General features: G+C 39.8%; 2 protein-coding genes across 2 annotated transcripts in view; both read left to right on the forward strand.

Annotated features, from left to right (window-relative positions):
* Positions 1-5,606, forward strand: part of EEF1E1 (eukaryotic translation elongation factor 1 epsilon 1) — an 18,850-nt gene extending 13,244 nt beyond the window's left edge. The window contains exon 4 of the mRNA XM_082479548.1: positions 4,942-5,606. Within this exon, the coding sequence (XP_082335674.1) occupies positions 4,942-5,082 (141 nt within the window). The 3' untranslated portion in view covers positions 5,083-5,606. The remainder of the gene's footprint in view (positions 1-4,941) is intronic.
* Positions 5,607-14,887: 9,281 nt separating this feature from the next.
* On the forward strand, positions 14,888-30,210 carry BLOC1S5 (biogenesis of lysosomal organelles complex 1 subunit 5). Its single transcript, XM_082480039.1, has 5 exons — positions 14,888-15,036; positions 16,120-16,202; positions 18,410-18,539; positions 22,135-22,193; positions 28,103-30,210. The coding sequence occupies exons 1-5, from the start codon at positions 14,925-14,927 to the stop codon at positions 28,280-28,282; spliced, it is 564 nt and encodes a 187-aa protein (XP_082336165.1). The 5' UTR covers positions 14,888-14,924; the 3' UTR covers positions 28,283-30,210.
* The last annotated feature ends 30,885 nt before the right edge of the window (positions 30,211-61,095 follow it).

Here is a 61,095-nt window from a genome sequence, read left to right on the forward strand (position 1 = left end):
TCCATTGGAAACATTTTTAAGACCATCCAATCCTATTGCTCACTTCTTCACCTGTGGTTTCGTGTCTTTTCTTAGTGTTTCTGCATATAGATCATACATCTTCATATCCCTCCCCTCCTCCCACCTTCATTTAGCCCTTCCCATTATCCCAGGCAGGTTCTAGAACCCGATTCTTCACTGTCCAGGCTCATCCATTTGAACTTACTAATCAGTTTGTCTACTGAAGAGCAGCAACTATTAATTTTGGAGTTGTATGCCTTTCATTCTTCCTCTCCTTTCTAGTTCTTAATAAGCACAATAGTACTATGTGTTTAAAAATGCATATTATGGGAAAGGAATTAATATTTTAATGAGTGAGAGTCAGATTCACAGATAGTGTTTCAGGCTTCTTGCAGACTGGATCTATTTTGAGTCAATTAATTAGAAATATACACTTATAATAAGGCAGGAATTAAATTGTATGCGTTGTTATTCTGCGTCATAATATAGGTCACATACTCCAAAACTGTAATGCTTGATACGAACTGTATAAATGAGCTTTTTCAGTCAGTATTTTACATTGTTGTATGTAATTCCATGTCTCCATGTATCTAATATAAGTATTGTTGTCTTTAGACACTTTGATTGCTTAAATACATATGTGGATAAATATGATGAACAATGAAGTTCTAGTAGGTGAAAGCAGAGATGCAAAGAAAACATGAATTTGGAAGCATTGCTTGAGGATAGCTCAGGCAATCATTAAGCATTAAATTCCCCCTGTGGTGATGAACTTGTTTACTTTTTTTTTATTTAAAATAAACAAAAAAGTTTCCCTATGTTTTTATTCTGAAGTATTTTCAAACAGCACAAGTCCAGCTCTATTTAAGAGAAATAATCAATACAAAGGCTGATCTGTTTTTATACTTCAAAAATTCTGTCAAAACCAAAGAAGTAGTCTCAAATCTGTATGTCTTACTTGAAAATTTCTTTAATAGGGTCTGGAAAATAACTTATGGGTGAAATTTATATCTGCAAATGGAAGAAGTCTCAGTCAAAATGTTGGGGTCAAATCAAGTACAAAACAAACAAAGTTTTTCTCCTTGGGTCAGAACTACTAATACTGAACTATAATAAGACTGCAATAGTAGTTTATTTTCCAGTTCATTTTTTTTCCATAATAAACATTTCCTGTAATAAACAGACTGCCATGAATTTTTGTTAATATTCACTGATGCTGCTTATCTTAGTACTGGGATTACTGGCTTTCCTTCTGAAGAATGATGCTAGAAATGGTACTTAAACTGTTTTTTGTAATTCAGTTTTACTTTAAAGAAAAGGTTTCATTTTAAGCACGTTCCTTTAACAGCATAAAATTAGACAAAAGTATGTGAAAGTACATGTATTTCATTAAATACACTATTCAACTGGTTTTGTTTTTTTTTTCCTCATATCTAAAGGCTAAATTTAAAAAGTGATATAGTATCTTATCCTTTTCTTTATGCTGAAGAACTTCAGATATAGGCAGGTGTTTTTAGACCTTCCATGCACATGCAGGGTGTGGGAATGGGAATTTATGCCTGCATCCCAATGCTACTGAAAGAAAATATAATTAAAGCTTGTGTATTTATAGCCCTTCTAGAAACTCTTGTAGTTATATTGTGTGATGACCACCTTGGTTACCCTTTGTGAGCTTTGTGGTGGAAGAATAAGACTTTTTTTTTTTTTCCATGGCATAAAAAAAAGCCTGTCAAATTGAGTGTCTGCTTCTTTGCTATTAAAATAATTGCTTTAATAGCAAATAATTATTTTAACAGCAGAACAGCAGCCTTTCTTAACTTGGGGGAATTATCTAATTTAATGAGGAAGAACAGAAAATACCCATCTAACAAAATGTTGTAAAAAATGCCATGGAAGTGATCTCTAAACAATTAACCTAAGAGTTATGTTCTGAGTAAAAAGTAGAGCATGCCACAAAGTGCTTTTTAATATATTTCACTGATAGAGTACATTATGTAAATAAGTAAAAATATCTTGCTTGTTGTGCCTAGAGTACAAAAAGGGGTTTTGTTATTAGACTAGCTGTCTGTTTTGCCCTTCAGATGTTTTTCACTACACTAACAGAACAGAGGACTAGTTTTCCAGACTTTTATTTTTGATTTACATCAGAGAAGTGTGAAGACTGAGAATTACCAGTCTAAAATTATGAGGAGGAAATACTGTATATACTGCAAAATCTGAAGGTTAGTTCAGCATTTTCATAACCAAGTGCTTACCGATTAAAGACCTGGGAAAAGGGTATTTAATTATAACTTAATTGTACAACACTGATGGAATTTAAAATCACAGAATTTTTAGTATCTGCTCATACTTAGATACTTTGCTTCACTTTCAGTAATTTTAGATGGCCTTAAAGTATGCATGTTGCTCTTTTCATGCTCTGTCTTGCTTTGTAAATGGTTTTACAGCTTCATACCATGCACCAGCTTTGAATTACCTGTAATTATAACAAACTGTAGGTGATCAAAAGCATTTTCCCCTAAACAGTACTGCATAGTTTTTTTTTTGTCCTGAGTATACTGTATTTGCAGAAGCTTGGGCAATTTGTGAAACACTTGTTACATTTTAATAGCTTCCACTTTTTGATTTAAAAAATTCTGGAGTTTTTCCTCTTATCAGTGTTACTTTCTTCCACTTGGCTAATGCTGATTAACTGTCTTATGTTTCTAGCTCAGCAAAAATAATATGCGACTGTGTTTTAATTGATTTATCTGTGCCCTTCTGTACAGCTGTAGGAATAGTGTTTACGTTTCCATGCCAGCAGCAAGAAAAGCAGATTTTCTCATACTGCCTGAACTGGCATTTATAACAGTTCAAAATTGCAGAAGTTGGTATGCAAATACATGTGCAGTGCTATGCTTATATTCTTGCAGGTGAGTCCCGTAGGAAGAAGAGCTACTTGGGTTTAGGAGCAGCTGCAAGATCTCTGCTTTTTGGTTGTTTCTGCAGTTACTGTGCTCTTAACTTTGTGTTAATAGAGCTTTAATGCTACGTGACATTGGTTTAGAATTCCTTCCTGCAACTCCTCAAAATTCTTCTTCCTTGGTATTTTTCCAGCGATTCATCTTCTAGTATATATCCTTATTTTCTTTTTACCTCTACGTGTTTAAAGCTTTCCGGTTCTAAGCCAAGTGCTGGACTGTGTGAGAGAACAGTAAGGAGAAGTGGCAAATGTTACAGGCAGCTGGTGTGTCATGAGGTGAAATTCAACATGAGACTTGGTTTTCAACACCATCTTTTCACTTTTACAGCTGAGTAAATGAGTATGTATACCTCTCCCTGTGATTTAAAGTTTGTTGGAACATTCTTGTTTCCAGCTGCCCTGTGCCCAAGATGAAATTTGCAATGAACTTGCATTATCTGTGAAATCTGGTGTTTGTAGAACAAGGCATAAGGAATATGCCATCTGTTTGGCTTTTGAGGAGGGGATTAACCTTGAGTAGCTTTAGCAGTCTAAACATGAAAAATACTAGGCATGTCTAGCTAGTGATTTGTCTGTTAAAACTGTCCTTTGCAGGTGTGCCTTTTTTTCACTGACTCCAGGTGTTGTCAAGATGACTAAGCTTGATGGCTAATTTAGCTAACTGAAAATGAAGTGAGGTGAACCCCACACTGATTGGTTTAAGTATTGGTAAGATAAGATAGGGTAGTCGATGTGAAGATCACATTTTGTTCCTGATGCAGTTTTTGTTGTGTGTTTTGAGGACTACCCCATTAGTAATTCAGTTGTAGGAGGTTAATGTAAAGAAACAGATTATTGTCTAAACTGATAAGCTAACTTAATTCCAGAGGAATGAGGGTACCTAGAATTGCGAATCAAGGAACAGTAATACAGGTGATATAGGATGGGAATAGTTCTTTTACAGCTGGCTTGAAAGATTGCGAAGTAATAAAAGACACTAGTGAAGCTTTGAGGATGTTGCTGACTTGAACTTGGAAAGGTATAGTTAAAATCTGTAATTGTAGATTACTTTTATCTGAGCTAGTCCTCTGGTAAAAGTAAAGGTAGGCTTGAAGCTCGTCGTTAATCTTAGCCATTATCCCTGTGTCAAGGAGCTGTTGCAATAGCTATATGATAGTTGGAGGCTTCTTCCTGACTGATCTTGCAGCTGTTTAGATTTGCGTTAAAGCAAGCGATGTGCTGTTGACTTGAGAACTCTAGTGAACAACAGGACCGCAAACAGTTGGAGTGATAGTATTTTAAATACGTTTATGAAGTATGGACAGGTTTTCAGTTTGTTTTACTGTAGTAATTTGAATCATGCCATTGCTACATTAATAATGTGAGCTAGCACATCTGAACAGTTATGCTGATTCTTAGTAACTATTGTATGACTATTGCTCAAAAGGGAAAAGATCTTTCAGTTTCTCTATCCAGTCTGAAATTGCCTGAAAAAAAAAAAAAAAAGAAAAAAAAAAAAACCTTATTCCTGTACTTATAATATGCCTAGAAATACAAAGTAGTCACTTTGCCTGAGAGGCAAGACTACTTGCTGGATTAACATGAAAGACTTGTGCATGTTGTGGAACTCTTCTTCCCTGCCCTCCCTTCTCTGCCCCCCTCCCCCCCCCCCCCCCCAGGTACTGTACGCTAACACCTTGAACAGACAGATGCATTAAATTCAAGCAAGCAAGTGCCCTTTTTCCCTCCTCTCTATCTTACAAATATGTATTCCACCCTCCAGGTCCGTTCATTTGAGTAAATTAAAAGTAAATACACATTTTGGGGCTGTGAATTTTAATATGGGAAATTGAGGTAGAATACTGCTGGACTTTTGAACAACTTTTTGTGAGTTAAAATCAGATGTAAAACTATCCACATTTTTTATCTTTCCACGTGTTATGATGCCAATGATTGCAGTGCCTTGTGTTATCAGTGCCTTGTATTTCTTCTCCATGCAGGTGGACCTAACAGTGCAAGAAAAGGAGAAGTACCTTAATGTGTCTCGTTGGTTCAACCACATTCAGCATTATCCAGGTGTCCGACAACATCTGTCTAATGTCATCTTTATGAAGAACAGATTATACACTAATGCTCATTAAAGAAAATCTCCATGTCATGTTGGAAGAATGTTTGGGAATTTAGAAGTTATACTGTCCAAACCCACTAACTTGCAAATACTGGTTTGTAACCTTCTGTATGTGAACCAAAACTATTGATGCCTCAAATAATACAATTGCATTGAATTGCTATTGTTTGGTCAAGAATTTGAACTAGTTAAAGAATTGTATCATGTATCTGATTAAATGCAACAATGGTAGAAAGACGGAAATTGAGTTTTAATTCGCTATTTTTTAAAAATGAAAAGTTCTTTCAATTAAACATTCAAGTGTAATTACATGGTCTTTGTAGGAAAGAATTACTTATTTTCCTTCAATTATTCACTCCTTTTGCTATTTATTATATTTTTACATATGTCCCGCATTCTTTTCATTTTATTTTCCATGGATGTTTACACTAGTTTTGTAAAAGTTAAGAGCTATATTGTGTGCCAAGGATGTGAAAAAGGGAACATGCAAATGTTACAAAGTATTTATGTGACTGAATAAATTATTTTAAAACTGTAGTGTTAATTTGGCTGTGAAACTTTTTAGTTTTTCTTCAGTAAAGAAAATGACTCTTTTAAAAGGTTAGTTCATTTGCTGCTTTGTTTTGTGGTACATGGACTTCTATTTTGAGTCAAGAAACATTTTCTTTCAAACTGGGTAACAAAGCTGGGATTTTTCAAGATTTTGCATGTATCTCACTTCGTATGGTATTTCCACACAAGTGCAAATGCAGGCTTCAGGATCCTTAAAAAAAAAAAAAAAAAAAAATAAATCCCCCCAAACAGTAGAATGCAGTCCCTCCATTTTTATTTTAACAAATTTAAAAGTGCTAACATAATGTCCTAAGGATACATCTGAATGGGGTAATTAACTTCTGCACAACTCAGTTAACATTTCCTTCATAACACTGAAATAAATACAAAAATATTTTTATATTTTAGTTGATAAACCTCTATGTTGGTTTCTACAACAGTGTTCAGCAAACAACTTCAGTTGTACATACTTCTGTCACTCATGTGCTGCTTTAGAAGCCTCCCACCCAGTAAGGTAGATTCAAACAACTACCCAATATATCTTTGTGTGTTTTGAATGTTACAAGGCATTAAGAAAAAAGTAGAGCAGATGAGAGATGAGGTAATTAAAATATACGCCAACTAATAAAAGGATGGAAGAAAATTGCATGAGTAAGCTTAACCTGGACAATTCCAGACACTCTAATAGGTGTTTTCTGTATACACATCACTTCTAAAGAAGGTTTACAGGCACACTATTACTTTTAGGAATGTCTTATATCGTTAAAAATTAACAAAACCTTGTTTCATTTGAAAATTTCTCATTGATTTCCAGGGGGCTTAATTCTCAGCTTCTACCTTTTTTCCTGTTAGTTACTTTGCTTCCTTGCTGTTTAGAAGCAGGCTTTGTGTACTTAATTATGAAGATCTTGCTGAAATCTTGATCTTTTCCTAAATTGTGGAGTGGGCTTTAGTGCAAATGTACGGTAGAAACTTCATACTCCAAATTTCTCATTTGACTACAGGAGGGCTTTGGGTTTTTACTGTCACTTCTTGCACTCTTAATTCCCAATGCATTCAAACATTTGTTGCCTAGTAGTATGTATATAAGGGAGTTTGAGGTTTTTTCCCCCCACTTATGGCTGAGAGCAAGTGATGATGAGACTTAGAAAAATACCAACGCTCCTACTAAATTCTGCTATAATGAACCATTTTCTGAGTGGGCATCATCAGTGCATTTGGTCAGGGTTTGGGGAAGTTTCACATACATGTTGTAGATTGTTTTTCTATGTGCTATTGCAAATGAGAATGATTTAAGTTTTGTACAGTGTATGTGCAAGCCTTCATCCATGAAAACAGCAGCTTATGTTAAAGCTAACAACACTGAAATAGAAGCAGAGCCAAAAGTATTTCTGAAAATAGTACTGTCATCTTTTCAAACAAGTCTTGTAGGGATGATGCTACAAAGTATCTTTTTTTTTTTTTTTTAATCCCAAACAGCTGCTGTTTCCAAGTGTTGAGATTTCTCAAGGTGGCTACATGCTACTCTGCAGTATCCCCTAGCCTCTTGTGCCAGTTTTGTTTTCTCTAGTGTAGAAGTGTTACTTGCTGCTGAAATGTTAAAAAGAGCAGTAAAAAATGTTCAGCTAACTAGAAAGATTAAATGTTTAGAAGTGAATTTGTAAAATTTGTAGTCTTAAAAAAAGCCTTTGGTCATTGTCATGTGCGAACTTGAGCATTTCAATTCTCTGTCCCTTGCTTGGAGAAACTTTAAGGGGGTAGAGGCTTAAAAGCAAAGAAGGATGAATTGAGGCTTTGCCTTTAGAGAGACGACTGGGAAAATGGGATGGTATTGATTTCCTCCCCTCTCCCCTTTTCTGTCTAATGCCTTTTGATCATCAAGAGCAACTAAATCTGTAAAAAAAACTTCTGCAAAATCATAAAAATGTGGCTTACCCTATCTAAGATTGTATGAGCTACATTTTTTTAAGATGATGCTTCGTATTATTTATGGATGAGGTGTAGCATGCCTGAGCTCTCAAATGAACATCGATGGTCTGTATAGAGAATGTGTGTGTGTAAATGTTCTGCTGCTTTTAAAGCTACTACTGCTTGTCTTTCTGTTTCTGTAACATTTTATTATACTTTCACTGAACATTAGTAAAAGTGACTTTCCTCCCTTGCAACCCCCTTCTCCTTCCTTAAAATTTCAGTTGCTGAAGGGCACAGTAAATACTGCAATGTTGTTTTACTTTTGTTGCTTCGCAGTTTGATGATGATGATGACCACAGTGATGTGTGGAATTCATTTTCACGGCATTTCGTGAACAGTGACACTCTCATTTGTTAATGTATCTCATCATTGCAGTATTATTATTTTGCATAATTGTTCTATCTAATTTATTCAAGGGGCCTGACATGTTATGGTCTTTTAAGTATGTGCCTCTAGGACTTGAGGTTGTTGCCATATGGTGAGATAGTGCTGCATGACAACCTTTCAGCAACTGAAGAATTCAACAGCGAAAAAAATATGATAATTGCAAGTGTTCAGTGAAATCTTACGCTTACCACTTTGACTTGTCTTTTTCCCCATGATGCCAAGATGACCGCAGCTTTCAGACAAGCCAGGTTGAAACAGATGTTGGAAGTGTTGCATCAGATATGTTAAAAATGTGCTGGTGATTTTTAGTCATCTTTGTATGCGTAACTTCATTTTCAAGTGAGAGTTGAGTTTGACTTCAGAAGTCTCTTGAGGCAGTTCTTGCACTGAGACTTAAAACTGGGCAATAGTGATTTATATAAAAATCCAGGTTTAATATGGCATTAAGAGAAGAGTGAGTAGGAATGTGAAATTTGAGATCTGTGTTACACTGAACAAAAAAACCTAGTTCAGTTTAGACCTGGGTTCCAAGAAAATCTGACCGTTCAGATGGAACTGGAGTGTAGGCTTTTCAGCAGCAAAACAGTAAAGAATTTTTTAATGATAGTTTAAAATGTATAACATGCTTTTTGTGGAGTTCCTTTTGTGTCATCAGTGACTTACCTATCAGGCTGGCATCCCGGTTTTCCACACAGAAACCAAGTTAGGAGGTATCACTTCTGGTTAACAATTGAAACAGTCCAATCAAGCAAGTTTGGTTCCCTTTCTTCACTGCCCACCCACAGTAAATATTTGCTTTCGAGAGGTTTGCACCTATTGAATTGCCAGAGATTCTTTGGGTAGAATGCATAACATTTGGACAGCGAAGTCCCCTAGCCAGCGCCTTAGCCCTTTGCCTGTAAGAGGTGATACTGTCACATCTTTTTAATCTTTTTTTTTTTTTTTTTTGTATCTTGTAATCCTTCTCTGTAGCCTACCCCACCCTCTTCAAAATATCTTTAAACAGAAGTAGCCCTTCTCCCAGGAATTTCTTTCTATCATCTGACTCTTTGGAAGAGCAGAGGCCTACAAAGGGGGAAACATTTCTTGTAAGGTACATCTTAAAATTCCCAGTAGGTGTTATAGCTCATTGCAGTATCTTGATAAAATAATTCTTCAACTTCTCGTTCTTTCTCATGCACATGTACGCACATTTATTTCAATTATAATTACAGCTGGTGGGAGACTAGGCTCTTCAGCGTGGGTGTGAATTCTGGGTTATTAGCAGGGACTCTTAACTAAGGTTTAAGATGGACATGAGTACTTTGTAATTCAGATAAGGCACTCGTTTATATTAACTATTTTATATGAAAACATGACTTAGAAGTGTTAACGTGGTGTTGTCCATGAAATAAAATACACCCAAGTAACGTGACAGATGAAGAGAGCTGTAGAACTTGGGCATCTTTATTCTTCCTCTTGGTAAAAAGCAATAGATGATCAAAACTCTGTTCCTCAGTGCTGTGGATTTGGAAGAGATGAGGACAAAATACTTAAAAAGAGATTAGCTGAGAGAGAAGAAAATAAAGGAATGGATACACCTATAAAATCATTACCAAGAAATCCAGTGTGAGCTCTTCTATTTAGAGGTCTGGTTCAGTGTCTTTCTGACTTGCTAGCATCTTCTGTTTGCATCTCTGCAGGTGATTTATGGTTTGTCTGCTACATGAGTGCTGAAGTTGAGAATAGAGATATTATCATGACTTTTCTCCCAAGTAAATTTGCCTCGGTATGGCCATAAATTGATTTTATAATTGTATGTGCATACAGAGCCTTGTATGTAATTTTTTATCTCTTTTTTTATTTATTTTTTGCTAGGAAGGGGGATTTGCAGGCCTATTTGAGGTTTTTTTTTCTTTGGGTTTTCAATTTTATCACTTCTTTTAATCTTTGGTGTGTTTCACGGTCTTTAACTTCAAAGTGTAATTGCAATGATGCAGCTGCTTAATGGATTAATACATTTAATATTTTCCCCCTAAGAGCGGTATTTCTTCTTTGCATCTATAATTGGATCGTGCTGCTGCTGTCCCTAACGGAAACGCCAGGTTTCATATTCGCCATACACCTGAGCACATGCTTACTCACTCGGCAATCGTAATTTTTGTTCTGGATATATCAAAAACGAATTGTATTTCGCACATTTTTTGTGCTTGAATTTTATTGTAGAAGACGTGTGAGGGGAGACGTCCACCTCTGCTGCGCCGAGCTTTTTGGATTCAGGCTGGGTCTTTGTATCCCAGTGCTGCAAGTTTGCAATATTAGATTTACAGTACTTCGGAGCCCAGCTCCAGGGCGGCATACACAGATATCACAGATTTGGGGGGTGGGAATTGATTTTATAGCAAGGGTTACTTGTTGCTGCTCTGTGCATGTTCCTTCAGGCGTGGCCTTTATTTTCCGTGCTGGTAGTAGTGACTACAGCCACCGCGGCTGCTGCCAAACGTCGCGCATCCCATCCCTCATTCTGCGGGCAGGCGGGAGGTGAGTAATTTTTCATCGTTGCTGCATCTGAAGGATTCCCCCTTCCCCTCCCACGTTACCTTGGCCCCTTTAGGAAGATTTTCATCTATTAAACTTTCCCTTCTCTGTTGGAAGAACTAAATCTCTTCCAGCGTTTCCAGGCTGGTGATCTAATTTGACAGCTCGTCGGTGATGTCTATTCCACTTCAAAGAGGCAGGTAGCCTGGGGCTAGCCAGCTGCATTGTGGATTCTGCAGATTTGGCTTGCCGTTCCTGCTGGGTGTCATCTGTCTTCTTAGTCTTGCGGTGGATAATTTTTGTCCTCCCTAGCATCATCTGCCTGAGCAGTTTCTGCCTGGCAGGCCTGTCCGTCCAAGTTGAGCATCAAATACAGTAGCCGCACGGCTAATCTGACAAGGCACTCCTCCAAACAGCACAGCCCCAGGCCTGCTTTGGCCAGCGTCGGCATCACGGCCCACAAACTTCCAGCCATCATGATGGCGGTCTCGGTCTCGCGTCACGGGTGCAGCCCATGGACTTATTCTGCTGGCACAAAGTATGTCCCCCGCCTCGCCCTCTTAAGGGCCGTCGCTCCGATTCCCCCCGTCTCGGCAGACGTCTGCCTCAACAGGTTTGGGTTTCCCTGCCTGTTGCCGGCGTTTGACTCGGACACCGCCACTCGGATGAAACAATCCTTTAGTGGATTATCGTCGCCAGACAGCCTGTGGGGGAAATGACAGGACTCGGCACGTTCATCTGAAGATTTTGCAATTCGGAGTGCCGCTAACACTAATGGGAAGTGGCAGGGTGATCCCTAAAAGAGAAAGCGGGTTCCGTTGCACGGCAAAAGTGACAGAGGTTGTTTAGCCTATCTTCCCAAAAAATACATGATGACTACATATGTTGATTTTCATGCTCCGAGCCATAGCTATTTCCATATTTTTGTGACTTGATGACTACTTCCTACAAGCTGACAGGTTAGGGGCTCCACAAGTATTGTCTTTTTATAGCCATCACCTCTTTAAGTCCTCCTTAATTTTTTTAAATATGTTTTGAGAATAAGCTTGACAGGGCAGTGAGAGTAAGCAGGGCAAAATAACCCAAAACAAAACAAACAAAAAAAAAACCAGGCATAAATGCAGCAAATAAAGCATATTCTTTAAAAAAACAAAACAAAACAAAACAAAACAAAAACCAAACAAAAAAAAAAAAAAAAAAAAAAAAAACAGTATTCAAACAAAGAGGAGAAATGGTTTCAGGACAGAAGTCCTAGAAACCAATGCACTTATCTGTCACAGGATTTACCCTTGTTGCAGTCCTGTAATTCCAAACCTGACATTACTCATGATGTAAAAAATCTTTCCTAGAAATGCAGTAGTTATAGACCCCCTTCACTACAGAATTTCCTCCTTAGCAAATAAAAAGATAACTGGAGCATAGGGCTTAGAGGGGAAAATAACTTGTCTGAGAGAGAGACTAGGAAAGGATGGCAGCTAGACTGGAAGGGGATAAAATTAACATTTGAAAATTCTACCCCTGATTATTAATGGTCATCAAGCCAGCTGGAATATCCTCCAGATATTAATATATGAGTACTAATGTCATTTATTGTCAAGTGCTTACATGCTTTAGATCCAAGTGGAAAAATATAAATACTAATCAATAGGTTGCAAGAGATGGTCACTTTGGGGGGAAAAAAGATACATGAAAGGGAACAGTATTTTTTTCTCTGCTAATTATTGCTTATTTAACATAATATTTGCAGGCTATGTAGCAGTGAAGGAGTGAAAAACTATTTTAGATTATGTTTACTCTGAATTTAATAACGTTTGTTGAAGTATTCCACACTTCCCAATGTAAGAATCATCTATTATTTATTAAAATTTTAGCCATATTTTGACTGATTTGGGGGGAGAATGTTTCAACAAAACTAATTCGCGCTTTTTCAAGGCTGAATTTATAAGATTATATGCGTTGTCAAAAAATATAGTGATTTCAGTGAGCAGTTTCTGAGTTTTGATGGTGGGACACAATTTAATAATAGGATCATGTTTTGTGTCTGTTGTAATAACTTCATACAATAAAAAACGTGCTTTTTATTTTCTCAGCCAGGCAATTGCTCCTACTTATAAAAGCTATGCAGAATAGAACACTGGCAGAACTAATTTCTAACAAAAGAAATACTACTGCTCATGTTCTCTACTAATAAAATAGTAATTGTTCCAGCTAAACTGGCTCCTTCCAGGTAATCCAGGTCAGGACACTGTAGGTTGCAGCAGCTTTAGCTGAATTTGTGGTCCAGTTCTTCCTTAATTTACCACACAAAGACACTGAGCAGTGTGGTATGTACAGCAAGTAAAAAGGATGTGTTAAAAACAAACAAACAAAGAAAAAACTCAAAACCAAACTATAAATGCAGTGACCGAAACAAGGATCAAGCTGTTCTAAAAGTTATTGAGCATATGTAGCATTAAAAAAAGAAAATCCTGGAAGAAAGTTAATATACTGTAGTTTATTAGAGGGGAAGTATATTGAAAATATCCTGACACTCTCAAATGATTCTAAAAGAAATGTATAAGGATTTTAAGTCTTTTTTGTTTCTTAGTTACAAAATAGACTGATGCGGCTATGCCGGTCACCCAGTGAAGCTGGGTTGCATGTCTGAGGTCACTCCTTGTCTTCTCAGGCCATTAAGGCAGGGTGTTCAGCTCCACAGCCCGAGGAAAGCACCACCTCTGTGCCACCATCTCTGGCCTGTGGTCATGGCGATGGCAGAGATTGTTAGTGCCTGTACATAAATACAGGAGGAGATCAGCATGGAGAGGATATGCCCTACTGCAGTGAATCGGTGATCCCTGAGGTGGGCAGGGTCAGGCAGAAGCATGCTGGGTGTGCCATGTAAATGCTGCCTTTGCTTGAGGTCCTGGTACCATGCAGGAGCCCTGTTGAATTGCTGGCCAGCACTGTCCTGTGTAAATGCCTCCAAGGCACAGGCCACACAATGATGTTGGGAGCGCTCAGGCAAAAGTGAGACCTCAAAGAGCACGGCTTTGGAGTAAGACACCAGCACAGCCTGTCTGTGATGGGGGAGATTCTAAAGGAGGGAGCATAGTGAGGCTTTTGGGTGAATAAGTCACACTTGGCAACCATGCACCTTCAAGGAGCTCTGGGCATCTGGAAGCCACCTCTTCAGGGGGCCCTGGGTCTCTGATGATGGTGGTGTGATACAAAAGGAGTTTGCCTGGTGTCCTGGCCCAGACAGTCAGAGTTGTTACTCCCCAGCTGCTCTGAGTTAGGCCGGGTCAGTACAGCCTCCTGGGCAGAGCAGAGGGTCAAGGGTTGGGAGAAGTGGGCTTGGGTCTTCTGTTTGACTTCTGCAAGCCACGTCTCCCTGTCACTTCTGTCTCCCCATTGCTGACAAGACTGACAATGAAACCTCTCTTTAAAGTATTTCAGCCCATGTCCATGCGACAAAGGACCCAGCTGCTGCTCATACTGTACCCTCACTGCCTCCTGCCCGGCAGTTCCTGACACCACTGGAGTCTTATCCCACTTCCATACTGCCCGTTATGGATTCCCCATACATAAAAGCCATGGACCAGGCTATGTCCTGTTGTCCTACAACCACCACCGAGCCCTGCAGTCTTGCATCAGGCAAATCCGTATGCTAAGCTTTTATCTGGGGTAGCCAGCACGTGTCAGAGGGTCAACATAACCTTGTTGCCTCTTTAACTGGTTCCAGAGACATCCCTTCATCCTGATGTATGAGGAACGCACAGTGGATGTTCCATGTTATATTTGTAAAACCCCAGATCAAACGCCAGCAACTCCCAGCCCTCCAATGTACGTCGACTGATATCGCTGCTACATCAAACTCTAGAAAAAGAGCTGAGCTCTTAATTTTTGTAGAGCGCAAGTCCGACAGTTGCTGTCCAACTCTGCAACACCCAGAAGCAAACCGATTTGTCCGAATGCTTGTCTCTTCTCCTGAAACAAAAAACAACTTTTTTTTTTTTTTGTGGGCTTTTATTTGGTTGGTTTGTTCAGTTTTCCCCAGAAATGCCGGGCGTTGGGCCCAGAGGAAGCCGCTCACGACCTTCTAAGGCGCCCCTGTCGCACGTACCGGGAGGGGGCAGCCGGGGCCGGGCTGGGCCCCACAGGGACCACCAGGCGGCGGCAGGGCCGGCGGAGGCAGCACCTTCCTTCCCTGTATAGATCGTTCTCAGCGCAGCCGATGGGGGCGATCAGCGGGCCCGGGGGGGGGGGGGGGGGGGGGGGGGGCGGCAGGAGGCCAGGGCTGGCCCGACCGCCGCCGCCGCCGCCGGGGCGCCCGGCGCGCGGCGATGACCTCACACCACGGCACCGGCGTGAGGCGGAAGTGGGGCGGGCGGGGAAGGGCCGGGCCGGGCCGTGTTGGGCCGCGCCGCCCGCGGGCCGCCGAGCGCCATGAGCGGGGGAGGCCCCGCGTCCCCCGGCCGGGGCGAGGCGGCCCCGCTGCCCAGCGACAGGAGGCGGGAGGCGCTGGCGGCCGCGTCCCCGATTCAGCCCGTCATTAAGGGTGAGGAGCGGGACCGGCCCAGCTCGGTACCGGGTCCCGGTGGGGGACCGGACCGCTGTGCTTGTTGGAATTACACTGTGTGTTTCTTGAAATAGTCTTTATTTGCTGTGCTCTCAGAGTGCTTTTAAACTTAATGGGCTTTGCTTTTTCCTGTATGACAGCCAAGGCTATTTCTCGCACATGTTTATGTTGTCAATACTCTTCTTCAAGAGTAAGTTTCAAGGCTTTGGCCCTGGAATGCAAGAAAATGCTAACAGGTTTCCTTTGTAGCCACCTCGCGTGTCTCGCTGCAGAAAACTCCCACGGCTTAAGCTGTGAGCCTCTGCTGAGCTGCAGCCTTTATTTCTTTTATTTGACGGTCTGAGAGAGTTTGGGTTGTTCAGCCTGGAGAAGAGAGGGCTCTGGGGACACCTTATAGCAGCCTCACGGTATCTGAAGGGAGCCTATAGGAAAGCTGGGGAGGGACTTTATACAAGGGCACATAGTGATAAGACAAGGGGGAATGGCTCTAAACCTGAAGAGGGTAGACATAGTTTAGATATTAGGAAGAAATTTTTCATTCTGAGGGTGGTAAGGCACTGGAAGAGCTTGCCCAGAGAAGTTGTGGAGGCCCCATCTCTGGAGGTGTTCAGGGACAGGTTGGACAGGGCATTGAGCAACCTGGTCTAGTGGGAGGTGTCCCTGCCCATGGCAGGAGGGTTGGAAATAGATGATCTTCAAGGTCCCTTCCAACCTAAACCATTCTATGATTTTTGCTCTTTTACCAGCATGAACAGTCAGATGCGGAAGCTGTACTGAGGAGGAGGATTGAGACAGGGAGCTGAGAGACAGGAGAACCTTCACCTTCGCAGAAAGGTGCCTGTGGCACCTGGAATATTGATTCATTGCATTTTATCTAAATTAGTGGTCTGCTGAACAGATAGGATAGCCTACAAATGTTATTCTGCTGCTCCTTTGCTTTTGTATGTATTTGGTGGGCCGTTGTGCCTCTTGCATTGAAGTGTGGTGTGCTACTGTGTGTTGTATAGCCTAGTATAGAGTGTCAGAGAAAAACTAAAAATCTGACTTTCCTTAACCTTTTAGATGTTGGGGAAATCTATTCAAGACTGCTGGATCACAGACCAGTAATTCAGGGAGAAATACGTTACTTTGTTAAAGAATTTGAGGTAAGTATTTGTATACTATTGGGTGCTGTAACCTTTAGCATCTGAGTTGTAACATCTTTTTAGAGATTATAACATGTATGTAGTTTTCTTCAGAAAGACTTGACATGTATTTCTTGTCCAAAATAACTAACAGATGTATAGTATATGTCTGCATCTTTAGTAAACAATGCAGTAACTTAGGTCTTTCCATTTATTTAAAACATTTTCAAAGGGGCATAAATATTTTTCCTGCAAAAGACTGGCAGGAATATTGATGTAGGTGAATGATGTAATCCTAACATCTTAGAGAAGTCTATTTTGTTCAAGGACAATGTTGTTGGCTGGTCTAGGTTTACATCTGATTAAGAAACTGCTTTATGCCTCAGCTGGATTCAGCTAGCAGAGCTGTAATTTAATTTTTCTTTAATTTTCGTTCCATGAAAGAAAGTAATATTTCTGGAAGAGAAGAGAAACACTTTACACAAAGTGAGAAAATCATTAAAAATTGAATTAATGTTATCTAATTGGCTGCAAATAAGTCTAAAGTGTATACGTACTTAAATAGAATTTTGCTTGAAAAGTGTAACACAGGTTCCACAAGATGGCAGCAGAAGTTTAGAAAAGTAGAATCTTGTGTCAACAAAAGGCTGTTTCTGAGTAGATTTTATTTCTTAAAGACAGTGAGATTTAAAAATCTTAAAACTAGTCCTGAAAATATAGTTATACCACAAACTTCTAGTGTGTAGAGCTTTCTTTAAAAGAAAAGATACTAAAATGTCTTTCCCCTGCCCCTGTGCTGTAGCTAATATTTCAGCCAGGTCAAATTTGTCTCTATACTGGTTTAGCAAAATAAGTATGTGAAGTAAACTCTCATGAGATGTGTATCGTATGGGCTTGAAAGTCACAAGGAATTATTTCTTTTCTTTGCCTCCCCTAAATAAGTTATGGGATACAGTAAATAGTGTTACGTAGCTTTTCACAGGAAGGGAAATTTTAAACTCAATTACAAAATTATAACTCATATATTTATAATTCACCTATTTCTCTCATTGAACCCAAAGCCTTGTTCTATTTCTTAGGCAAATTTCATGTATTCTTAGCTCTTTTCTTGAAATTTAATTTTTGGGTTATACTTTTATGAGGAAAATAGCAAAGCAGAGAATTATATACATTTTTCTAACTTAGAATTTCTTCCAACAATTATGTGTTTCTAACTTTGAGTAATCAGATACTTTTTGGTCGTAGAAGGGCATAAGCCTCCTCTTTCAATGATAAGCATCTACTGTGTAAAGAATGTAGATTTGCATTCAGGAGGTCTAGAACGTGTTTAATTAAGCAACTTTACTTGTCTGTGCCTCTGTTTCTGAAGTTTTAAAACGGTGATCCAATTGCCCACTTCATGTGATGCAGTATTTTTTGATTATATAGAATTTCTTTGTGATTAGCAACTTTCAGTACAGGAATGCTTGTGTGCAACTCTACTCAACTCTGAAGGGGGGCGGGGGGGGACAGAGCAGCCTGGAGGAAAGTTCAGAATCTTTTTCATTTTCTAAAGGAAGGTGCAGGTGAAATTCAGAGTGGGAGAAGTGCTGTGGCTTTGGAAAAATAAATATTTTTTTAAAAAACTTTTTATTAAATGTAAATAATAAAGCAAGAGCTTGTTCTTGTAATTAATCATGATCATCAGCGAGCCAGAAGAAGGGCTGCCTCTTTACTCAGCTGTGTTATGTTATTTTCTTGACTTCATTGCTTTACTTCCATAAAAACAATTTTACTTGCCTTGTTTTAACCTCATACCATGCTAATCTGGAAGGTCAGACATCAAGCAAGCAAAATCACTGCTATGTTATTTCTCTGTAACAGTTGAGTTATAAAAATGCAATGCTTTCAAGTTCTGTTTCTCTCTGTTGTTTTCGATGTGCTTTAAATTATCTATACAAAACAACACGTTTTTCCACACAATGATTTCATTAGTAAATACTAACTTTTTTCACAAGAGCCAGAATTGTCATTCAAAGTATTCCTGTATTCTAGTGTGAAGAATAGAGCGTTATTCTTTTTTCACATAACTAATTTTATCAGTTGTGCTAAATGATTAACACTTTAATAGACAATGGTATAATCTGTGAGATAAAGCTATTACTTTATCAACTGGGAAAACATCTTATTTTGGAAAGGAAAGTAGAATTCCTTGTTAGTCATTCATTTTCTTTCAATTCTTCTGGCAGGAAAAACGTGGCCTCCGAGAACTACGAGTACTTGAAAATCTAAAGAACACAATCTTTGAAACAAATGAACACGTTCTTCCTAAGTGTGAGCAGGCAATGCATGACAATTTGAATGAAGCATTCAAGAGATGTAAGCGTGTTTCTTCTTATTTCCCTCGCTGCATCATTTTGAGGAATAATTTGAATAGTTTGGATTCAAAATATGATCTGTGGAAAAATTACCATCCCTGGATACATTTTCTAACATTTCTGTACTTTGTTCTTATTTCTGTGAAATTTTAAAAGTGAAACAACAGGGATGTTTTTTGATATTTATTGGTCCAGCCAGCACAGCTCTTGCTAATGTTACAGTAAAGCTTTTTGTTGATTTAAGTAGAAGCTACATCAGCTCAGTCTTTTGCTACTCAGTTAAAAACAGGACATTGCTCCGTGTTGGTTAAAGCCATGGACAAAATTGTCAGTTTTTTGGTTTGTTGCAAGCATGATGTGGTGTGACCTTCAAGTTTCTTAATTTTCCCACTGGAGAGCGTAATATTGCGCTCTGTGATTTAAAACAAAATTTGCTGCTATATAGCTATGAAATGTGCTATTATTATTATCTTTAGTCGTAAATAGGCTAGTAGTAATAATTGTTGTATGGTAATCCTAGTTTCATTGTTATAACAATCTAATATATTTTCTATTGTTCAGATTTTAAAAGAAAGTTTAAAATTTGTAGTACTAATTTTTTTCAGTATCTTTTTTTTTCTTAATTATTCAGCTGGAATACGGATAGATATTTCAAGGGAGTGTGGCTATATATCTTTAGCCGCCAAATTTATGCGGTTGAAAGGTGCCAGCGTGGGTTTTGTTATATTTTATGTATAGCACATTGTATAAGCATTTCATTTCGTATAACTTATTTATATGGCATCCAGCAGAATAACAAATGGAAGGTGATGCTATACGCATAAAATGATGGCAGGAATATATTTGAAACTTAAAACTTTAATCATACAAATAAGGCATATGTTCTAATACCTTCTAAATGGAGTTTCTCAGTTTGTGCTCACTGCCTCTTGTCCCATCAGTGAGCACTACAGGGAAGATTCTGGGCCCCTCATCTACATTCCCTTCAATCAGATATTTATTCACGTTGATGAGATCTCCCCTGTGCCTTCTTTTCTTCAGGCTGAACGGTCTGAGCTGTCTCAGGCTCTCCTTGTATGAAAGATACTCCAGTCTCTTAATTATTTCTGTGACCCTGGGGTAAAGCACTAGTGACTTGCCTCCTACTTGACTTTGTGCTGCCAATCACGGACTCTAGACTTGGCTGTTCAGCCAGTTTTCAGTCCACTGTCCACCTAGCTAACGTATACCTTGTTAGTTTGTCTGTGAGGATGTTATGGGAGATAGCATCAAAAGCCTTACAGAAGCTGAGGTAAACAATATTGCCCACTTTCCCCTCATCTGCCAATCTAGTTGCTGCTTTGATTTCCCATTAGTAAATTCATGCCGACTACTCCCTATCACCACCATCTCCTTTATGTGTTTGGAAATGCTTCCAGGAGGATTTTTTTCCATCACCTTTCCCAGGATTGAGGTGGGCTGACTGGCGAGTACTTCTCCGGATCTTCCTTCTTGCCCTTTGTGAAGGTAGGAGTCCAGTCTTAGGAACATTTCCCAGTCGCAGTGCCCTTTCAAGAAGAGAGAGTGGCCTCACAGTGACATCAGCCAGCTCCCTCAGCACTTGTGGACACAACCTGTCAGGATCCATGGACTTATGTATTTCCTTTTTTTTTTTTTTTTTTAAGGGCTCCCTAACCTAGTCCTCCTTCACCCAAGGGTGGCTTCTTTGCTCCAGACTTTCCCTCTGGTTTCAGGGGCCTGGGATTCCTAAAGGCTGGTCTGTATGGTAAAGGCTAAGGCAAAAGAGGCATTGAGTACCTTGGCCTTTTCCATGTTGTCACCAGCTCCCCTGCTCCATTCAGCAGAGGGCCTGCATTTCCCTAGTTTTCCTTTTGCTGCTTACGTACTTGTAGACTCCTTTATTGTTGCCCTTTGCATTCCTCGCCAGATTCAGCTCCAGATCAGCCTTGACTTTTCCAACTCTGTCTCTGCACAATCAGACAGCAACTCTGTATTCCTCCTGGGTCACCTGCCCCTGCTTCCACCTCCTATACACTTCCTTTTTAAGTCTGAATTCAGTTAGGACCTCCTTGCTCATCCGTGCAGGCCCCCTGCTGTGTTTGCTTGATTTCCTACTTGTTGGCATGGACCTTTCTTGAGCTTGGAGGAGGTTGTCCTTGAAAAGCGTGCTACATCCCTTCTGTTACCATCATCCCAGACCTTTGGTTTGCCTACCCTATCCCCAACTTCCTTACTTTGTTTCTTTGAAGAATCACTCCCTCACCTGTCATTTCTAGTTTAAAGCTGTCCCTACCAGACTGGCCATCCTGTTCGCAAAGGTATTTTTGCCCTGTTTGATCAGGTGGATCCTATCTCTTCCAAGCAGCTCTTGATGCTCAGAATGGGTCTCATGGTTGTAGAAGCCGAAATCCTGCTGCCAACACCAACTGTGCAACCATATGTTAACCCCCAAAACCCATTGAGTCCCCCTTACCAGGAAGATTGAGGAGAACGTTTCCCAGACCCCCATGCCTTTGACCACTGTCCCTAGATCCCTGTAGTAATTTCTGATATTTCTCGGGTCACCCCTGCAGTACCACTGGTGTCTACGTGGAAGAGCAGTAGCGGTAATAGTCTGAGCCTCAGTAGCTTCTCTACAACATCCCAAATGTGAGCTTCTGGCAAGTGGCAAACATAGATGACAAAACATATTGATGGGTGGAGAGGCTCTGTCCCCTGCCGTAGGGAGTCTGCTACAACTATTGCTTGCCACTGTCTTCTGATGGTCATCAGTGACTCGGGCCCAGTCACCAGATGCTCTAATTCTTGGTGCTCTCAGCTCCTCATCAGCTACGTGGGCAGTGAACCTGTTCTGTAACTGGAAGTCCTCAGGGGGGCAGGAGCCTGGCTCCTGGTATGAAAAGTCACCAGCTTTAAGATGATGATAGATAAGTAAGGTATTTCTCAATATTAGGATGTGGTAGTGGGAGAAATGACTGCTTTGGGGAAATTAGTTTATTTAATTCTGTATTAATTAAGTGTTAAATAAGTTAGGGAAAAAAAAAAAAAAAAACAAACCTGCATAGGAATACAGTTCCAATTTCCATTGAAAAGTTTTCCTAGGCTTAGTCTTACGAGAGAAGAGGCTGGCTCCAGCATAAAGATGTTCTCCGTGTAGATTGTTTATACTAAATCACTTTTCACATTTGTTGGGGAAAAAATAATAAGAAAAAAAACAAACCCAAACCTAAACCATAGAGCTTTGTCACCTGTTTCTACTTACTGACTTGAGAGTTTTTTTGATGTCTTCTGAGGTGCTGAGTAGTGCACTCTAGCTCATCAGCAACACTAAGGAGTATGGGCACAAGAGGACCTAGCTGCCTTTTTCTTTTTGGCTTCGAGAATGCAAAAGGGTTGAACTGGGTGATATGCCTACCATACAGTTACCAATGTAAAGCCTTTTCTGCAAGTACTGACAAATCTTTCTTGTGCAGAGCCAAGTGATACAGTGGAATATAATCTTTGACTTGCAAAAGCCTCATGTCTTTTAAATCCCTTTCAGGCGAGTTTCTTTGATTTAGAACAGCCGACTGATCCACTGCAATTTGTTATTTCAGTGCAAGCTGCCAACGATATGATCCATAGACTCCAAGAGAGGGAGCATGAAGAGAGGAAGGTAAAGGATGGATGGATAGATTTTTATAATGTGATCTAAATAAGAGTTTTGTGCTTCTGCAGCAAGTTTATCTGCCTTCAGTAGAGCAAAACTTAAAAGCGTGGTTTTCTGTACTTTATATACTTGCAGTGAAACTTCTTTTGGGGTGATTTCTGCACTTATAAAACACATACTGCAATGGCGTATGTGTTTTTGACTGCAAAGTTAGTGGCTCACTAGCTTTTCCTGCAATCTCCTGATGTATGGAAGCTTTTATTTTTTTATTTCTTTTTTTTTTTTGTTTTCCCTCCTAGCTCAGACTATAATATTTGTCACATACAGGGAAAGTTTATATATAAAAAAAATTATTTTCTGTGGAACAAAAAACACCTACTAACCTACCAAAATGGAAATGTAAATCTTTCCTAGTTAGCTGAGAACTTTGACTGTATTATATATATTGCTTGTTGAAAAGGAAGTGTGTTTTTCACTTGTGGACGGGTTATTTAATGAAGGGCTATATTATAGGAACATGCGAATCATTGGAATCTTTTCAGTTGGCTACACTTTGCTCATTTGAAATACATGTGCTTTGAATCTAAAATTTGGAAAATTATACAAGAAATTAGTTTCATGTTTTCCCATTACTCCTTCATGATTGTGTTCCTGTGTTATCTTTTTACTTGCAAAATATTATTTGTAATCATTTAGTTCAGAAGAACTGAAGATGTTTCTGTGGCCATCATGCAAAACAGGCTGTGCATTGATTTATGTAAGCTGATAGTCATGTTTTTCTTTCCTTTTTGTAATCAATGAAGATGGGCAGTCCAGTTGCAGTTGAATACTGGTACTGTGTGAATAGCACACTGCTGAACCCTGACAAAGTTTGCTTGTGTCTAACAGTAGAGTAGATATTGGTAGAGAAGTTAGTAGGAAATTCTTACAGTTCTGCTACTGTTTGTTTGAAGTAAAACGTCAATAAAAAATTTCTAACTTTTAAAATGAACACTCACTTAATAAGAATGGTAACTGTTCTTTTTTAAAATATTAGCTGTATGTTTCCACTCAACTTCTTTTATATGCAGGGGAGCAATGGTAATAGCTATTCAAGATTTGCAGTGTTTCTTTAAGCTTGTATAGTAAGACTTTTTGGCTTGAAATTTTCCAAATGTGAGCAGTAACAGGTAGGTAACTCTTAAGTTATAGATAAAAGTTGTCACTAAAGTGCAGCCACTTTAGAAGAAATACTTTTTCCTTATTTCCTTCTGAAATCATGTGTTCTGAAAAAAGAATGGATTTTTTGTAAGATCTAGTGACAAGTGATTAGTGTTAGCAGCCCTCGGTGTAATTAATTAAATTGCTGCTGAATAGAATGAATTCGAAGACTATTCGCTTACTAATTATCTTTTCTTGCAGTTCTTTCAGCTACTGGTATCAGCCAAGTAACAAAAGGGAAATGACGTCCCTACCACATTTTCACTGAAGATGTGAAATAATTTGTGATTACAGGAGTGTCAATGAAAAAAGCGTTCGTAGAATCCCCTGTCTCTTTGAGGAGTCTTCCCATTAAGTATAGTAATGTTTAGGTAGTAGTTCAAGCTATGGATTACTTTAAGCTTGTAGGAGCAACTAGAGAAGACTTCAAGAAATTTTGTAAATGTGTTTTTGTGTACTATATTCTTATTTTTTTTCCTCTTTAAATATTTTTGTGTGGAATTGTGCAGGCTTATACTGGAAGCTACCCAACACTTCCCATTATGGCCTTACATCTTAATTGCTTGTAACATGAACTAGTATGGTAACATTTCTCAAAGCCTGTGTCTTCCTCAAATGGTGAGGGTTTTGGTTTGTTTGGGTTTTTTTGCTGGGGGGGGAGTTGTTTCGTTGTTTGGTTGTTTTTGTTTTTTTTTTAATTTCAGCAGAAATAGTCCGAGTAATACTGAAAACAAAGTTTACTGAAAAGTTTGATGTTTTTACAAAAATTAATTTTCACATAACCAATGACAGTAAAATAAGAATAGAAATAAATACACCAGCTCCTGTGAGTCGATACTGAATACAGGAAGGCTTTACTATCTTTCAAGTTCAAGCAGTATGCGCTATTGAGTGAAAAAATGGTTTCATAATCGGATTAGATTTTTTCCAAATAACTAATGTCTGAACTTAGGTGTTGCTATAAAAGGAATATGAAAGACGTCACTGCCAAAATATGTAAATTTGCTGACACACCAAAGGGAATTCCCAGAACAGGAGTTAATAAGGCAGCAACTATGCTTGTAATTTAGACAAGCTTTGGTTTACATCTAAACCAAATTATGAACCTAACTCAAAGCTATTTTCAACTTTTCATATGAACATGAAAGCTAAAAACTAAATTTAGTGATGTCTAAATATCTTATAAAAAATTACTCTTAAAAGTAGTAGGCATTGTTACAAGTATAGAACAGATTCTAAATTTAGAGTTTCTAAAACTTGTATTTATAAAGTTATACTGAAAGGCAGAAATTGAGGAGAAGTATTTGGGTAACATGTGAAAAGTTAAGTTAAACTACTTGCTATGGCGTATGTTCTGTGGAACTTCTAGCATAACAACTGAAATACTGTTTGGAGAAGAGGAATCACTGAAAGAATGGATAACCAGCAGTTAAAGACAGGACAAAGCTATATTTGTATGGCCTGGAGCTGGAAACCTCACAGGAGGATAGAGCTGGAGTTCTAAGAGTGTTTGGGGGTGAGGAGACAATTCTCTGATGAAACAAACAAAAAAATCTACCCAAATTTTGCCCAATTAACAGCCATGGAGAATTACCGTTTGTACTACCTTGTAGATTGTTTCAGATAGGGTAAAAATGTTTTGTTTTGGTTTTTTTTCTATGCAGTAGGTGATAGTAAGTGCCAGTCTTCTGACCTTAGTCTGTCAGTAACCCGTTCTTCTCTAGTAGGCAGTGAAAGCCTAAAGCACAGTGTATTGTTGCTGACAGCTAAACGGTCTTTTGGTTCAAATAGAAATCTGCAGCATGGCAAGAAATGTTGGATTGTCTACTGCTTAAAACATTACAATTTATAGCTAATTATTGAAACTCTTTTTTTGGTCCCTGGCTAAATATTGTACTAATACCGTACAATATCATGCATTACCTAAGACTGACTTTTGGCTCAGGTCTGTGTGCTTTGCTTTGTACAGTGATTTTCCCATGTTACAAAGGTTTTACTGAAGAACAAAATGTGTCATTCTGAAGCCTCAATGTGGTGTCATAGTATTGGCTTCTGTCTTGTTATCATGCTGTGGTATATTTATACCATTAAATACCGAAACAATTTTGTAGACTCTTCTTGACTGGATGAGAAGAACAGTGGAACTTTCTGTGTTTTCTGAGGTGGCTATGTTGGGCTTATTAGGTGCTGTTTTCTAATTTATAATTAAGTCTGACTTAAGGGTCTTGTGTTCTTTCTGCTTGGTTTTTTACTTGTGAGTTTAGACTATAGTTATTTTATAGTTTTTTCTTTGGTTTAGCAGTCATTTGAAATGACAAAAGGTAGGAATTAAAATTAGGCTGTACTCTGAAAAGCTGTTCTATGAAGGTATACTGCTTTTCATGTTTGTATGTGTTTTTCTTTGTCATGTTTTGTTAGCTTACAAGTTACAGTTCCTCCAGTTGGCAGCCCTGGAAACAAAAGAATGAAACCTTAAAATCAAGGTCTGTTTCTGGGTTTTGAATCGTTACCAGCAATCCAAAATTTGTAATTAGAAGTTTTCAGCAATCTGGGACTTCTGTAAATCTTTATTTCATTTTAAGTGTTTTGCTGACTGTGCATGGACCAGAATTTATTTAAGTTTGTCTGTTACATAGTTGAGCTGGTCTTGCAAAGTTACAAGTTTAAAAATAATGAAAATTAACACTGAATTACTATTCTTCCATTTTTTTTTTTTAAGGAGAAAAAGGGATTAATTTCCCATGCAACTGTACCTGCATTTTCAAACACGCAGACATTATTCCCTTCTTCATGACAGTAAAAAATATTCATTTTAACAGAGCAGAAGTTATTTATTACTACCACAAGTGCTTTCTAGACTTCAAAAGTTCTTCTGCCTTCCTGAAGTATGATGATGTATTTATTCAGAATGCATGTTATGTTTTTGTGTTCTGTGATAAGACTGAAGTGCTTCCTAACTGGCCATCAGTATGCAAAGAAAGACAATTTCAAATTCTTAGTCTCTTGGTATGTCACCTATGGGGGCCCAGCTACTGAAGGTCTTTGGATTATTTTTTAACTTGGAAGTTAAGATGTTTGACGTGAGTCATTGACTTGATGAATTCAGATTTATAAATATATGTATGTATATATGGAAATGACAGTGTTATTCTTTTCAATCAACACAATAACCAAGCAGATAAAGGGTGTGTATCAGTTCTGTATTCCTTTGAAACAGCTGACTAAAAAGCATGTAAGAATAATAAATTGCTTTAATATTCAGAAAAGTTATTGGCATCCATTATCTAGAACTTAATAATTCAATGTATAAGGAACCGGAAAGAGGTCTCCACTGTCAGGGTAAATGCCATAAGCAAAAGGCTTTCTGTTCTCTCTTTTTGCTTGCCCAGGGAATACTTCAGGTTAGTGAAACTGTAGAGATCGATCCCAGAATATTCTGTAGCTCTTGATTGTCTTGTGAGTTTGGATTAGTTGTCTTGTTAGTTGTGGATTAGATTTATTTTTTCTTTTTAAGTAAAAAGATACTTTGTCATTTATCTCTAACATCTCAAAACATGGACTACTATGCATATGGTTGGCTTTTTTACCTTATACTTACAGATTACAATTTTGGAGGACCCATGATTCACTAAAATATATTTATTCTATTAGGAGTGAAATTTTAATTTTTTTTTAAACCTAAACCACTGAGACATTGTTACATGTTAGAGTTTGCTCAGAGTGCTGTTAAACGTTTCCTGAATGCAAAATTTCTGAGAACATGCAAAAGCTGGAGTGTGAATTATCAATTATTATAGTCATGGCAACTTGTTTTTCACTTAAAAGAATTATGGGAGTTTTGTGTGTATGAGCATCACTAAGGTGATACAGATCTCTAGAGATCAGTCATTATTCTTACAATTGTCATACTTGTGTCAGCATGATGTCAGAGATTCCTAGAGCCTTAACTTTTTGTTTCAATTTTCAGTTCATATTTAGCAAGAGAAGGTATGTATTTCAAAGATTGCTTCTCTTAAATAATGTTCACATGCGCCTTTCTACTCAGCATGAGTTTAAATATGCAATGAATTAATGCTTCATAACTAGGGATCCTGACGCTTAAGATGGCAGATTTGTATTAATATTCAAATTGATTGAAGTTATTTCTTCAGTTTTAAGTATTCAGACTTTGAGGAGTGAGAAAAGTAATAAGACATTGGAAAACTTGCTAAATAACAAATTGATGGAAAATAACCTGAAGTTCTGTTATATTAAAATAAAAACGTTATTTTCCTCACCTTTACAAAATCACCCCAGAAATTAATTTCCTAGGCTCACTATCAAATCCTACATGTATTGTTTTCTGGAGAACAAACTTTTTGCAAATCTATAAATACAGAAACAGAAGCGATCTAGGCAAGCTAGTAACTTTCAAGTGTCTTTCTGTTTATTTATTTAATTATTTTTTACCAGGCTGTAGCATAGAAAAGCTATTGTTGCTATCACATTAATGGTATTGTAGACTTTTTCCCATTTGTTTTGGATTGACTATACTTTATAAAAATCAACGTTTTCTTTTTAGTTTCACCTTTTCTTACATTTTCTTGCTAGTTTCACTTTCCTCTACTGAAGTAAAAGCCCAGTTTCTCTGATACTCCAACATTTATGTAGATCTCTTTAAACAGTCTGTTTTAATCTGGAAATGACTATTAAAACTTCTAATTTTCCTCTGTCAGCTTCAGGCAGACAAGCTGATGGCTCGTGAAGAGAAGCGCATAGCCCACTGGGAGGAATTCATGAAAGAACAAAAAAACAAACAAGCAGAGGTGGATGAAGAGCACAGAAAAGCTGTGGAGCGCCTCAAAGAGCAGTATTCTGAAATGGAGAAGGAACTGACCAAATATGTTTCTTTTTAAGACCTTTCTTTTTTAATAATGCTGGGTTTGTGCCAATACTCAGTTGCTTCTGACTTAAATTGAGATTCTTTTGGAAAGCTGAAATGAAGAAGAAGAAAGGAGAATTTCCTCTACAGGTTTAGTATGGGAACAAAAGGTTTGCATACTTTCAACTTAAGTGCCTATCTATGCTTGTTTTGTTCAGGGCCAGTGGAATGCCAGTATTTCTTCCTTTGTTGGAAGATGGAACTGGAAATTACGTTGTGTGACTACATCAGCTCAGGGAGGTGCAAACTGGAGTTCTCCCCCATCTGCAGAGAGTATTGTATCATCTGGGAAATCAGACTTACATAACGTTAACTATCCCAGTGTGCAGCCACAGCCCTTTCCCAAAAAGTAGGTGGAATAGGTTCCAGCCATAGTTAGCTGAGGATTCACTGGGAAGACCATCACTCTGTTCACAGATTTCAGGAAAACCAACTTGTTTTATGGAATGCTTTACTTTGAGATCTTTCATTGCTGAAGCTTCAACAGAGTTTTAAATCCCGTTGTAATTCCAACTTTTGGGTTGTATGTTCAGTCTTATGAAGTAGAGTTGAGATGTAAATGGGTTTTGCTAACATAAAAATGGCTAAGCGAGTTTAGACAACTATTTCTTTTCTCTCCCTGTAAATGTCTCAGACCTCTCTTTTTAAGCTTTACTGTTCTAAGCAAAGCCAAAACAAGCTCAAAAGTAACCATGAAAAGCGTATCGGTCTTTGTGTTAGCTTTGTAGCTAATACAGTATTTACCTTAAATATTTGACATGCTGTTGGTTTACTTAGGATAAGCTTGTCAGAACCTTATAGAGCAATTGAGGAAAGGTTTCTGTTCTTTATCAGCAAACAAATGAGCAGATTAGTGATAAAACGCCTGTAGTACTGATCTGCTTTCTTACTAACTTTTACTGTTACAGGGTATAGGAAGCTCCTGTATTTCTTTCTTCTATTTAAAGCTTGCAGTTAACAGCAGTATAACTGAAGAAGTTAACTTAATCAGTTCATTAACCAAGCAAAATGAGACATAGTACCTTAATGAAATTTGCTGCAAGCTAACCGTTAGTACAGGAAATATCTTTCCATAATTTAGCTGGTGTCCAATATAGAATGGAAACAGGTAAAAATAAACAGAATTTACCCTTTACCTGTATTGCAACAGTAGTATGCCAACAATGGTTGCTTGTGTAAGTCTATGGCTTGGTGTCAAGGCTCCGTTCCTGGCAGCATGTTGATAGTGTGATTAAAGTTAGAGGAGATGGAATAAGTATTTGAGATTTCTTTCAATAACACTGAATTCCTGCCAAGCTGCTCTGCCCGCTACTGTAGGCCCAACAGCTTCATCAATCATCATCGTGTATCTGGACTGAAAAGAGGACTTGCCGACACTGGGGCACGCTGGAATGTTGTTAATTCTCTGTTGTGGATGGAAAAAATGTAGATGTCTCAAAAGTATCCCACACATGAAAAATAGGAAAGCCTCTTTTAGAACAACCCCTATTTGAATAGAAGGTGACCTCTGTGATATTTTTCAGTTTATGTACCCATGATGAATGTTGTAACTAAGCTCAGACTTTCATTTAAAAAGAAAAAGTTAGTTCTTGCCTGTCTTGAGAATTGGGTGTGGAATAGGTTTGATTGTTTTGAGCACAGACTGAAAGTGGCTTCTCTCTTACCAGATTATTTGATGTATATGTGCTCAAAGCCCAAATATCTTTATAAAAAAATGCATTTAACTGCATACGGAATTTATTTTTTGCACTGATAATTTTTATTAAGATTTAGATACATAATTAACTGTGCACTGGAGCTGTAGATTTTAGTATTTCTTCTATTTGAGGGCTCTTAAGCAATGATACAAATGTTTCAAGTTGGATATTCACTGGAAAATAAAGTGATATTTCCAAAATCTTCTGGGATGTGTGCTCCTGATTCTTTGAAAAGCTTCTAAATGCTAACACTGAAAACATGTTCCTCTTTTGGAATGATACAGGTATTTTTATGCTGAAGATCATTTGAAAACACTTTTCTTCATAGTCTGTATCTGCCTGTTGGCCTACTCTTATTCATTGTGGGGACTACCCGAAAACTATCCGTTGCTGAATTACTTTATTTAGTAACTTCCACTTTTTTAATATGATATGCTGTAGGTTTTGAGGTACTTGGAAGTGCTTAATTGTCTTTGAAGCAACTTGTCAACATTTACCAGAAAACCTACATTTTCTGGCCAAATGCTTTAAAAAACAAACAAACAAACAAACAAACAAACAAAAACCCTGACACCCAAACCTAATCTGTCTAATATTCTCTCAAAACAGAACGCAGGTGATGGTGCATGAAGGAAGTGTTTTACCCTATACTTGCAATATTTACATGACTGCATTTCATAGTTTTAAAAATCTTGAGAATTTATTTAATCCCTGTTAAACTTGATAGAAGTTTGCAGTGGATTCCAGTAGGAGCTGGAAAGGGACCTCAACACTTAAGTTAACTTCTAGTATGGCAGGTGAATTTTGCAATCTTTGTACTGGATTATGCATATAACTTTTTGCTTAACTATTAGTGCTGTTTATTATACTGAACTGTAGGTTTAACTGTTCTTATTTGAAACTAGAAGTAGGTTTGGATGTCATGTAACCGCTCGAATATTTTCTTAGTGTTTCTACTCTAACAAATACGTAGCAAGAAACTGGCATCTTCCTAGGAACTGCTATATGAAATCTGCTGCTGCTGTATTTAGGAGTAATAACAAACTGAGGAACTGAAGAAATACTTAAGGGTTTGTTTTGTTCTTAACTGACTTGTTTTAAAAATGAACCTATGTGCTGTTCTCCTTGGCATGTTTTATATTTAAGACCTACCACATTTTTTTAATCTTAGGAAGGAGTGAGAAAGCTGATTTATTTGCTCTTACTCTGCTTCTTTCTATGCTAACACTAGGTAGTGCTTTTTATAGAAAAATTCCGTAATTACAGCTGGAACATTGCATCTCCCCTGATATTTTAATTTATGGCTTGTTAGATCTTTCCTCAAAAACTGGGCAGGTTTTTTCAGTAGTCAAATTAAATAGCAAATTCGTGGCACAGTCAGCCAACGAGTGGAATCATACAAAGTTCACTCCCGAGTTGAAAGGCTTCCTGGGTCTTAAGGCTGTGGATTTTGAGATTTACAAGTATTCCCCAGTAGGTGTCAGTGCAAGCCTGAAGAGGAAAGTTAGAAAGCCTGTTTTCATATGAGGTATAGAATGTAAATATTTGTGTTTAGTTGTAAGACAGTATTTTGTATAAATACGAGACGTTTTCTGGATCAAGCCATGTGCTTTTAAATAAAAAAAAATATGCTACTTATCAGCACCGTTTTGCTCCATTAGTCCTCAAAAAAGCTTACAACGGGTCACTCATTTATGTAAGGTGTGCTTATCTGAACGATGTTGTGCACAATACTTATGGGTTCTAATTAAGATTTATTATAACTTGAAGTTAGACTCAGTATCAGAGATGAAAACCTTCAAGCGCTGCATTTTTACGTTGCTGTCCAGGTTAGTGGATCAGGTTTTCTGAAGGTTTGAGGCAAAAGTTTATGCTTATTGATAGAGAATGCGCCCTAATAAAAAAAAATGAAGACTTCTGCAAAAAGTTTTGTGAACAAAATTATCATACCACATACTTTTAAGCAGGCCGATCATTTCAATTGTTTATAATTAAATTCTCAAAGTAGTAAAGATATAGTATGCTGTGCTTTTGGTCTAGCTTACGGTCTGTGTGTCAAGATACAGCAGAATCCTCAGGAAGACGGGAGTGCAGCTGCTCTAGTAGGGTTTTCATGAGTAACACAACTTTCATGAAGAGTTCAGTCATAAGATTATTCAGAAATTCCAAATAAAATAGATATTTAAAAGAGAAGGGAGAAGTAAAGAAGGCTTAAATCTCTTCTGGTCCAATTAACAAGGGGAGTTTTATAAAAGATTTATTTCAACCCTTAGAAATACAGTAGTCTCTATATATGTACCTTACAGTTCTGAAAAGTGTACAGTATTACGTGTGATACCTTTGCAGCTTTATTGGTGATTGTTTTATGTATAGAAATGAGCGAAGTAGAAACAAATTTATTCAAGACAGTGGCGAGCATTAGAAAGAAGAAAGGCTTGCAGAAGTCCTGCTAGGGCTTAAAGCTGTAACTTTGAAAATCTGGGGCTCAGGTTTGTGCTTCCTAACTAGGAATCTAGTAGAGAGAGATACCCACTTAGTTTTCAGATTGTCTTCTTAAATGCTTTGTCTGGGCCAAATCAGAACCTGGGTAGTTATTTAATGTCACATTTTATAGGCAGTGAAGAAAAAGCTGATTCTTTCAATACGAACTTTCAAGCGAATTGCTCTGCAGGATTGATAATGCTGCATTTTAAAACTGAAAATTACTGTAATTCAAAATAAATCCTTGCATTTCCTCAGCCTTCTCTGCTAATGACCCCCTGGGTGGATACAAGGAGACCTGCCACTGAGTATCATTCTTTTTTTTAACCGACGTTGCATTTAAGTTGATGTAATGGAAGTTGGTGAGAACCGAAGAGCTATTTATAGTTTTCGCTTGTTACTAACGTTTTGAGATGGACATAATCTATATATTTATCCTGCATTTCACGATACATGGTCCGTACATTCTGTAATCTGGAGGAAAATCAACCTTTGTTCTTGCCACAGCAAACACCGCAGGACCTGGATAAGCGGTTTTAGTTGTCTTTGAGTTAATTGTAAAATAAATTCGCAAGCTTGCTTGGCAAAGCTGGGGGGTGGGGGGGTGCCTTGCCAGTGCTCTGCCAAGCTAGGATATGCAAAAGTGCCTCTTGCAGTAATGCATTCTAGAACATGCACAGCGCTTTTCAGTAGCTTCAGCTTTGGGAAAGTCAGTTCCGGATTGCTTGAGGTCATAGGAAGTCCTTTATGAGTGGACCCAAGTTTGTCCTTTCTAGATGTTTTTAGCCCTCGTTAAATAAATTCCGGTTCCTGAAAATCCCCTCTCCAGATGGCTGTAAATCTGTTCCAATATTCACTATGTCACCTAGAAAGCTTCTAAGCTGAATTACATAAATAGGAAATACCGTGCATCCCTCCAATGTACTGATTTGAAAGAAAATTAAGCATAACTTAGAAGATTTAATATTTACTAAACAATGTTGAAAATCGTAAAGTACAATTATAGTAGTACACCTGGTTAGCAGTTTGGTTTCAAACAACTAATTGGCATTTGGAGTCCCAAGGGAGGAATTATCCTTTGAACTATCAAAGTCCAAATTGTTCAAAAAATTCTTCAGAGTAAGCAGCCAGCAATACAGCAGCAGCAGTGGAAAAGTTTTCTGGAATCAAGAAACACTCAGAGGCAGTAGGAGTTTGATATTTGCATCCTGCGCAGGTTTAGAGGCGCTCATTGTATCAGGCAAAGGTGGGGAATTCATTGCCGGGAACACTCTGAGTGCAGAATACAAATGCTGCACAGATACTCGGTGTAGGGAAGTACCTTTCATTTTGTTTAAGGCCTTTTTCTTACCCAGAAGTGGGCCAAAACGCAGGCTGCCATTTCTGGTTGTAAAAAGAAAAAAAAAAATAAAGATATATGTAAAAATGTGGGGTGACCAGGATGTATTGTGTTTTGAAATTTTCTTGCAGCTGTGACTTGCAGGTGGTACAGCAGATGCAATTTCCTTTAAAACATCCATGAACAGTTAGAACTCTATGAAGTAAGGCTAATTATTGGCTTTTTGTTTCTTAGCCAGATGTTGAAGTAGGGAGGAAATGGATGGTGCAGCCCACTACATCAGGTTGCTGTAGGCTGGTGGTTGGTATTTGTCACTGAGGTGGCGGTCGCCATCACCACAGGATCACAAGATGCAGAATCTTTCTTCGGTTTGTTTGTTTTTAGAGGATGCCAGTTCTAGAGAAGTGTGTCGTGGTCAAACTGGAGCGTGACAAGTAATAGAGTTTCTGTCTGCTGCTCCTTTGTCTTTTGCAGCCTCTCCTGGAAAAGATATAGTAGTTCCCTCTTTACATATTTTCCAGGGCCAATTTTACTTTTATGAAAAATTAAATTGAAATTCAAAAACTGAGTTGAGTTTTTGCCATTATCTTTAGTCAAAATAGAGTAAGAGGCTCAAACTGAGCCTCTCTAGTTATGAGTTTCAGTGCTGATTGTATTTTGCCTGTTGACACAGAACTGAAGGAAGACCACATATCTCTGCATGGAGGTTATCCAGCAGCTATTGTATTAGTGCTACTGTAGGTCATTGCCTCAGTATGCTCCCTTTGAAACAGCTGCCATAAAGAGAAACTTCAGCTGAAAACTACTTCCAAATAATTTTCACACGGTAAGAAATTATTCTTCATATATGATGTGATTTCCACGTGCACCTTCCCTGTGCTTTCAAGTTCCCAGGCGAGTTTGTCCCACAGAATCCAATAAAAAAGTGTAATTTCTCCCTAGGGTCTTTTCTGGTCATGTTTGATATCACTTAACATAATGAGCTTTTTACTCCCACATCATAAAGGGTTTTGTTTTAGCTGGCTTTTTTTTTTTTTTTTTCTTCTTCAACAAAAAAGTGTTGCTTACATCCCTTCTAAAGAATGCTCTTAGTTATGTGAAATGTGGACACGTTGTCTGGGCCAACCTCTTATCTACACCAGATTCAAAAAGTCTGGTTCGGTACAGTGGCTTAGACTGCATGTTTTTGTTGTGTTTTGTTTCTTTTAAAAATATATATGTATGTGTCTTGTTAAAAAACATTGCTGCCCCCGTCTAGGAACAATGCAACACTCACATCATTTCCTGAAAGAATAGGGTTGGAAGGCAATTATCTACTCACCAAACAGGCTAAAACAACAGTTCCTGATATTCTTCTCAAATATTTCAACTTCCCAGGAATCCGGAAAAAATAATTCCATGAGACGGTGTTATGAATGAAGGTATGACATTTCAGTTTCCTTCACTTGGAATCAGACATCCAGAGGTAATAAATTACCGCAGGCTTGGCACTGCTGGGGGGGGGGGGGGTCTGGCTGTGGCAAATTGTTTTTCTTCAGAGCAGGAACAATGAAATGCTTTTACATCCTCCTTTGTCCGGTGACAGGCATGGCTTCTTTCTTAATGGGCTTTCAGCAGCAAGCGCATGAATTACCGTAGAAGAAACAGGGTACCTTGAACCGAATTTGTTTAGAGATAGGAAAGCACAATAATAAAGATTTTTTTTTTTTTTTCCCATTTTACCCCTGTGAAATAAAGCCAGTAGCATGGTCGGAGAACTGCACGGTAACAGGAAAATAAATTGGAAAATAAAAAATCCAACTAGTGAAAAAGCGTCCTTACCACTTTCTCTTGCATCTTAAGGAAAGCAGTTATTACCAGCCTTATCCAGGTCCTGTTTCTGTCGCTCAGAAATTACTAGCTACGTCTGCTGCCCATGTTCATTTTATGCATATTTTTTGTTGTTTAGTATATAGGAAAGAAGAGTAAATATACTGAAGAGGATTCAGATACTGCTACTGCAGGTTCTCCGTCAAATGTAATTTTCATCTTACTCATTAATTCACATTTGAATAGTTCCTAGATGGGATTGTAAATTGGGATCATATGGTAGACATTATATAGGCATATAGCAAAATGAAATGCTGCTCCCGGGAAAAGCGTTGATGCTCTTGATCTTTGAAGAGCTCACTTTTGGTATTTAATAAGCAGATGAAAAATACTTCTGAAGAAGCATGTCTTTGGATCCAAAGTGAGGCATTTTCGCAAGGTAGCACAGGGAACCTTGCACTATTAATAAATTTGTAAAATCAAACCTAGAAAACAGCAAATCAATGCACATCAAAATGAAATATCACTAAACCAGAAGCTCCTAATGGCACCTGCTCTCATTCCTGCTTCTGGATGAAATTTGAAGAAAATGGTTATAAATGGGAAATATATAAATCGTATTTAATTGATTTAGGAAAGTGAGGTTGTAACTTAATGAGAAGAAATGCATTACATATGGCTTTTGTGGCGATGTTTTTCTTTTGTTGCTTCCTTGAGAGAACTTGACCGAGTAGTCCTACCAGCTGCCGGGGGTACCTGTATAAGCACTCGCAGCGCGCCAGCGGAGGTTGCCACCTCTGGCTCTGTACTTAACGCTCTGTACTTAACGTCTTGAAGCAGATTCAGCTTTTACAAGGGGTCGCTTGGCCAGAAAGACCCAGACTCAGCAGAGAGGTTTGCGTGTCTCCTCAGTGCGTTCTCTTTGTGCTAGCGAAACACAAGGGTGAAATCCTGCTCCTGTAGAAAGCTTTAGTGAAATTCCCATCAACTTCACCGCAGCTATAATTTAGCTAGTGTTTTCGCAATAGGGCATGTCTCTTCCAAGGATGAAGGCAAGCAGTCCTTTTTCTTAATAGCGACACAGAACTATGGTAAAAAAATGTGATTAACGTAACCACTATTCTCATACCACCTATCTTTCACGGCCATACTATTTTTTTTTTTTTTTCAAATTGAATCTCTTGTTTTAGGTTTGTAATTTATCTGCTTATTTCTGTTTTATGGAATAATGAAAGCGTGATACTGTTTGCTGTATCAGATGTTAATGAGTTCATCGCAACTCAACACTAGCTTTTTCTAAGCATTTAAAATTGCTAGGCATCTCACCAATAATGAGGTCAAAGCCCTTTAGCATATTACATGGTTCATAACATGCCGTGTGAACATCAGACTGCGTTGGTACTACCTGTAAAGTGTAGATAGTAAGAGTACCAAAATGTCACAATAGGCTTACCAGTTATATGTAATTATATATAGAAAAAACAAATAATAATGATGTTTAAATTTTGTTTACCGTTAAAAAGGTCTTTCTTTTCCTACCTGCCAGTCCTGGATGCATACAGAGGGATATACGACGGTGAAATCCTTCTTTTCGTTTTGCTTCCTGAACTCTTGCTCACAGTAAGGAGGTGACATGGTAATAGTTTCCACAGTTGTTTTGGTGGAGCCCAACAGACTTCAGCCTCTGTCCTTTTCAGATGGCCTCATAGCTGCAACTGATGATCGGATTCCAGCCTGCCGTGGGACTCGATGCTCTGCTTTTCACAGGTACTGTTCCTTCAGCTTCGTTTCGGCTCATTGCTGAGTTGGCAAGGTAATCTTAAAGGAATAAAAGGCAGTAAATTATTTCTAGTACTAAAACACCTTCAGTGGCCATTAAGCCAGTAACAGAGGTTTAACTGAAAGGTCAGATAATTTACAACGTGGAACGTAATTTCAGTTACTGCCTTTCACAATTACAAGTATGTAGTTGACCTACATAATACTTCAAGTGTTTGTGACCCCATGCAATTAGGCGTGCACGAAACATTGTTAGCTAAAACCTGGTCTAAGAATCAGACCCTCAATAAAGAAGAAAGAGGAAAAATAGACCCAGAATCAAGTAAGCAAGCTGAGAGCCATTATTATGTCTTGATTTTCTATAATAGTGATATTTTGCTAAGCCCTTTGGTTTGAAGAAATTTAACTCAGTGGTAACCAGTTAAAGGTTACATTAGAAGACCCAAGTAGTCAGTTCGCTTGAAAACAAAGTATATAAGTATATTGTAGGATATATGGTCCGGAAACCTTAGGCTTTTTTTTTTTTTTTTTTTTTTAAGAAGACAACATGGAATTTATTATCTGCTACTTTAAAGTCTGTAGAAAACAGGATTGTTACCTTTTCTTACACTGCAAATAACTGAGTCCTGAAAGCGCAACGTTTATTTTCTATAAAATTGAAAGGGAAATAAAAGATCTCAACTCATACTTCGTTCCAACAGGTAACTGTACTGTGTATCCAAGGTTATTGGGGGGGGGGTTGTTGTGTTGGTTTTTTTTTCCCTGAATATCTTACTGGAGGAGCTACGTTTTGTGATAAGTATAATATCTTGCTCCTGGGATCTGTATAACTTCTGCATAAGTAAGGAAAGGGATAAAACCAAAGCTGCAGGGATAGTGGTACTACATAGATAGAGAAGACGTTTGCAGTTAGATCCTTTTCCTGTACTTCTAGCTATTAAATGCTATAAACAGAGAAGTGATTAAAAGTACTACATATTCAGAAAAAAAAAATTCTTTTACCTACCAAATGCATATTCATTTAATTTTTAGATCAGTGGTTGAGCCAGGATGCAGACTAATAATTAAAAAAAAATCCAAATAAAAATTTACTTTCTGGGGGCTGTTGTGTTGTTGACCGGTGGCCGGATGCTAGGGCAGACTTTCCCCAATTAGCAGGTTGCGTGCCCCATCTGGTTGGTCAACTTCACTGTTTATGCGTCCCACACATTACCGCAGTCGAGACTCAAAACAGTAAACGCCTCGGAACACCAAAAGTGCCAGAAGCCACCTTATTTTTGTTGTTATTTTCTGTAATTATACCTGGGAGGATTGGAGAGTTCTAGCACTTTTTTTTTCCCCTCAAATTTTTTTTTTATTATTATTTTTACGACTCGGTTTTTGCATTTCATAAACCCTTGGCAATGGGTACAACAGCTCTAGGACACGTACGCTTCCAGCGATGATCAGTCCCCTCATTCACCACGCAGTGTGTCAGAGGCACAACCCAGAAAGCGGGACAACATGTGCACGGCCTCCTTGCGTGATGTGGGACTTGCCCTCAAGAGCTGTTTCCCAAGGGGCACATTCGCTTCTGTGATTTCCCTCCTCACATTTCTCCTCCGTGCTTGGCTTCCTAGTGAACAATGATGTCCTCTGAGTTCTAACATTCCTCTTTTACCCAGCTCATCCCTGACCGTGCTTTTCCTCAACAAGCCTAAATCAGAGGTTGCACGGTTCTGATGGTTTTTTTCCTTCTTTTTTTTTTTTCTTTTTTTTTTTTCATTCTTTAACATGAAATGGTCAGTTTGGTTTACTTTATGGTAGAAGGTCTAAGACCTTATAACGGAAAAGGTGGATGCAAGTTGTTTTCATAGAGTTTAAGTAAGGTTAAGCAGCGTTTCCTCAAGGTTTGTACTGGTGCTGGCGCTCTCTAATATTTGATTTGGAGGAGGAAGGCACAAGCAGTGGGGTGGTAAAATCAACACATGACCAAAGAAATTACTCAGTTGCGTTCAGAAAGGATGAGAAGGAAACACAGAAGGATCTAACAAAGAGCAGGCAATCTGACACGATGATAGAGATGCAGTTGCAGTGTGATGTGATTTAGAGAACAATATTGACTATTTATATATACTAGGTTTTTAATTTACTGAAACCAGCTGGGAAAAAGATACATACGTTGCTACGAAGAGCTGTGTGAAAACACCTCTTCATCATGCAGTGTTGGCTGAAAAGCAAATAGATATACGGGAAATTAGGTAGCATTAAGAGAAGAGTAAAAAGCAATACTAAAAATACAATAATGTGATACCATGATGTATAGTAGGTACTGGCATAGACTACTAAATACAGTCAGATTCATCTCAGAGGGGGTATGACAGAGTTGGAAAAAGGACAGTGAAAATAAAATGAAGTTTGGAGAAGGGTGTATGTAGGGAGAAACCTTTAGAGGTCTAACTTGGAGAGTAAAGAAAAAGACTTTAATACAGTAAACAGTGCAGAGAAAGTAAATCATATGTCTATTCACATATCTTTATTATTCAAGAGTAGAGAGCAAAATGGATTAGATCTATTACAACTGACTTTTACAACTGATTAAAGAAATTGTTTTTTACATAAGACACAATAGATTTGCAGTCTACTCTACAGGTTGCCATTGACCGACTGCTTTCTAGGTGAACTTTCTGGGAAAATTGCCCACACTTCATTGAAGGACTCCACTTAGGAAACTTTCCATTGGCTTTTTTAGGCAAATTTCATCATGACTGTTCCTAACTCTTGAGCATTATCCTTTGCACAACACTTTCTAACATAGATGAGGTCGTCTCATCAGACACTTAGCTTTAGGTATGTGTTTTCCATGGATTTTACTTTTTCAAACAATATATTTCACACCATCTGTTTGTGTAACAATTGCCAGCTAATTCATAATTAGTTAGGGAAATCTGGGAATGCATTAACAAAACAAAAAAAGGAAAGAAAATTACCAGAAGTATGCTGTTGTATTCTTTTTTTCTTTAAGAATCCCCTGTCATACTGCAGATTGATGTTTTTCTAGGTAGACACAGATTCATTTGTATTTCACAAAAAGCTTAATGAGGAAAACGCACATGGTTGACCATCTTTAATTTATTGCCGAAGTTAAACCTGTCAGTGAGTATTGGGCTAACGTTGTGCTGTTCATTAGAAATACCTTGTGGGAGGTGGGGTGGCTTCGGATCTTGCACGGCTTTGGAAGGTGGTGCAGGGGGTAACTACATAGTATGATGACTTGGGGGAGACACAGAGAGCGCAATTCTATTGGGAAAATGCAAAGAACCCAGCTTTTTCCCTGTAAAGCAAATAGATCTATGCCGTCAGAAAGACTTTCTGAGGCCTTGAAATAAATTTACCTTGCAAAGGTACTGAAAGACAAGGTCTGTGCCAAGCTAGTAATACTTTGTTGCTCTTGCTTAATAAGAGTTGACTGTAAATAAGCTTTCTATCTAGCTGGCTTTGCTTCATGTGGAACTTAATAGTCCAGCAGTGTATGTTTGCCTGCAGCTGGCTTTGCTTCTAACCTTTCTTCCCAAGCGTAATGTGTTTATCTTGCTTTATTTTAACATCGCCATAGTTGTGTGCTTGTGTGGGGACTGACTGCTGAAGTGTCTCTTGGAGAGCAAGACGGCCTCCTGATCGTAAGAGAGGGGGATGTGGCTGTGGACATCTCACGGATGAGGAAACTGTGAGGCTTTCCCACTGCTGCTGCAAGAAAAGTGGAAGTACTGGATGGAGCGTCAAGCAACCTGAGTAGAGCCAGGCTTTTTTTTTTTAGCACTATAATGGTACTGCTGGACAATCCCTAACACCCAATCCAGACGAAATCTCCCCTGGTGTACAGGGAGCTATGGACAAGGCTGCTGTTGTAAGGAGAAAATACCAAAAAAAATTTAAAAAACCCCAAACAAACAAACAAAAAAACCCCACAGAGTAAACCCTACCAAGACCCCCATCAAAAAGCTGCAAATCACCCCTCCACAAGTCCCAAGACCAGTGTTCCTGAACCTGATCACATACTTCTGCTTCAACACAGAAAAAAATTTCATAAGAATTTGATCCTTCAGTCTGGAGCTTCCTGCAGAGCAGCTGGCTCGGGCTCCTTCAGAGAGATGGGGTAAGCAGTAGGTGACGGAAGGTTTTCCAGTTAGCGTTGGCACATTCCACAAAGCAGAGAAGGTATAGAAATGGAGAAACAGATATAAATTAGTAATCAAAAATAACCCACCTTCACCAGTAACAACAGAGAACATACTTTCCATGCTATGTAAGTAATACATCAACATTTAAGCTGATTAAAACTTGATAAACTACTAACTTCCCTGTTTTCTGATAGGAAGGCTGGGGCCCGAGATAAAGCAGTGTCATGCTGGGGAGGACAAACACCCTAGCATCCAATAAACTTTTTATGCATTTATTTTGTTAAGACTGATTCCCATTTCCTTTGTAACTCTTTGTTTATTAATGAGTTGACTCATCCAGAGTCCAGCAGCTTGTTTCCACACCAGAGAGATGGATTTGCACCCCCGCCAAGCGGAGTCAGAGGCAGAGATAACAGCCAGCAACAACAATAGTCTTCCCCGGTCCGTTTGCCAAGAACAATTGGCAGAAAGGACTCGGGGAGTAACTTATCACCAGCGCAGGGAGAGGCTGAAGCTCTGGAAGCAGAGGGCTGCTGCTTGTCTGCCGCAGATAAACAGCAGGATGCGACCAAGAGCCAAGCCGGCATTGCAGGCTTTACCTGGCGGAGGAGGAGGCACCCATCGGTTGACACAACGCTCTGGGATAACCCGCCAGTTATTTCAAGTCGCCCACGACACAGCAGACCACTGCAGCAGGCTCTTTTCAAGTGCCAAATCCACACTGACAAAAACTTGAAGGTAGTTTGGTCCCGAGGTACGTTTTGTTCACGAGTGCGCGCGTGTCCGTGAATTGGTTAAGCTGTTCTTCTCGGGTGAAGCGCTGTATTTTTAAACACAAGCGAGTGGTCAGATCCTGCGTTGTGGGTGATGTGAAATCTGCTCACAAGGGTTCGTTTTTGATATTTCATCCTGCTTCTCTCGAGCCTTATTCTGCAAAACGGTGAGCACCTCTTCATATCAACTCAGCTGCGTTTGATCCTGATGGCTCTTTTGCTTGAGAGAAAAAAAAATTAAGAACACCTGAGGCAAATTTTCTTACAAAAATTGTATTAGAGTTTGACCTTGTGACTGCATTGTGGTTCTCTCTGAGAGAAGGTCCCCCTGCTAGCTAGTCAAATAAATTCATACCTCACAAACATGATAACTCTCAGGCAGTTACAGCTGTACAGCTGTGATTTGCGTGGGTTTTTGGACAAAGCAGACATCTTATTAAAAAGCATTTTGAAACTAATTAAAACACCCATGAAGATAGAATTCTATGTGACACAACACTCATTATGGTTAAAGAAATATGACTCAATATGTTTAATTTAACAAAAGAATACGGCAAAGTTGGGGTTTTGGAGTGGGAAGCAGCATGAAATGGTATGTTGTGGATTGTCTACTACAGCTGGCCTTCATACTGTTAAACCCCCTTCAGATTAAGGAGAAATCGGAGCCTGTTAATTTGTTCTGCATTTCTTTATATTCTTTACCCAATTTTTCTACATGATCTGACTCAATGTCAGATGCCATCTTTCCAGTCTGGCTTGGTAGAGATAACTTTTTGTTATTCTTTCCCCTGTCTATACAGCAAGATTGGATTGGGATCCTTCCCCTTCTTTTTCTGTGGATCTGTCTTTTCCATAACTTTAGCCAAGTCTCTCATTTGAGCTTTTATTGTAGCATGTGTTGCTCTTCAGCTCTTGCAGTGTGCTTTTTGCAAGTGTCAGGGAGACACGTGCTTTCCCCCAGAAAACAGGCCTTAAATTCAAATTCCACTTTTATTAGTTTGATCATGCTACTTCTCACTTCAGATCTCAGAGCTGGCTTCCATGTAGCGTCATACCCAATTTAAGACTCCAGTTCCCTTGACGCAAAGAACACAAAATTACTGTTGCTTTTTAAACTTTAAATTTCCTGGTATTTTGAATTCTAAAGTTAGGCTTTACTGAGCCATTAACGTTATTTTTGTTTCACAACAGAAAGGAGAGAGGTAAAAGACAACACGGAGACGGCTTGCAATAAAATTTTTCAGAACCACTACACCAAGAGATGAGAAAGTTACTGATTTCCAAGGTACATCTCAGTTCAGGGTGGCAAAGCAATGATTTCCTGTGAATCAACAATATTATTATAAAATTTGAACATCCAAAATGTACTTACGCTGTAATCTTTGTCCATGAGCCCATCTCAACCTCCTCTCTTCTCACTCCCACTTTATCCCATCACATCTAAAGTTAGGCTCTTAGCACTGGACGCAAAGACCGCACCTTTCCCATATCTCCTTCTTTTTTTTTTTTTTTTTTTTAGAGCTTAGTCCATTTTTACTTGCTCTATAAATAAATAATAGCCAGTGTGGTGCCAGGGAAGGAAAGGAAAAAGCTACATTAGATCACAAGGCAAAATAAGAAATGGACAAACTTAAAAAAAAATACTTTTCTTACAAAATGCAACCACTCTTGGGAGAAATCAACGCATCTGGTGTTCTGTGAATGAAATTAATTTCTTCACGGCAGTGCCCCTGTTCCTGTCTAAACAAACTGCCATGACGTGCAAGGACATTTGGGGCACCTAAATGACCAGGCAGACCAGCACTACAGGCTGTACCCTGAGCATCACCACTGGCCGGCAGTGGCCGCAGGGCCAAGGCTAGAGATGCTCCACCGGCTACCAAAACCCCAGGCAGGGAGCAGGAGCTTGGCAGCAGCCCCTGTCCTCATCTACTTGTTGTGGTGGTGCCTTTCCCTTGTACTGGGTGTTTGCCCAGCAGGATGAGCGCCCCGAGGGGCGTCTGCCAGGTGAGGGTGGGCACAGCTTTGTCAGCACAAGAAGAAAGGGAGAAGCAGAGGTGAGAAGGAGTGCTGGGATCAGGAGCTGCTCACATCAGCACAACTTTCTACTTACGTCTGTGTGGTAAGTGGTGGTTGAATGTCTGTTTGTCCCCAGTGTTAGCCCAGAGTCAACATGTCACCATCGTGGTTTTCAAAACCCATCGGTATTCATTATCCTTAAGGTATTGGGGTTTTCAGCCCATGATCTTACTGTTTCTAAGCATTCAAGCCATATAAGTGCTCATAGTGTTGCAACTTGTTTGGCATTAGAAGTAAACCAGCTACTTTTATCTTAATGATGTTATATCAAATTGATTTGCCTGTTGAGTTCTCACTGTGTCTCTTTCCTTCCTAAGATCTCCTTAAGCCTCCTTTTTGTGGTGTCGTATTAACCTTGCCTGAGATTCCGTTCTGCTTTTCATTCCGATTCTAGTTTCTTTACAAGGATTTGAGGAAGCTGAAACACGGTTCTCCATCTATCTGCTCTAAGGGTAATAGAAGGCTGAACGTTATCTAATTCTTTAAAGTGTTGCAGATTTCTTGTCTTATCAGTAACAAAATATAGATAAGGAATGTGAACTACATTGGATTCCCAAGAGAAATGTAGGGGGTGAGGAAATTAAACACTTTCTATGAGATCAGAAGGGAGCGTCATAAATGTCTTTCTAAAAAGAGATCAAAACATACAGCCACTTCAGGCGCAGTGTGACTCTGTCTGTGCAGGACCGTGCATGGAGCTCCAAAATGCTTTTGATAGCTTCCTGACCTGGAAAGGCCAAGAAACACCAGTCAGTTCCAAGGAAGGAGTCCACAAGAGAAGTTATGTTTCAGGATGGAGATTTGGAAGTGCAGTGTGAGGACTGTCGGGAGTTTCCACTGCAGTCATGATTACCAGACATATCGGACTATAATTTATCATTTCTCTGTCTATACCCTCTGGATACATTTGGCAGCTGATAGCACTTTTTATCCTCTCAGAGATTACTGTGCTATGTTCACACACCCAACAAGGCGGAGGTCCCTCAAAGAACTTGAGGGACTCCTCCTACCACTACTGGAACTGGCAGCACCCTGGCATTTCAGTTTTGAGTGGCTATACCACCAGGGGATCTTCCACGTGGACCCTCAGCTACTTCTTTGAGGGTTGCTACTTCACATGTAGCACTAACGTTGGCTCAAAGAGGACTCTAAGCAGTCAGCTCATCTTTCTCCAAGCCTGTTCTCACCACAGATCGGTTAAGAGCACACCCAAAATGTGTATCTGGTAGCTATGCCAGGTAGTAACTTTTCTTTTTTTTACAGAGTGACGGACTCTAGAAGTTGGGTAACACTTACGACTGCCTTCTCACTTCCTCTCTACACGGGCAGACGCGGCTGCTTGTGGTTTTTCTCCCCTCCCCTGTGTGTTAATCTGCAAACACTCGGCAAATGCACCTGGTAGGCGTTTCTGAGACTGAGGAGCAAACAGCACTGAACGCGCTCACTGTGCGGCTTGCAGAAGAGCACCTGATGTTATTCCAAAATAGCATTTGAAAGTGGAAAAGGCAAATAACCTTTCCTCCGGCTACAAGTCGAGACCTCCTCTAATGTAATCCAGTTCTGTAGGTTTTAGTGCAATCCGTCCCCTAACGGATCCAAACAGATGGGACACATAGAGATCTACGACCTTTCTGAACTTTTCAACAAACACTGCTATTCTGAGCTGCCTGTGGACAGTGCCTTCCTATTAATAACTAAATATGCTTGTTAAAAAGCAATTTTCTTTCTTGATGCAGAGGACGCTGAAGGTTTCCCAGAGCTTCAGACATGGCGCATCCACAGCACCAGAAGAGCCCCAGCAAGAGAAAGCCATCTGTGGGATGGCAGCTTGATTTGGAGGGACAGTTCAGAAGGCGGTGGCTGGAAGCCGCTGAAATATCAGCTTGAATTTGGCTTCACCTCACAGAGCTTTGCCTCTAGTTCAGGGAGGTCTCCTGCTCATAAATTGAGTTGGATTGGAAGAATGCTGTTTTAGAGTGTTAAAAGGTGTTTAGTTATTGCCATTGTCTGTGCAGGGCTCAGCACAAGAATAACCTGTCTAAATTGTTGTAATGTTCAAAGGAATGTGTAATCTAGTGCTCTGATAAGATGGCGGGGAGGGCAGTGGCGTGGTTGCGTTTCTGATGCTGGCCTCAAGCAGTTGCTGTGCTTTCGTAGTAGGTGAGCGTGCAAGGAGGAGAGATGCAAACCTCAGATGTCTCCCTCACCTCTGAAGAGGTGAGATCCCCAATGCCAGGACTGCATTCACAGGGGCCCCTCGAAATGCTGGTTGTGGGTAGGTCAGGGCTGCGTGCTCCTCCCCGGCTGCCTCGTGGGGTGGAAGGGACTAAGGCTGCGAGGAGTGAGGGAGAAGATGCTGCTTTGTTTTGTCTGCAGGTGTTCTTCTGGGATACCGCTGCAGAGCGCGGCATCTGATAGAGCTTTTACTAGGTCAGCCTGTGACTCAACACACCAGCCTTACCCTTTCCCGCGCTCCATACAGGGAGAGAATGACTTTTTCGCCTCTTGAAGTGGCTTTCATTAATTAACATTTGAAAACATATTAAAATAATCGCAAGAAAGATTTTCAGTTAATATTTAGTGTTACCCTTGATGGAATAAACTTTTGTAGCCAGTGCCTTGCTCTCTTGAATATTAACACAATTGTGGTATATATCTATATATTTAGATACCTATATAGATAGATAAATATTAATATATGTATATCAATATACCTGAAGAAGTATTTTGCTGAAGACCATTAAATAAGATATTCCAGGTGCCTGATAATTAAAAATACTCCAGTAGTTTAAATACATGTACTTCTCTGAAAAAATTTAATTAACGTATAACTTTAGCTGATTGACGTTCCATGTGACCTTCTCTGCTCTTCAGTAGTTTAAGGACTTTTGTGTCATTTGCAGATTTTGCCACCTTAGAATTCTTTTTTCCAGGCTATTAATTTAAAAGTCCCTTCTGGAGGCTTGGCAATCTTAACACATCCTAGCTATCCATGTTTTACCAGTAGTTTGTATCTTTTGTCACTTTACACTGCAGTTTGTAATAGTGTGTAAGGTTCTGGCCACGGAGCATGTCACGTCTGTGTCACGTGCTGAACGTACGCAGAAGCACAGGAGGATGCTTCTGTCCGTCGACCGTTTCTTTCTGCAGACTGCCGTGGCTTGGAGTCTTTTTCCATCTCTTTGTTAGTTTCTGATTCAAGACAGTGTTTTTCTTCTTCCTCCGTCAGTGGCTAGTGTCTTCCATAGTCCACCGAGAGTGATTTCTCTCAAAGCTTTTTTCAAAATCAAAGCACATTTTACAAACTTATTCCTTTCTCCTTTCCTTCCCTGTTTCTTTGACAAAGTTAGAAAATTGTTCTTCCATCTGACCTTTCTACCTACTATTTTAGTGATGGTCAGTAACTGAAAAAGCAACGTCTCAAGGCACCTGGTGTATCAGAGAGGTGCCTTGTAAGAATGGTTATAAACATGCAATATTGCACTGTATTACCATGTGAAATTAATAGTTCAAACCCTAAGACCTGGTCCGTTTGCTTCAGTGCTTCAGGCATGTCAGTATGAGAAACGCGGCATATAAATCCCCGCCCCCTTCTTCTCAGCCTCATTTTGGACAACCGTGGAAGAGGTAAGCAGCTAAAGGCAGTGCGGTACCTCCGAATATGGGAGTGACACAAAGCTCTTGATTTTGGTGTGTCCTCCAACTTTGTAGATGTTTGAATATGCATCTTGAATTTATGACTCGGGTTCTAATCAGTAGCAATTGTAGTAATTGCCGTCCAACAGTACTAATTGTTACAGTAGCGTACCTGAAATGGTAAGTCTCCTTTTACCACCAGATGTTGAGCATGCAAAGGCTTGCAAGAGCAGTGTAATAAAGCCAACGATGTGTGTTGACTTAAGGAGTTGTATCAAGGAACTACACTTCCTTCTTCTGGTATCTGAACTTTATCAAAAAACAGAGGTCCCAAGCCAGATGTCATTGTGACAACAGATGTTAATAGTAATAACAGATATTAAAAAGCTTATTTTCGGTGCGATTTCTAATAATTATATGTTTTAAAATGCTTGTTTTGATCTTTCCATACACAGTAGGGATGTCCAAGTAGTGTGACAGCTGTAACCTTGCCGTAGTTTGTGTGAATATGTTATAAGAAACAAGAAGCAACAAACTTTAAGGAAGAATAAAGCAAAAGTTAATCATATGCTAGAAGTTGTTGCTATATGTGCTAGCTGGAGTGGTCAGTAGAACATATTGATAACAGGGTTGTCAAGGATTGGAATCACCATCCCTGTATTTAAAAGACAGGTAGACATGGAGCTTAGGGAGATGGCTTAGTAGAGGTGTTGGCAGTGTTAGGTTGATGGTTGGCCTAGATGATCTTAAAGGTCCCTTCCAACCTAGATAATTCTATGTAGAATTATGTTTACTATTTATTATATCTTTTTTCCAAGGTAATTTGCAAGTATTCCGAAATTAATCCTCACAGCTGTCATGTGGGTTGAGCATAAATTTCTTTTCAGCAACGCAAAAGTACAGACTTGTGACTCATCAGAAAGGTCTTGTGTTTATTGTGTCTCTCCAAACCTGATAGCACTAGAGGCTTCAGTTCAGATACTTCGGCTGATGACGACTGAGGTAGGCTCACGCAGGCAGTGCCTGTCCACCAAGAGTGCTGGAGGCTCGTCAGCTGCCTGTCAATCATATGCTGACCATAAAAGATCCACTTGAAAAGCAGGATCTCCCATTAAAAAATAACTTCAATTTCTAAACAAGCTCTGTGTACACAGCCTTATCTAAAGAACCCTATGTTGCCTCCGCTTTGAGATAACAGCGAAATAAACCGTAGCCAGGACCACATTTCAGCAGATGCAACAAGTGCCCTGGTCACAGGCGCTGCCTGCTCAAGGAGGATCTGCCACACATCAAACAGGATCCAGAGCCTGTAAACATGCAGGATGGACGGCTTGTGCATTCCCTGAGGTACAGCCGAAATGTCTTTCCGTTCTTCTGGTACTTACACCAACCTGCTGATATTACGGTCAAAACAGTTGTTTCGGGCAGCCTTCATTCGGATCCATCTCATTCATACACAGAGGAAAAAGGCGGTTTCATTGATTGTTTTATGTCCTCTCGTTTGAATGTGGTTAATTCAAAGTCTGAGATTCCTTTTTTGCGGAAAGCTTCTGCAGGTCCTAGAACCAGGTATAGATTTCCGAGCACAGAAAGGCTGTCGCATGGGTCTTTAAGTAGGAATACTCCTTGACCCATCAGCCTGAATGGTGAATGTTTATCACTTCTTCCTGGTTGTTTTCCTTGCAGTACTTTAAGGCACGGGTACTCTGTAGGCAGGAGACCCAGTTCTGTTCTTTGCTCCATTTATTTCAAATTTGCACTAAACTTGGAATAAAATATATGCAGAATCGATCAATTATATCTAAACTAAGTGTCACACTAACTAAACGTCAAATGAACAAGTGCTGCATCTTAACCCTGGGTTTCCTCTCTCTCCTGTTCCCATTGTCCAAAACATGCTTAGCCCTTGCCTGTTATTGTCCTAATGTTTGTGGAGGGCAGTGTAAATCCCCAAGATGATACCTTTTCAAAGTTGAGTTATTCTTCCCAAAGAATCCCTTATTTCTTGAAGATTAAATTGTAATTCAGATAAGAAGTATATCCAATTCGCCGGGCATCTTGCTGGTGTGAGAGAAAAGGTGCTGTCCTCTTTTTCTAGAGGGTGAGACGCATGCCTGATTTACGCTGCGTCAAGTGCCCTGTGCCAATGGGAACGACGGTTAAAAGCCTACCTTGTATTATATTGATTTAGTGATATGATCTGCTTGCCATCGCAGACTCCACGTAGTGCTTTGTAAACATGAAAAGCAAGCAGTTACAGCTCAGTTTCTGTTGTTTGCAGGGCTTGAGTGTTCTTTAGTGTAAAAGAAAGTCAGACCCTGAAGCGCTTGCCAGTTTTGAGTACATGAAATCGTCAATCAGTATAAATAATACAAGTTCAGTAAGCAATATGTGTGGATAAATACATCTTTAATATCGTATTAACAGAGTAAAATTCTCCTTTCCTTTTCTCAAGCAGGAAGATGAGTAGCAGAATACATGGAATAAAAGACACTTCATTTATCTGGAAGTTTTGTAGAGAATTGAGGCTTCACAGAGGTATTTGCTAGTGACTGACTGTCTTTAAAAGGAATGTTATGACCTGCAACAGAGCATGAGGAGTTGACAGTAGCACCTTGTGAAGCATTTTCAATTAAGACTGGGCTTGATAGAAAGAGGAGTTTTGGTGGGTTACGCCACTGGCTGAATGTTCCCAGGCTACCCTTGCTACCTCCCTGTTTCATGATCAAATGACATGTTCCTCTGCATGAGATGGAGGAAGAAAACAGATTAAGCTGTTCAAAGGTTGGTGGCACAATGTTCTGCGCTGTGACAACTCCAGCGTTATGCCCAGATAACTGATTGTCTTTCCTTTGATTTCAGAATATTTCTCATCTCTCTTGAGGAAGAAGTCATTGCCATAGGTCTGTCTGGGAAGAGGAAAAGAAGACAAATAGGCAATTCTAGAGTAGCTGCCCTTGTGTTGTTGGCTGCTTAGGGTTTCTATAAAATATAAGTTGTTCAAAATTTATTGAACTATAACTGCCTAATTATAAGATTTTTAATCATTTTCTACACACAGAGCTTTATCAAATTGTGTTCAAGCTGATAATCAAAATATTTGATTTAATATTTGATTTAATATTTGATTTAATACTTTTTAGTAGTAGGTTCACATACGGTCTATATATCTTGGCGAGAGGGCAACCAAGGAAGGGCGGTTTGTTTTTTAACACATAGACTGAGCCTTCAGAGAAAAACTAGCATGTTTAGTTTTGTTAAACTGTTTGAGATACCTGCAGTTTTCCTTGAGAACATCAGTATGGAAAATTAATTTCTCCCTGGCTGAATGCCTAAAGCTACAGTCACTGATTTGGTCGTATTTACCCAAGGATTAGATGAGAAATGTAGGTATCTAACACTTTCCTAGCACACTAAATGTGCTAGAAACACACTCACATTTCACTAGATAAGATTAAATTCTGTCTACAAAAAGAGCAACTTTTCTCATAGAGAATTACAATTCAAAAACCTCTGATAGCTAAAGCAGTTTAGAACAAACTGAAATGGCAAGGACAGAGTCACTGCTCCTAAAACAGAAGTTTCTGCTTGGGACCCATTTGGACACATAAGGAGAAGGACAGAAAAGCTGATGAAACTATACTGGCTACAGGCATCCAAAACAAACTCCAAAGATCCTACCACAGCCCTCTTCCTGTCTCATGAAGGGGTAGTGGTAATAAGTTTGTTCAACACAGTTCTTAACATGCATGATGTTTTGATGTCTTGCTCCACCAAGCAGGAGTTAAACAGATAGCTCAGGGCAAGCTAGAAAAAGCTAATTTAGCTAAACCGTTGTCTAGCCAAAATAGTTACATTTAATCACTGTTACCTGCAGCCCTCTCATTTTTTCTCTCTCTTCAGAAATACAGTTATACCCATTTCCAAAGAGTTCCTAGATAACTCTGTGTTCAGGGGAATGATGGCGTGCTTCTCTGCTTAGCTTTGGCCTCCTTGATGATTATATCTTGTTTGAAGATTTGCCTTTTCTTGGGTTTTGTGACAGTATTATTTTCCTTTTCCTCTCTATTTTCCTGCCTTCTTTGTCCACGAGTGCTCTCCCTTCCCTCTCCTTGGTTTCTAGGGTCATGTCCCACCGTGTCCTCTCTCTTTCGCCTTCTCACCATATAGTATATACTTCCCGAGCACTTTGTGAAGCTCTTTCTTCCTGAACACCATCCTTTATTCTCTAGGTTATGGCCTTACCCTCAGCTGAAGAGCATGAATTTTAAAGTGCGTGACTTTATATTTGACTTGGATAAAATGTCCAGCTTCCCAAGGAATTAGCATCCTCTGAAATATTTTCCATTCTGATGACCTTTGCCTTATTTGTGAGTATTACTATCAACAGAAAGGTGTAAGTATTGACAGCCCCTTCTGAGAGTTCCTCTCACTGCAGACTAGTTGCTCCCTGGTGAGTAACATTTTGCAGTGGGGAGCATGGTGTGCCCTGTGGTCCCCAATTCCCGCAGCAGCCCCAGGTGGGGTCTCCCAGCTGAGGTAATTTACAGCTGCCCTCATGCTCTTCAGTTGAGTGAGGGACCAGTTGGCTGCCAGTCAGTCAACAGTTTATGAACAAGAGACCTGGCCAGGCAGCATCTCTCCTGCAATGTGTCCTAGGTCCTGCAGCAGGCACACACAGGTTGCTGGACTCAGGTACCTTTTTTTAGATTGCTTCTCCCTTTGTCTGTATGGATAGACACCCTGGCTCCTCCAGACCATGCGCTTATCTTTGTGCCTTTCTGCCTGGGATGTTTCTTCTCTTCCCCTCACAAATTCTTGTGCTCTGCTGCAGACCGCACCTGGTTACCCTTCTTCTTGTCTCACCCTGCTGCTCCCACATTATCTACTCTAAAATTATTTTCCTTGACTGTCTCCAAACTTTCTTCCTACCAGTGCTAAGCTGATGGTGTGCAGTAAAGTCCTGGCTGTAGACCTGTTCCTTTTGTGACCCTAAGGGAACCATGGCCAGTAGTTATGTTTCTGTGTGTCTTGGATGGTTTGTCAAGTACATGCAGCAGAAAGGGGGTTAAATGTTAGCCTGATATAGAAAGAAACACAATGGGTAGTTAACATGTTTTGTTTTGTTTTGTTTTTTAATTTATTTCATTTATCACATGATATCTAGAGTTAACTTTATAATCCATAAAGTAGATAGTGTAATGCAGCAACTTCTCAATTGCTATGCTTCCATAGCAAAAGAAAGGAAATACTGACAAGTACGGGTGTAAAAATGTAAGAGAAGGCAGTAAGAAGAGCTAAAACTGAAGAAAGAAGCCGTTGGCTTGGTGAGGGCTAGAAAGAAAAAAGTCCTTGTACCAGAAGGGCAAAACTGTAGGCAGTAGAACAGAAGAGCCAAGTTTGAAGGGAGGGAAGTGCATAAGGCAGGCATATGTGTTTAATCCTAATCAGCTAGCTCCCATTTGAAAGGGGGGCTATTTGCTTTATTCTTGAATCTGGACATTCCTATTTGCTTCTGTGAAACCATAAATACTGCATTTGACATCAGCTGTTACAGGGAAAAGAAGATCATTACTGATCCAAAACATCCAAATTAGATTATGTGACATACTGAAAGTATAAAACAAACATTAAGTAATGGCAGCACTGTCAGTTAGAATTACAGTCCTCCACGGTTTTGGGTCTTCTTTTCTAAAGAGAGGTGGTGTTGCAGTTCAGAAGAGAAAAACGAAAGGAAAAAAATTGCTCTTATTGGTCCCCTAAATTGCAGCTGGCTTCGAAAGAGCAACATCAGAGTCCAGCTTTTCTTTGGGTGGATATTGGAGGATGCTGGTTATAAGCCACCAGAAGGGTACAGGGCAGATCAGGCAGAAAGTGCTGATTAAAAAATAATTAAAAACAGTTTTCTTGCTATACAGCTTGTTGAGTTGGCCAGAAACTATGAGTGAGTAACTCTGTCTAAACAAGTGGTTTTGGTGGGTTCTTTTTTCTAATCGTCATTCACCTTCTGGCTATCTCAGGAGGTTTAAAAATTCTGCTCATGCCTGCAGCCCCCGTTTCTTGCGCTTCAGGTTGGTTTTACTTAGGGCATGCTGAGAAATCACAGGGGCTCTGTCATATGTCAAATATCACAATGGACCAGCATTCGTACTGGCAGATAAAAGCAGCTGCAGGTTACTTAAGAGGGTGTGTGCAGTGTAATGGAAGAGAATTCAACCATGGAAAAAAACAGCCTCCAGTATTCCATCATTAAGAGGAACACACTAAAGCAGCTGCAGAATTAATAGACGGGAAATTCTTTCTTTATGATCCATGAAATCTTCAATCTATATTATCCTATTCTTCCTAACAACTTCTAATTGCACAAACGAATTTCCCTGTTTATTAATTTTGCAGCATAGTGACTTACAATGGAGAGTAAACTGCCTGAAAGCAAAATTCTGTCTCATTTTGCCCAAACCATAAGAATCGGAGGACCACGGACTGCGTAGCGTTTCCAGCAATTATATATTCCTTTCCTGCAGCCAGTGGAGAGAGCAACTATTGAAACCGGGGTTTGCGGCCACGGTGGTCAGAGCCCCACAGAGATAGTGGTTGGCCGACACAATGAGCATACGTTTCCTCCAGAAAGAAGAGCACTCACTTGCCATGAGATTGCTCTTTCCTTACTGCTGTGCCATTTTCTGGGCTGTCAAACTCGTAAGGTTTTGTGGGTGGCAAAATGATGTCATTTTATTCAACAGCTTGTAGTAATTTCCACTCCCAACCCTTCATGAGAGGTACAAATTACCAAAGAAAAAGGACTATAAGCTTACAGATGGCAGTATCGCTTTTCTTTTCCATTGAGATCACAATATCCTTCTTTCTAGCTGAATGACAATTGTGCTGTCACTAAAATTACATAATGCTATGTCCCCTGAGGGGTTGTAGTTCGGGATTCAAAGGACAGCTGTCAAAATACAACTTGCTCTAATCTGAGCTTTGGAAGTCTCATAGGGGGTCATACATATGAGTTTGTCTCTTTTTGGTGGATTATAGATCGAGTTAACAGTGGAATGTAAATGAGAAAACTACATTTATGTGGCAAGTTCAGTGATACACCTGAGATACAAATGACACACTAAAATAACTGGCAGTTGCTGTAAATCATGGGGACCAAAACCAGGGCAAACACAAACAGCAGCGCTATACTGACCCAGGGGAGTTTGGTAGCCTATGGTAAAACTGCCGTTTCCCTTTGTTTTGTATACTATCGCACCACCAAATGTGTAGTAAAAGCTGCTCTGATTTTCCAGGTTTTGTCTGGTGTCTCGAGGTCAGCTGTGCTGTAGTACCCTCTGCTGCTGTGCGCTGGCTCCGAGTGCCTGCCAATTACTATGAACAAGCATTAAATCAGAGATTCTCAGTCTTCAGACGTAATTGGAAGGGAAAGACTCATGTAGTTTTAGAATATTTCCCCAAACAAGAGGGTAAAAAAAAAAAAAAAAAAGAGGAAAAAGGTTGGAAAAAGTAACTTGGTTTGGATAAGTCATGGTTTAGTCCTGGTAGGCAGCTGAGCCCCACGCAGCCGCTTGTTCATTTTCCCCGCAGTGGGATGGGGCAGAGAATCGGAAGGGTAAAGGCAAGAAAACTCATGGGTCGAGATAAAGACAGTTAAATAGGTAAAGCAAAAGTTATGTATACAAGCAAAGCAAAGCAAGGAATTCATTCACTACTTGCCATCGGCAGGAAGATGTTCGGCCATCTCCAGGAAAGCAGGGCTCCATCACGTGAACCGGTGACTTGGGAAGACCAACACCGTAACTCTGAATGTCGCCTCTCCTCCTCCTTTCCCCTCTGGTCAGTTGGGGTCTGCTGTGGTGGCTGTGTTCCCTCCCAGCCCACTCACTGGCAGGGCAGCACGAGAAACAGAAAGGACTTGACGCTGCGTAAGCACTGCTCAGCAACAGCCCTGTGTTATCAACACTGTTTTCAGCACAAACGCAAACACAGCACTGTAGGAGCTACTGTGAAGAACATTAACTCCATCCCAACCGAAACCAATACAGTAAGTCAAATATGTGGCCACGTTTCCATTTGAAGGAATGGAAGACAGAGCAATTTTTATGAGGGCCACAGCGACTCCCGAAAGGTTATTTTTATTCCATCTAATACCGAGCATTGCCTGCGCCATTCCCACAAGATGAAAAAGATTTAGTTAAAATCTTTCTAAACGACAGAAGGCAGTGAAGCTCAACGTGGCTGATGCAGGTCTTAAAACAGTAAATCTGGAGGCTCGGCTTTTCCTGCCTAAATGCCTGAGTTATCTGGGATGGATGACGCATCTGGTATTTCTTCCCTGAGGGTCTCGGGCAGCTTCTTGTTTTCCCTCCCTGCTCCCAGACATTAGCATCCTCTGCTGCCACAACTTCAGCTGCTGCTGTAAAATATGGTTCAGATAACAGGAAGCTCCGAGGAAAACAAGCCTGGCTCTAGTGTAGAGTCCTTGAAACGGGGGGGAAATATAAGCGCGGAACGGGAAGCTGAGAAAAACAGAGCAACAAAGTCGTTTCTGAGGGGCATTTTCCCCACCTGCAAATAGTCCTGTATTACTTGAGTGGTATAGAAGAGAAAAAAGTGTGGTACAGAGGTGTGTGTGGATCAGGCTTTGGTTTGCAGAGCACCTATTTCTGGACTTTACCAAGCAGGGCAGTCCCTTGCTGTAGGTTGCTTTGGTTGCCAGTAAACAAATCCCATTTAGAAAACCCCAAACAAATTAAACGCATAGGTAATATCATCTTTTCGTGTCAGGGCCACAGAAGGGAAGTAGTTGTCTGCGACACGAATGGAAAGGGAAACCGGCAAAATGGTCGAACTCTTAGAGAAGATGCTAGTCCCATTTTAGGGATGCATTTAATGTTGGGGATAAGGCGACTACGACGTACAGGCATGAAAACACATTTGCTGCTCAGCTGTGTGTGAATGGATGAAAGGATGATGGATTATTTTTTTATTTGCCAGTCTGCTTTGTGCAGAAGATTTGTGGGATGGTACTGGTGAATGAATGGGAGCTGTTGGCTTGTTTAGTCTAGCAGAACAAAAGCCGAGAAAGGATGCCACCGCCACCTCTAAATACTGTCAGTGAGAGGAAAGGAGTATTTCATCTAAAGGACAATGCTGGCACAGGAGCGCCCTGGTATGAATGAGCTATAAATAAATATAGGCTGACTGTGAAAAAAGCTCATAACCCTAGACAAGGAACTAACTTTCACAGTGGCCTAGGCAAAAAATACCCAACAACCCGATTCTCGCTGGTTTTAAAATAGAGCTAAGGCAGTTTACAAATGGCTGTGGGATGCTATTATCTGGCAGAACAAGGACTAAACTCCATGACCTCTGAGGTCCTTTCCAGCCCTAGGCTCCCTTGGTCCTTCCTACAAAACGTTCACATCAGGCCTACGCAACGCACAGCCCCCCTGACCACACACCACCCACCAAGGAGACTTCCTTTGGCCCGGCACAACACGTGGATAAAGAACTTGTTTGTGCTCTGCAGACCAAAGCATCCGCCGGGAATGAGCCGGAGCCTCTCAGCCAGCGGGAGCCGGTTTCCTGGGGAGATCAGAGGCGGTGGGCCGGGTTTGGGGTATCGGGATTATTCCTCTACAAAGATTTTGAGATTAGTTATGCTTCCAGAACTGCGGTCGAGAGCACTGAGGAGCTTGGGAGATGGTGTACAGGGGCTGTGGGATTCACTGGGAGTCATAACCAGTGCCGACTGTTGACATGCAGGGGTGAGCCCCTCTTGCTGAGAAACAATTCAGGTTAATTGCTGTGTGTTGACCATTTTCTCTGGATTAGGTGGTTAGTTTAGATCGCTTGTTGCAAACATCAGCTACCACCCGCGGCCTGATGGGCTTTGGTGCTTTTTTTTTCCCCCAGATATATGTTGTCACCCAGAATGAGCTGTTGTGAACGTCTGACTGGTGAGGAGCAATTGCAGCAAGCGTAAGCAGTCGTGGCTAATCCATCCCTGAGCAGTAGCTGCTGGTGACTCTTCACCCTTGGGACCATTTGCCCCAGGTCCTACCTGCTCAGCTGCTCCATGGTGACGCTCGGGTGCTTACCCTGGGACAGGCACCCGGGAAGTTCGGCTCCTGGGTATCAGTTGCTGGCGGCTGGGAGGAAACCCCTGCTGATGAGCAGGGACTGATTACCCTTGGGAAAACATCTGGGGCATGGGAGGCAGAGGCTGGATGGCTGGAGAAGCAGGAGGACAGGTGATGTTGGTGTGCCGCACTGGGGGATCGTGTGGGTGCAGGAGAAGGGTAAGAGGTGGAAAATGATAGCGAGAGCGAGGGAATGGGGACATCGGTGACTGGACGAAGTCTTCTGCATATCACCATCTTATCTGATGTGCCTTCACCTTGTGTGATGGGACATGAGTACACCTTGGGTTGTGTGAAACCTCTGTGGGTGTTCTTCCAAGTAAACGTGGGGAGACAGCAGTTGCCACCAGGCTACCTGCAAAGCTTCTTTGACTGTTCTTCTTCCCATCCTTGCTGTGTTCCCAATGCAGTCAATCAAAGTAGAGAGCTAAAAAGAAAGTTTATCAGCTCCAAAGGCAGGGGGAGCGGGGAGCTGGAGTGAGGTGGTGGACAGGGTAATTGAGTTGTAATCAAAATCCAAATCAGCAAGCAGGAAGCACTAATTTACATAAGCAATATTAATCTTATTAGCATTTTATGGAGAGGAAAGAGGGATTCTCAGAGAAAGATTTATTCTTATGGGCAGGTCTGACCTAGCAGTACTTCTTGCTAATCGCCGAGAGCTTAACTGTAATCTGTACCTGTCCATCTTGGGAACATTGAACTATTGTATTCGCATTTCTACCGAAAGCGATGCTGTATTTCTGTCATTTTTATGTGGTCTGTATCTTAGATGGAAACCACATTTACTAAAAACTATTTAAAAACAGCTTTTAATGAATCTATTTTTAATGAAGGTAAGAGGATCGTTTAAGATTCTTATTTAATTAAAGTCTATTTTTAAACATGTTATACGTACAGAGAAGTAGCAGACCAAAAATACACTCGTCCGGAAAAGAAACCAGCCTACTTAACAAGAGGAGGTACTTTCCGTGGTTAGACAACTCACCTGGTTGTATCGGGACACTGTTCTTCAAGGTCTGAGAATTAGTCATTCTCACCCTCGCCGATACTGACTTTTTTTTCCTTTTAAGGGGGTCTGTTGGTATTTTTTCGTATGCTGAAGGGGGGAAATAATCTGTGCTTGCCTTCTTTTACTCTTTTTTTCTTTTTGAATTTGCGATTAGTCAATCACTTGATTTGAAGAGCACAGAAATAAATCTTGTTTGAACAAAAGGCTGCTGGTGTCAAAGGGTAGATTTGTACTTTAATTCTGATTCTGTGATTAGCTTCGCTACTTCTCTAGACAAACGAGGTTTGTCTGTTTTTCTAGCTTGGCAGTAAGTAAGTAAGTTGTTTGAGTATTTTGTAATTGTTTGACATATACATAGTAAGGATTTATGGAAGCCTGGTTTTGAGAGCGGTAGTAGCTTTCAAAAGCAATTTAAAATTTTTAAAGAAAAGATATCTATAATTTTCATTTTTACTTTTTTTTTTGGTTAGTAAGTGATTTTATTTTCTTTTTTTAATGATGATGGCCTTTGCAGAGATGCTGTGGCATAAAAGTGAGCTGAGTGGCCAGACCCAACATTTGTTCCAAGTGGAAACCGGCCTGGGCGGTGGGACGGGTGTCGCAGGACACGTAGAGGGGTAGTGCAGGGGGCTCCTACCTGGCACCAGCCCTGAGGAGGAGGTGATGTTGGAGGGATGGGATGCCTTCAGAGAAGGGATGATGTGGGGAAGGAGGAGTCTGGAAGACACAGTATGGAGCGAAGCCCACCTGCCTGGACACATAAGCGCGCTTGAGCATGAGCAGCTGGCCAGGTAGCGGGAGGGTGCCCTGGGGACGAGCCCGGGTGTCTGTCACAGGACAGATCTCCGCGGAGATGGCTCTGCGAGGGGCAAAGGCCACCCTTGGGTGCCTGCGTCTGCCCGCACGCCTGCCTCCTGGTTTGTTTAGCCACCCGGCATTTTCATAAAAATTTGCTTCTCCCGTTAAAGTGGATGAGCCACCGGTTTTTATCCACTTGGCTATCCCAGACTCGAGGACTTGCAGTTAAAACCTAACCTGAAATTAATTAAAATTGGAGCAATTATAGAAATACAACCACCTCTGACGCGTTACATCAACTTGCAGCTATATCATGCTGACTATCTTTTAGGATTATTTGCTACTACTGTTATTATTATTTACTGATGTTATTGTTACGCTGCTGCGACTCGAGCATCCCCCCAGCAGTGCCAGCGCCCGTCCCCAGCCCTGGGAAGCGCGGGGCAGGAGACCCAAGGGACGGACACCTCTGCCCGGCCGGGCTCGGCGCTGGCAGGGAGGACCTGGGCAGCGAGGCTTCCTCCCAGAGACACAGCACCATTATTAACAGGGCTGGGACCGCCCTGCCCGCCTTTTCTCTTCTTTTTTCTTTCCCTTTTTTTTTTATTTTTTTTCTATTTTTTTTCTTTTTCTTTCTTTCTTTCTTTCTTTCTTTCCTTCTTTCTTTCTTTCTTTCTTCTTTATCCTTTTTTCTTTTTTTTTTTATAATTGATTTACTTTAAGAAACGCTTCATCGGGGGGGTGTGTATATACAGAACTGTAAAATTTAATACTTTAAAAACATTTTAATATACATTTATATCTTGAAATATTTTAATGTATCAATATTAGTAATTTATAATTTAGAAAGAAATGTATTATGCTATAGATAAAATATATATAAAGTAACATATATTTATACATAACAATAACTATATATGATACGATATATAATAATATACAACTTTATATTATATATATATTTATATAGTAATATAATATAATATAATATATATATTTATTATATATAGTATACAATACTATATTTTATATATATATGACCAAACCACCACGATATAGTACATTTATAATGATAA

This window comes from Vanellus vanellus (assembly GCF_965231255.1).
Source record: "Vanellus vanellus genome assembly, chromosome: 2".
NCBI lineage: Eukaryota > Metazoa > Chordata > Aves > Charadriiformes > Charadriidae > Vanellus > Vanellus vanellus.

Bases quoted from the DNA above. Each gene is read 5' to 3' on its own strand.
- BLOC1S5 (XM_082480039.1), top strand. From the start codon at position 14,925: ATGAGCGGGGGAGGCCCCGCGTCCCCCGGCCGGGGCGAGGCGGCCCCG. The intron at 16,203-18,409 runs GTAAGTATTTGT...TTCTTCTGGCAG, and splicing joins ACTTTGTTAAAGAATTTGAG to GAAAAACGTGGCCTCCGAGA. The intron at 18,540-22,134 runs GTAAGCGTGTTT...TTGTTATTTCAG, and splicing joins GAATGAAGCATTCAAGAGAT to TGCAAGCTGCCAACGATATG.